This window comes from Mercenaria mercenaria, chromosome 4, assembly GCF_021730395.1.
Source record: "Mercenaria mercenaria strain notata chromosome 4, MADL_Memer_1, whole genome shotgun sequence".
NCBI lineage: Eukaryota > Metazoa > Mollusca > Bivalvia > Venerida > Veneridae > Mercenaria > Mercenaria mercenaria.
Genome location: NC_069364.1, coordinates 86,506,031 through 86,578,119, shown reverse-complemented (window position 1 = coordinate 86,578,119; position 72,089 = coordinate 86,506,031). Strand labels below are relative to the sequence as shown.

Here is a 72,089-nt window from a genome sequence, read left to right as displayed (position 1 = left end):
ATTCGATAAGAGTACGCTATATAAAAATGTATTGAAACAGTTATAGGCAGGACAATTGTTTCACCTATTCATTTTTCTAACATATTGTTTACATTCTGGTTCATATTAGTCTTCAATACAGCTGAAAACAAAGCAGGGGAAGAGGGAGAAAAATTTATACTTCTCTGCATACTATAAAACATTCTCTAAGAGTGTGCTTAATAAATAAATCACGTACATCTACCGCAATAACCAGCAATTTGTTAACTTTCAATATCTGCAATTATGTAGAATACGTTATTAAATGGTATATAATAAAACATTGCACAACTAAAAAGCATACTCGATCATGAACCAAAATGTCAAATCAAAGTCTATGTCTCTCTATGTCTAGCATAAATAAATATCAATTGACTATCAAGTGGACGTCTACATCTAATTTCAGGGGTGCTGTATGTTTTCAACTGTACTATAAACCTATTTGGAATATTTACTATCCAAGAATTTCCGGCCAGCTTTCAATTAAGCACAATACAGATCAATTCATTGTGGACATTTTATATGCTAGAGGCAGTTGAGTACTCCTATTAATTCAAATGTATATATCCAAGAATGTAACAATTTGCGTTTTGTTACTTTCTATGGAAATGACAAACAAATGGTAAATTCGCTGCAGAAGTGTACTTTTACTAAAAAACAATTAACAAGCTACACATTGGTGATTCGTACAACCTGAAGCGTATACGCATAACGTGATAGTAGATTACGTTGTCTATCGTCATAAATGATGCAGAGATTTCTGTCTCCTCGTCCAAAGAAGGATTTTACATCGTTTCAAGGTATAGGTGCGCTTAGAAGTAAGAATTGAAAATATTATAATTGACGTTGATCCTGTTTCAACGGTGGACGAAAATATTCTTTGTGTGACGGAATCTCAGAATTGGAAGATACATACTGTTTTGCAATTTAATTTGCTGGTATGAGATATGTATGCGGTATTTCTTAGAACACGTAAGAACGATTGCGTGTTTTAGTGCATACTAAGAGTAAAGTATATACTATATAGGTTACCTCTTGGTGCAGTAGCATATGCACTGTTGTAATCTGTGATTATATAATTTTGTCCCGCTTATATTATTGCAAACTCTTACTTAGTTTCCTCAAGGGAATTCTGACTTAGAAGTACTCATTTCAAATTTGATCATATATTTTGTTTTAAATCATGATGAGTCTTTTAAAATGAAGAATCAAATTTTACAAGAGGAGAATTTAATAAGTTTGTTTTTAACTTAAGTTTTTAACGTATTCCAACTACAGTTAATGTTGCGAAATTCAGTAAAAAAATCATTTTAACGGATGACCCATGCAATATACAGCAAAAAAAATCATCTTAATAGTAACTCTTTAGATATTAAAAGTATTCAAAAAACTGGATACTGTTTTTACCAGGTTTATATTCTTCAGTCTTTAAACTCTTGGAATGTGGGGATAAATGGAATATGTTTTAAGATAAAATAATCAGTGCCACGTCCTGTTTAAATTTAGGCTATCTTTTATTCAATGAATTTGAAGGTAAGTATATGTGTATAGGTAGATTGATAGAAACAATTTTTATATATACATAAAGACACGAATGCAGCACAAATATATGTGATGTTACGTTTTTATTTTATTTTGTTTCTCACTTAATACATAAGTGGTGTCTGGTGACATTTTTGTTTTAAATATTTATGTACCTTGTCGAGTCCAACTTATAAAGCTCTTGTGAAAACTTCAAACTTGATTTCGAACAGATCGGGATAAAGCATGTCCATAGGCCCGAGGTCTGTACTAGATGGAGAATAATTAAAACAAACGAATCCTAGAATCCTATGAAATTGAGTGTCATCAATATTTTCTCAGTATGGTGAGATAAATTTGGTTTTAAAGAAACTTAGGCGTGCTCGTCTTTTTCAGAACTTCTTAAAACAACACACCGTTCTGTGCGTTTCGGCGTCGTTCTGTTTTGAAAAAGTTCTTGTTTCAGTAAACAAGTTTTCATTGCTTACTACACACTTCTTTCTGCAAATGAAGTCAAGACATGGGTCGGAGACCGAGTTTATATTAGATTTACAACATCAGAAATATGTTAACACATATGGAAACAAAACTATTGAAATGAAAAAGCTAAAAAAAGATCAAACGTATTTTCCTAGATAATTGCTCCGTAAAGCTCTGTCCGTTTGTAGGGGTATTAATTCATGACAGTTACTCGTATTGTTTTCTTTACTTAATATCTGCCGCCATGTAATCTGATTAAAACAATCTCCTATTAACGCTAAGCATAGGATCTAGAGACAACGGGTAGAGGCTCACGTTCTGACAACCTTTCCGCTAGCCAATCAGAACCTTACCTTCAACATTTTGAAAGTGAAAGCAGAAGTAAAACAATCTATATTTAGCTTGGGATTCCATTTTATGATATATGATTATCACATGTTTATAATTCTTACGACGACCACATCTCTTAATTTATAAACTGTGACAGAAAAAAATGTGTAAAGAAGATACATATGGCGGAATCACGTTATGGTCGGTTAATATGTTTTGTACAGTTTCAAGGATACGCCAGACGTTTGTTGAAACGATTTGTTCAGATAAACATAGGTTAATGGATATAAAAATAGCGATATTGGAAAGCCGATTACACCAGAAGATGAATTTGAATTGGCAGCCGTCAGAACTTACATTTTAGTCTGATAGTGTTTTGATGATTTTAACATCATATTTAACTTTGTTTTTTATCAAATGTATAACTAATCACATAGTGAAAGTTTGCTGTAGGAATAAACAACATATGACCCCGAGTAGGAAATTGAATTTGAATTGGCAGCCGTCAGAACATACATTTATGAAGATCGAGTAGTTTAGCCAGATTGTGTTTAGTTGATGTAAACATCATATTTAAGTTTGATTTGAATCAAATTTATAACTAATTACGCAGTGAAAGTTTGTTCTAGGAATAATCAAGAAATAACCCTGATTAGGAAACATCTTAAACTATATCATTTAGAAAGAATAAAAACAGCGTAAATCAATGAGATTTTATGTTAGATAAGAAGAATATATTTATTGAAGAGATACAAAGTTAACAAGATTTTTTAAAATTTTTAATGCAAATAATGAGGATGATTGTAGAACCTATTGACGAAGATTAAATTCCTCCATTATTATATACCTCTAGAACATATATCGTTGAGTACTTTAATATATTGTGACAGATATAAAATAGCAAGTCACATCAGAGAGTCGGGAACTGCCACACGAAAAGCTAAGTGTATAATTCAAAAAGTATAAAAAGTTAAGTCTAAGGTGGACAGTCTTTAACATCCTAAGGCTTGTGTTTTTAACTATATTACTTGAAATATTATATTTGAGTATACATTTTGTGACATACTAATTGAGCCGTGCCATGAGAAAACCAACATAGTGGGTTTGCGACCAGCATGGATCCAGACCAGCCTGCGCATCCGCGCAGTCTGGTCAGGCTCCATGCTGTTCGCTTTTAAAGCCTATTGGAATTGGAGAAACTGTTAGCGAACAGCATGGATCCTGACCAGACTGCGCGGATGCGCAGGCTGGTCTGAATCCATGCTGGTCGCAAACCCACTATGTTGGTTTTCTCATGGCGCGGCTCAATTATACTTACACTGGTAGTCATAAGTTTTAACCGATTCGAAGCAAATGCATATTCAGTTTCATGTTGTAGACTATGTAACCTATAACCAAACTGCAATGAAATAGCACTTTTGCATTTCATTTATACGAGGAAGAACATTCCAGCATAGATTGGACTCCCCTACTATTATCTGTTGTTTTCCACATATTAAGGTATGTTTGTTCGTTTGTTTTATTGCAGACAACTACACAAGAAATAAAATAAGCAAAAGTTATTTCTAATATATAATAGATTTTCACAAAAAGGCGAAGCTTTTGTTTCAAAAATACTTTGTGGCATATACAAAATTATGTATTAAATGGATGTTTACAACAGCAAAATGCATCACAAAAACTCAGTAATGAAGTACCTGGAAATGCAAGAAATACTTTTTAAATTATCTGTTAAACGAGTCAGAAGTTGTAAGTTACTTGTTCACTTCTTTATATTTTGATGACGTAGTCATTAGTGCACTGCCGTTTGCATTCCCAATCGAAAATAATTGAGAAATAAAGCCACATATACCATATTATTCCTTGGTCTAAGACAAAGAAAATGTATATGTATCTCTTCTGGCAATTTTTATCTATAATCATAACATTATGTGCAATCTTCTTGTATTGTGTAGCCATTATAACTTGTTCAGATTAAGATATAATCAACAATTTGGTCAGGAGAAGATTTATAGGAAAGTTTTATGCAATGCAAATGTTTAAAATAGTTTTCTTAATATATTATTTAAGATATATTCATTCAAACTTGTCCTCCAACGCAAAGTTTGCCTCAGCCTCGCAGTAACACAGCTATTTACACACGAGATTGTTTATAACTATATTCATTTACACTTGACCTCAACATTGTGTGTGTTTTACTTACTTCGTCCTCTGCCACTCAAAACATAGTTATTTACACATAAGATTATTACCCCTGCATTTACAATATGCTGAGTTTCGAGTTTCAACTAATCACAGAAGGGCATCAGCGGCAGACAGTAATGTTGCCGTAACTGCATCAAAGTAAGCGTGTCATCCTTCCTTCTTTGTAACTGAGGGCAAACCTCCACACATCCCATACGTTACTATGAAAATTTACGTAAATGCAACGTTTCAAGAATGCAGCCTCTTCAAATGTTAACACTACAGTAGTGTATGTATTGTTTGGAACAGGATGGAAAAATGGACAAAGTAAAGCATAAAGACAACAAGCTCATAACGTACAAATAAAGAAACATAGTGCAGCACCGCCTGCAAAACAATGTTGGTGTATTAAATCTAATTAATTCGACAAAATTGCTCAAACTCTATATCCCTTCCAAGTTCTAAGGTTATAGAACAGTATACATAAAAGTAAACCCCCGACAGATGAATGCCTTATACACACACTGGTAACTAAAGGCACAGTATGTGAAATACAAAGCTTTTGGTCATTTAGGATTATGGCATACATTCAATATCATCATAATAGAATTCCGCTTAAACTGGTGCCGGGAGGGATGGGCGTGAATGTTTCTCCTTTCTTTACCTCCCATGACTTCAGTCTAACCTAAGTATGATTATTTAGCTTAGTTGCGTTCCGTGCATCCAAAGGATCTTAAAGCTTTTAATTTACGAATCATTTATTCCATGTCGTTGCAGTAGGGAGAACAACAGCAGAAAATGATTAATGATCCGACGAATCAGGACAGCAGGCATATACCAGAACTACATATCATGCCATCTCTCACTTCTTTCGTTAAACCAGAGTAAAGTGTAGTTTCCAGCTATAAAAGGACTGAACAGCAAACACGCACAGTAATTCCAAATAACCGAATCTTAACTTCTTGTAATAAAACAATTTAAATTATTATTTTACCAAACACAAAAGGGAAAATTGCCATTGAAGCAGTTAAGTAACTACCTATAACCGTCTCGGTAGCCTAGTGGTAGAGCGTCCGCTTCGAGTGCGGGAGGTCGTGGGTTCGATTTCCGGCCGCGTCATACCAATGACGTAAAAATGGTACTAGCAGCTTCCTCGCTTGGCGTTCAGCAATAAGAGGGTAGTGCTAGGACTGGTCAGCCCGGTGTCTGTATAATATTACTGGGTGGGGTATCATGTCACGTGTCTACGGTGTGATATTCCAGTGAGGCAGCACTATAAAGTTGGGCATTGTGCTCACTGCTACAAGAAGACATCGTCGTTTATATGACTGAAAAATTGTCGAAAAAGACGTTAATCCCGAACACACACACACACACACACACACACACACACACATACACACACACACACCTATAATGGCTGTATTTTGGTATTCCTTGTCACAGTTGTCACTTTAAATTGCCAATAAACTTTACAAAATCATTTAGTAAATATTCCCGCTGTTCATTATAACGGTAGTCCTGCTAAAGCATTATATATTTCATAAGATTGCATTTGGAACATTGCCATCTAAAATGTGAAAGTGCACTACACTCATATCAAGTAAATCTGTGTAGTTGAATCAATCTTTTATATGGAGATTTGTCAATCCACATCGATGCAGAAGTGTCAGAATTGTAAGTTTAATTTAGCTGAACCTCCCCAGCATAAAAAGGAATCGACTGTTCGAACAACAACTGATTATCCAGATTTCGCGAATTATCATGAATATAGTAACAACATCTGATTGTGTATAATGTTGAGGCCTTTCTTAACCATAGAAAAAATAACTCTGCAACAAGTAAGGCACCAATAGTTTACACGGAAATACTAATTACCTGTTGGAAAATTGCCTCGCCTCTCCGGACATAAATGATGTCCAACGACTTTTGACTGACTTCTAAATAAATGGTGTTTTTTTTTTTTCAAAGTTTACACATACATTAACGAAATATCTTTTCACGTGGGGTTTAATAGCAGTTAAGACATGAAGTTATGTGATTAAATATATAAACCTAAAGCTGTAAAGACTAATACAAACCTATGATAAAACACATACACTGTATTAATAGTTCATTCTTTCAATAGACATTGATCGCATTCGATAGCAATATTTCAAAGTAAACATCAAATCTTTTCTTCCTTACTGACTTGTACTTAACATGAAATAAGAATACTACCCTATAATCAGTTAATTAGTTAATCAAGCACTCCACTTCTAGGCACAGCAATATTATGTTTTAATGTATGGCGATTTGAGTTCTCGCTGCTTTTCCGACAAATGATCATGGTCCAGGAGAAACGACATTCTCTATTAAAGATGTAGTATAAAGTGTACTAGGGTAAATTTAAATTAATTGAACAGCAGTTATTCTTAGAAATTCGTGATATTTAATGTTGCAGCTACTGAAATATCGTGTTTGTTTGTGTCTTACCCTTTATGTATTTTGTTTATGTTTGAAGTACACGACCCTCTAAAATATATTTTATATTGAAAGACAAAACTTGTTAAAGATGATACTGTTATTGAATTATGCATCAACTTTCTAAAAAAATCTCTAAAGATACACATCTTACTATGATAACGCATTTACAAGTATAGATAATAACGATTCAATTCCCTTTTCTTTATGGCCCAAAGTGAATATTGACTTATAAGCAGAATATCAAATATGATACACTATCTTATCTCGATGGATTTAGTTACATTAACTATAGAACAGTGATGTTAAACAGACCTTATATTTTGATTTGTTTCGTAATATTATAAAATTCTTAAATAATCATGTTTTCCCACTTTCGTGTAGCTTCAAAAGATTTCATTTTCTTACGTATTACTAAGTGAAATATTTGCTTTTATGTTTATTCATTTACACAGATACTTGAGCTGAATTACGTACAGCAGAACTACTGACCTTATTCGTGAATGTCATGTGTGCTTGCAGTTATTATTCTGGTAGACCATTTTATTCTTTACATAGTTCTGTGTCAGAACCACTGAATTTTAAAGTTAGATAAATAATTCGCGCAGTTCTTTTCCATTGAAACATTTGTTCTCGATATGCACTATTTTTGCTGAAATACGGACAATGGTGGCAAAGTAATTAGTGTATAAATACAACAATATCAATGAAAAGGAACAAATGGTACTACAGATCAAATTGTAGTGCTTATTTGAAAATCACATAGCATCAACTTTTCCACAGAAATCAGTCACTGTATCTGACATCTAATTTCTTACTAAAAACCTAAAGGCTGCAAGTGGTCAGTATTGAAAGTGGCTTTCCCAGTTGAATATTCATCCTTGCTTTTTTACTTGACCCAGCACCTCTCCTTCTTGTCTACCCAATACACATGTTTGCATCTTGATTATAGTTAATGATGTACTTGTTGGATTTTTAAGCAACTCTTCTGCTTTATCTTTCCATTATAGTTTCTGTTTGTTGCGGGCCTATTTTGCGATGCAAAGCTCTGGTCGTGTTTGGTGCGCTCTGTGCTTCCGGAAAATCTACCCTTACCTTTTTTTTCAGAAAATTATAAATTAAAGTAAGCTCAAATAAAAAAGTGCAAATATTCCCGCGATAAAAGCGACCACTTTTGCGCTGATACACAGACATAAAGTCATGACATCATCTTGACGCAATATTGATTTTTAGAGTTCTGGTAATAATCTATTAATTATTTTAGCATTATTCTAAACCAATTTTTCTCTTTCAATCAGACATTTAATTTTGCAGATGTACCAATTGACCATATCGAATACATTATATTCCGTATTTGACAATGCAATAATTTTAATTCGAACCTTTGTGTTAACTAAACGATAAAGGCCGTTGACCTATAAAATTGATGTACCCAAATGAAAATCAACATTAGTAAACGCTTATGTGATGTTTCTGTATTAAAGTTGTAGTGGTCTGGTGCTCAGTTGTCACCGAGAAAACATAAGCATAGAATAAAAAAATTATTCAACAACGTCGTGCACCATATGGCGATATATTTTGACATGTACCAATCAGAAAAAAAGAAACATACCGGTACTGGACTCGCCTATATTTCCGTACTTTTTAACATCTACTTCCAGTTTGATATGCACATATTCAAATGTTATGGTGCACGACGCCTTTTGTAACACTTCACTTTTATAGATGCTATGTTGAGACAGACACTTAGAATCTACATATTAGTGGTAATTACGTAAACGAGTTTATTAAGAATAAAAAGTTAAGCTATGCGCCATGTAATCATAATAACGCTGAACACTTCACACTTATATAAAGTATGCATTTTACCTACAGGGAGAACTGCAACTGGAATATATTATATAGATCCGTTAATTGTTTGACATAATTTGTATGAAAATGCAAGCTATTAAGACATGAAACTATAACTGTTCTAGCTAATACGTTCCAGACTTCTATCTTTGTAAGTAAATATAAATTATTAAATATAACAATTATATGTTAATTTGACTTTCAGTACATTTTAATGACTAAGTTTAAATGTGTTGCTATTCAATTGACGAATACCATTGCTGTATACACCACCTTCGAAAGTTTTTGACAGTTAGCTTTCAGCATTAGCATTTTAATGATAAGTCAAATGCGCCATAACTGACTAACATACACGATCGGACAGGATGGCATATCTGGAGAAACAAGTCCCTGTGTCGAGGTGACGTGCCGATATTTGCAGGATACTGTCATTATCCCCTGTAACACACATGTTACATATTTTTCAATAATTAAAAACAGTTAATTCTGAATTAATATACATAATTATTTACATGTATGCAGCCCAGTCTAAAATAAAATCTCAGAATTAATAAATTTATTTCTTGATATATACCATGCAGGAATATGTTTGTGTATGTATTTCATAAATTGTCAGCGACAACAAAAAAAGAATGTTATTTTCGGACAGTAATGTAATTTATTCCTGGTAGCGACATAATAAAACAGTATGCACTGTCGTGGAGCTGTCTATACGAGTACGTTGAAGCCTACAGTATGAAAATATATTTACCGTCACCAGTTGTTTCTAGGTCGAACACAACGAGATCGTTGAGTGAATAGTGTACGCTGGCGGGTTTCGGTCTGTCGGGTGCAGAAGGAACCTCATTTGTATCAGCTTCCTTAATGTGGCTCACTCCACTGGTGTATGTCATCCCATTTTCCACCTCTCGAACTCGATTAACGTTTAAACGCTCTTCCTAAATATAACATAATATTTTGTAATGTAATATTATATGACAATAATAATACGATAGCATACGACACAACACGACACGACACGACATGATGCGATGCGATGCGATGCAGGCGATGCGGTGCGATGCGATACGATACGATACCCTACTATACGATACTATACGGTATGATATGATTTGATATTATATGATATAATACATCATTATACCTAACTTACATATTTCTCTATACAATATATAGTAAAACTGCCAGGTATTATTTTCAACTATTACATGGAACTATTGCCCTGGCTCCGCCCTAGCTCCGCCTCTGTACTGGACTGAACTGTCAATCTTGAAATGACAGTTCGACGCTATTACATGAAAAGAGAGTGTACACAAAGTCATAAAACGCTTTGATTACCAAACCAGATTAAAGTGATTTAGCAAATATGTAAAGACTCCAAATTTATCCGGTATAATGAAATAGATATTACATTCCTTGAGTGTGACAGTGCAACCTTCGGTCGATAGTATTTCCTCACGTTGACAACATACACTGTCACACTAAAGGAATACAATATTTATATAATATGCATTTATCAACAATTCCATTAGTGGCCCACATACGTACACGTAACATTTTTGTCAGGTATATGCACAATTTATACTGACCACTATATTGCAATGTTCAATGTGTGACACATGCAAAATAATCTAATCATGTACCTAACGTTGCGCTCTGTTTGTCCACGACGACAACAAATTCTACTGGCAGACTATATCGAATACGTTTACTTGCTTTTCGGAAATATACATGTGTAATAAATGTTTTATACACCAACCTTTAGTTGCAGCCTTCGTCGTTTCTGTTGAACAGTTGCGGCACGTTCAGCTTTTCTTCTGCGGACTCCGACTCCGAGGATGTCTAGCGAGGTACAGCGTTTCCTCGAGCTTTTCCCAGGGGACAAACCACGGACCTCGTTAACCTGTACATGTAGGCATGGATCCAAATTATAACGTGGATGCCATAAACTCTTGCTTCCTCTGGTTATCGATGCTTCGCTCCCTTGTAAATGGAATAAAATTGTTCATGTACAAACCTGTTCAGTCAGTTTGTATTGAAACTATGACGACGAACAGCCATGATTTATAGCATCGATGCATCAATCGTTTTATTTTGTCATATGTACGTGGGCCGGTGGTCTAGTGGTAACACGCTTGACTGTCAATCCTGAGGTCCGGGGTTCGATTCCCGGTCCAGTCACTGGAAATTTCTGAGATGCTCTTTAGTGTCTCCCACTTTAGAGGCCTGTACTGGTACTTCCAAGGAAAGACGGCCTCACGTGTATCGGTGCTATACACCGGGTACGTTTAAGAACCAGACTGTCTATTCGCAAAGAGCTAGGCTAAGTTAGCCGGACATGTCTGTTTAAAAAAAAACGATTTCTGTCTATCTGTTCCGGGGGCTTTGTCTCACTCTGTCCCTCTGGTCAGGTCGCTCTGTGTCTGTACTAGTAGAGGATGAATTTCGCGCCCTGTGTGGCTGCGTTTGCTGTATGTAAAGCGCCTTTGAACGTGTTTATCATGAGTGGGCAGGTTTATATAGGAGAGAACATTATTCATTAGACTCTCTCCTATGCCGGCATTGATCATTGCTGTGGATAAAGTATTTACAACCACGTACTTGCTTCTTAAGTTAAAAAGGTTTTGGTGCCGCCGTGAGTTATTCATCAAGCAAAACGCATATAATAGATACGCGACTTTTGTATGCTAAGGGCATACAAAACATTGCATATGTATACCAGAAACTAACTTTATATCTGATAGTATCAGACACTGCGGCAATTAATTCATTCCTGCTGCTAGTTTCTTATTCACATCAAACACGTTGGCTCGAACTTGACACTTGCCTGAATAAGGTATCGACCCTCCTTAAAACTATGAAATAATTATGATTCAAAAAAGCTGTTTCATACCGATATTCATTTTTCCAATTCAGTAAATACCTTTCTTAAGTCGCCATATGACCTATGATTGTGTCAGGTCGACGTTAAACCCAACAAAATGAATAAATACATGACTCCTTATGTCAATATCCGTCTCATAGTTTGTGCTACATAAGCAGTCTATAATCCACACATATTTACTTGGTCAAAAATACGTTAAGTTCTTATGTTAAGAAATAAAATCTTTTGAATTACTTTGCGATTGTTTTATCTTTTGGCCTGTAAGACATTCAATAATTGTATAATGCGCTTGCAGCATAATGAAGTTATATATTAGACAAAAACTTCTTAATTCTGTTGATGCCTTTGCTTTTACTATCCAGTAGCCCAAATATACACAAATCGTGTATTAATGAATAAGATTCTATACACTGAAATGATACGATAAACTGTCACAGTGAATAGTGTGTATTTCTGAATGATGTATAATAATTGACATTTTTTCCGCCTCATTTCCAACCATGTTGTCGAAAAGCAGTACATAAACCGTTCAGAGCTGCTATTATCACAAAAGCTACTGATAAAAGGCTACTGCCTTATACCGGGATGAAATCCCGAATGTCGATATTAGTAATAGTTAATGTAACATTTACACCACAAACCCGTCAGGTTGTAAAATCAGTAAAAAACTTTATATCAGTGTAAAGCAAAATGTATGATATTTAATAGATAAAAATGCAACAAAAATAACTGTTTGTTATAACATTTTACCGTCTCTTAAGACTCAAAAAACATAAGATTTCCCGAAATCTTGGCCTTCATTTCAAGGTCAATTTTTCTGTCTTTGACAAATATAATATCAAGTTGAAGATACATAATTTTGCAAGACATACGTCTTGATCGTTGTGTTTAGAGTATTTTAAACATGTTTCAGCTGCGTAATGTTTCTTAAACAGAGCTATAATAAGAGAGATGATTCACTTTAGATTCAGTCATTGGAAATCATGTTGCCTCTGGAACGATATGACACGAAATACTATGCTTAATATAAGCTTTATAATACCATACTACCGGTATTTTTCAATTTGTCCAATTTAATTTTTTAACTCTTCATCATATTTTTTACAATAAAAGAAACCGTAGATAATAAAGCTGTTCATCTAACTCCGTCTTGTGCGATTTAACATTGGTCACCTGCACTGTTTGTTGGAACATCACATAGAGTACTTACCCTTGAACACTGATACTAACTCTAAAATTTTAGCAATGCGATTACAAGGCGAATTTAGAAATATATATGAGTTTATTTGATATTATTGTTCAATCCATATTATTCAACAATTCAAATGTCATTTTAAACAATAATAATGTCTTTTTATATATTGTACTATTCACTAATAGAACATATAAATCATGATATAATGCAAGAAACTCACTGAATTATGTCATAGTTGCTACGCCACGGCGTCGTATGTCATAGCAACGCGTTGGGCACAAAAGCCACACAAAATAGACATCTAATTGGTGAATTTCGTCTAGAATGTAAATAATACTCATTTATGTTATTTTACAATCGATATAATATAGTTGAGACAGTAATGGATTCTTGAATATTTTTTTTCAGATTCGTATTGTTATATCACTCGGGCTGCATCTTCGTAGTGTCATTCCTTCCTCCAAAACCATGATTCTAGTGAACGATAAATCACTGTTTGTTATGAACATTGTAATTTTGTTTCTTAAATAAAGGACAGTAAACAAAGCTGTTATACTTTCTGCAAAAATCATTCTATATTCATTTTCTGACATTTTTGTGTTAGCAGTCAACATGGTATTTGCATTTTATCACATATTTGAATATGTATATAACCATTTAGCTCAGTAGGTAGAGCGTCGGTCTACGGATCGCGGGGTCGCGAGTTCGATCCTCGGGCGAGGCGTGTGTTCTCCGTGACTATTTGATAAACGACATTGTGTCTGAAATCATTACTCCTCCACCTCTGATTCATGTGGGGAAGTTGGCAGTTACTTGCGGAGAACAGATTTGCACTGGTACAGAATCCAGGAACACTGGTTAGGTTAACTGCCCGCCGTTACATACTGAAATACTGTTGAAAAACGGCGTTAAACCCAAAACAAACAAACAAACCTCTGTAAGGAATATTTTATAAGCTTTGTACTTTAAAGAGGCACATCTGTTGGTGATTTAATGTAACATTATATAATTCAATGTCTGTGCCTGAACTGCATGGTAAAATTATATCCAAAGTAGTTATTCAAGATTTAGATTTATATATTCGGAGGTTATGCGAAATAAATGATAGAATACGACTGGCAAATCAATGAATTATGCTAGCGATTTATGTGTAATTTGCTGACAGCTCATTCGTTTATTTCGAATGAATCCGAACTTTGTTTTTTTTTACATATTTTCTGGTATTAACATAAGAATCGACTTTCCGGTCATTCAGTTCGAACGTCATAAGTTTTCAGGAAATGAATAGGGAGAAAGTAAATATTACATGATGTCTGCCTAAACAATACCGGTATTAGATTTTTATCACGTGTTTCAGTAACGTGACCATGGTCCTTTTGCATCATGGTTAACCAAATATCTTTATATTTTTATTAACAATAGACAAACCTTCAAAACAAGAAAAGTCTCGCAATTAGTGAACGGCTGGAAATATTGAAAAAAGATGTTATAAGTTGTTACTTTTATATAGACACTATTAGCGTAGATATTTAGTACCGTCTCACCTAAACTCATAAAGGATTACAGGATTCTTTAGAACAGAAGCTAATGAATATGAGTATTTATTAATTTCACTGTACTAGAGCGACGATAACTATTTATAACTAACCAACTTTACTTGCCAGCTTTGCTTTTTATAAAATTAAATGTGATTTGAGGAAATTGAGGCACTCACTTGGCAATATCGGATGTACTTGCATTAAGGATATACGAGCGTTTTATTCGGGATGCCAGTCTTGTCAGAAATATTTCTTCAAACGAACATAATGCGGAAAACAAATGTTTTTTTAAGTTATCATTCTTCATCATACACCTGTATATTTCGAGTGTAATATAAGAGACGCTGCGGACAGAAAACAGGTCTCCCCAGGCTATCAATTTGCACATTGAACAAATAGTTAGAAAAAAAGTAAGCAATCGTCAGACTGGATTCCCAGGCTACTGTAAGACTTGAATCTTGAAAACAATAATATCTTAGCAGATGAACAAAATGGTTTTAGGAAATCTAGAAATACTATAGATCATGTATCGACTCTTTCTAACATAATTGATACAAGGAAGAAGCTTAAACAGTCCACCTTTTGTGCCTTTATTGATTTCAGAAAAGCTTATGATTTCATAGACCGCAGTTTGCTGTGGAAGAAACTGTTTGATACTGGCATAGGGGGTGGCATGTTTAATGCTTTGAAATCACTGTATCAATCTGTATCATCATGTGTTAGAATTAATGGCCGATATACTGATTGGTTTGAAAACACGTGCGGTCTGCGTCAAGGTTGCTCTTTATCACCTTTGCTTTTTAATCTATTTTTAAATGACTTGGTTACGCAAATAAAAGCTACAGGTAGAGGTGTTCATATAGATAACGAAATAGTCTGTATTCTGTTGTACGCAGATGATATTGTGCTTATAGCGGAAAATGAAAATGATCTTCAATATTTACTTGATTCATTATCAAACTGGTGTTCTATGAATTCTATGACTGTAAACCCAAAGAAAAGTAATATTATACACTTTAGATCACCTTCGGTTACAAGAACAGCCCATATCTTTACATGTGGTGAACATAATTTACAGACTGTCAATCAATACACTTATCTTGGCATTCTTTTGGATGAGCATTTAGACTTTGATAAAACCGCAAAGTCTGTTGCACAAAGTGGTGGACGAGCACTTGGACTCTTAATAGCAAAATCTAAATGTCTCGGTGGCATGCCATATAATGTATTCACCAAACTATACGATAGTAAAATATGGCCAATAATATCTTATGGTGCATCAATTTGGGGTATTAAGTCTCACTCTTGTATCAATGCCGTACAAAACCGTGCAATGCTTTTTTATCTGGGTCTGGGGAAATATACTCCGACTGCAGCTGTATTTGGTGAGCTTGGTTGGCAACCTCCGCATGTAAAGCAATGGGTATGTGTTGCAAGACAATGGCACAGATTTATGAAAATGGATGTTTCTAGATTGAATTATAAGGTGTATGATTATTGTAAAAGAAAGTCAAGAAATAGATGTAAGAATTGGCAATATAACTTTGTACAACATATGAGCTTGATTAACTTGTCTCAAACTTTAGAACAATGTACTCTTTTTTCATCCAGAGCTTTCTGTGATATTGTTGAAGAACATAATATGAATATTTATATTAATGACTGGAAAAAACACATAACAAGTCAAACTGGTTCTAATGGTCGTGCCAGAAATAAATTGCGCACAACTTTTTAAACATAATTTTGAAACCGAAAGATACGTATATATTCCGATGCCTCTAAACCATAGATCAGCACTGGCTAAGTTCAGGTGTGGGGTTGCACCCATACGGTTGGAAACAGGGAGATATGAAAACATAGCTGTACATGATAGAATATGTCCAATTTGTAAATCAAGTGTAGAAACTGAAATCCATGTATTAACCCAATGTCCAGCATATGAACCACTTCGAAATGTGTTGTTTGATCAAGCTAAGGATATTAATGCAGATTTTGAAAATTTAAATGATGAACAAAAATGTATGTTTGTACTCTCCAATGTTAACATTGCTAAGCTAACTGCCAAAACCTGTTATTATATTCTTCAAGTACGTTTTGAGACACTATATCGATAGTGTTTGGTTAATTTACTAACCATGTATTTTAAGCTCCATATATTTTTCTTTTAGTACATAGGTGTGTACAATTATTGTTTTAATAGTACACTATCTTTTATGATAAGGTAAGAGATGTCTGTTAATCTGTTCTCTACCAATCTGATTGGTGGGGATACATGATATTTTAGACCATTTCATACTAGAGCGCATATAGTGCACCTGTCACCCTATTTTTCAAATTTTATCATTTCTTTTTTTAATGAAATCTTAAGACACTAATGTAAATAGTGTTATGATTAACGGACATAGCTTACTTTTTAAATACTTTCTTGTATATAAATTGAGACATATGTAAGGTGTATGAAGGTTTAGTAACAGTATCCCAATATCAGAGATAATTACTGGTTAGATATTTCTGGCTCGACTTTTCGAAGAGAAATAGAGCTACTGCACTCTACCCAGCGTCAGTGTTGGCGTTGCTTACAGGTTTTTGATAAAGTCAAATAGTTCTGTTACTGTCAAGTTATTGACTTGAAACTTAATATATTTTGAATTTTGATGGAGTTATACTCCTTTTGTACTTAGAATTTTTTTTTTTTCTTTTTTTTTTTTTTTTTATTAAAGTTTTTGATAAAGTCAAATATTTCTGTTACTAGCAAAGCTTTTGTCTTGAAACTTACAATAGCTATTTACTATCAAGGTCAACATCAGGAGAAACAGTCCCATAATTCTGATTTGAATTTTTGACAGAGTTATGTCCCTTTTTGGTAAAACTTTTTGATAACATCAAATTCAAATATCTTTCTAATTGTAACTATCAAGTTATTGACTTGAAACTTAAAATAGAAACAAATCCCATAACTTTGATTTGAATTTTGACAGAGTAATTCCCCCTTTCTGACTTAGATTTTTTTTTTTTTTTTTTTTTTTTTTAACTGGCAAAGTTCTAATTCAGAGTCAGGCACTGGGAAAGTTGAGCCCGCTATCTTATGGGCAGCTCGTTTTATACTTTAATATCTATATACTGTAATTGGGATCTGGGTATCTATGCCTTCATACAGAATGTTAGAGTATTTGAGTTAAAATTAGAAGTGAACCATCTCTTATAACTCAAATTTATGAGTGGCAACACATTTATTTTATATATGTTTTATGTATGACCTCTTTGTATTGTGTTGATGAGATGTAAATAAACTAAATAAATAAATAAATAAATAAATAAATGAATCTTTTCACAAATTATTGAAATTGTTATATATCATTAAAGACGCGCAACAGAGTAACTGTATTCTTTGTATTTCCATGATGATCCATGATTATACATGATTTGCATGAAAAAAGAGAGAAAATACAAGTACCTACTTACAAATTTACAGTGACATATATTAGGCCTAGGCAATGAGTTTAATTTTCAAATATTTTATTGAATATATATATATATAGCATTAGATATAGTGCTTGATGTAAAAAAGTTGAGTTTAGATCACATTTTGTTTATACAATGTAAGAGAGTTATTTATCTACGTTTTTTAAATGATACCTAACAGAAATTGACCAAATACGTTTGCAGATGAAGTTCTGAAAACACATTAATTCAGGGAGCGCCTTAAAATATCCGCATTCACGAATGTTATGTGGGAGGAAAATATAGGCCACTAGATTGTTTTGGTCTTTATGTGAGATATTATATTTTAATTAAGTAACCGCAGTATTCAACTTTACTTAATTTCAGAAATGCTATGTAAAATAGATTGAAGTGAGGAGAGAGAACCGTGCTTTACATCTCTTATATGTCTCAGAAACTAAATTTTCTCCAAGCTTATGAAGTATGAAAACATTCTTAACTGTAGAATAACTTGATTGAAAAAGAAATATAATTTATAGTCCAATAGTGATATCATATTACAAACATTGCCATGTTAATATCTAAATTTGAATTCAACCTGCTTTTCTTTAATGTGTTAGTTTCCTGCTTATTTAACTTTAAGAATGAATTTTGCTAACTCAGTTTCAGCTTACATGAAATTAGAACTTGATATTATTGTTTTTTTTTGTCTGTCAATACTTGTATTTGTGTAGAGGTAATAGTGATGGAAAATTACTGATACATAGATGAATTATCAATAATTCTGCTGGTTTAGACGGACAAAACCTCATATTTAAGCCGCCACAAACAAAAATGCATGGCCTTTACAGATCTAACCTTGTGTCAAGGAAATGAAATCAAAAACGGTAAAATTATGAAATGAATAATCTTCCTGGTATTATTAAAAGCTATCAATATCGTTAATATTGATGACGTATGATATCCAGTGTGTTTATCTACATTTTGCATTAAAATACTTTGCACAATACATCAAAAATAATAAGCATACTGTAACTGTCTGATGCATAGGCGGTGTCTACTAATATTTATCAAGCACGCAACCTCATCATTTTTATTTGTTAAATTTCTAAAGTATATTCTGAAGTTTTGAAATGTCAAGGTTTGATTAAATTCTATATTGTAGAAAATATTTTAATCCGGACGTGCAGAATTACCTTAACGGAGAGTAAACATGAGTATGTAATAAAGTTTCATTTTGTATCAGGCTCCTTAGTAAGTTTTTCATATTGCCATTTTACTTGTTTTGCTGAATCTTAGAAAGTGTCTTTATTCTTTTCTCATTGTATTGGTCATCTTTTGTATTTGCATTAATTTTATAGGATATTTTCAATTTTGTCATGGCGCATAATATCCACATGTTCAGGACAAAGTTCAAAGACTTGCAGTGTCACGATAGAAAGTTCAATGACTTAATAACACGATCAGTATCGTGACTGTTGTTCATACCGTACATCTTAGCAGCATCTTTGACGTAAGCTGTTTTAATGTAGACAATGGACACTAATATCAGCTTCAGATTATTGCTGACAAATAAATTACCACATAATGTGAGAATAAAATATTTCTCAGGCGTTGTGACAGCAAATGTTACTGACCTGTAAACTTAACAAAATAAGATTATGAACAGATATTTTGTGTACAACAAAAATAGACAAAGAAAAGTGGTTTCACATCTTAAGAAATAAATAAATGTCAAGAAACGTTATGTGTTTGTGATACAGTAACACAATTAAAAAATCCCTTAATCAATAATATTTTTAAAAGGGTTTGGTTATAAATATATGTATAGTTTTTATACATTTCTATTTCTTAAATTACTAGTACATTGTATTTAAATTTTGCATTTGATTACCAAAACCTCTATTTTGCCTGAAAGCTATTTTGAAATTATTGACAAAGAGGTCTTTACTTCAGTTAGGCTTTTCGCTTTTCGAATGCGATAAGGAACAAAGAATAAAATGAACAGCTTTTATTTATTTAATTATTTTGAATATCCTATTCGTAAGACATGAACTCACTCTTAAGGTTCACTCCTCCCAGCATCAATATTGATAAATCTTTTCAAAAGGAATAACGAGAAACAACTGTATTTTAGTATTTGGGCTACCAGTCTACGGAGTTATATTACAAGGAAGCGAAATTATATAAATACTGGCTCATACTGATTGGTATGAAGTCAAATAAATGGTATAAATCGTGTTTGATAGTGATATTTAACATGCAACTTAATGTGTTTTATATTCAAAGCATTTATTTTAACATTAAAAGAACATATTGTATGATAGAAAAGTTCCTATCCGGTCCGACAATGTTAATTTAGTTCTTTGTAATATATGCACATCAATCATCCAAACAAATTTCGAAATCATGTATATACACACACACGCACATTTAGCTATCTTTAAGTTGTGCTATTATATTTTTTGTAAGTCCAACATTAGCAATGGTACTATTTCGTAATTACACGTTGACCCGACATTTTCAAATGTCTTTACATCTGTGTGCCCAAATTTGATGAATTGCAAAGGACTGGCGTGACTTTCTTGACTTTCTGCATAAAAGAAGAAAACCGATACAATTGAAATTGATTAATTAATAATAAAAACCTTTATGCTTTTTTGTTTGTGTCGTAAATTAAAAACCGATTTGATTGATATTGGATATGATGAAACTCTCCATATCCACAACTGTCAGTAAAGTATATCGTGTAACACATCAAACAGTAAATTAATCAGAGAGCAGAATGACAAGTGTCTGATTCGCAGCAATAGTCTATATCATTGTGCTGCATTTATTGATCTTGTTCTGAACAATATTCGGGAATCGTTTATCAAAATGTCATTGGTATATGTACTTTATTACATATAGGTCGGGTTTTCTCTCTGTTAAGTTACAATGGATCAGAAACGTCAATATTTTCCATGTTGACTTCAGAATTTCATATCGGTTATTTCCCGTAATTTTCACATGTGTCGTTGTTTTATGTTTTCTTTACGCCAGTATTGTCACTTTTATTCAGACTATTGAATCTAAATCATAATATTTATATAAATCAGAATGTCAGGGGATGGTACTGTATAAATGTATACATGCAGTATTAATTTCAGCATACCATACAAGCATCACATTTGCAGCATTTTCATAGCAAAAATGATAAAAATACCAGAATATAGGTAGACACACAATATGCAAATGCTGTATAACGTTATACTGAAGTTACAGCATATATGCAGCGTAATTTGAATAATTGAAACAAACTGCTGAAGGTTTGTTCCAAATCTGTAACTGAGCTTTTCTATCTGTAAAATGTATTTTTGCATCTTGATAACTCCTACTTCGAAAATAATAATGAGGATTGAAATCAGTTTTACATAATACTCGAGATAAAAGTAACAGGGAATATCATTTATATTAATTTTAGATAGTTTGCATTCTAATTTGAAATCGTTTGAGAGTCATGAAACATGAAAACTCTTGTTATCATCCTCATTATATCTATAACTCGAAATAGGTATATCATGAAATTACAAACATTTTGAGATAGTTTTATTTGATTTAATTGATATAATCAAAATGTATTTTGAATTCATAACATTATTGGATTGTATTTGGAATTATTTTATTATACCAAAATACCTTTTTTATGATATTTTACGTTCAATTTACGTGTGGTAGATATTTCAACAACACGTCAATTATACAAGATTTGTCTATAGTATTAATTTTTGTCAAATACACGTTTCGACTAACGCCATTTTTGATAACTACACAATCAAATTTCTGCAGCAAGGAGCTTATTTTGAAACATACTGAAATATATTTTTAATTAAATTTCGTAAATTTAATGGAACTGAAAATGTTACAATTTGATAACATTCATTCACAGACAGCATAGCTTAGATATTTAATTACATTGCATAGTGTGTGGTCTTAACCAGCTATAGTTTAATTTGTTATACATAAATTTATGAAATAAAATTGAAATGCTGATATGAAAAGAAACTGAGGTAATTTGCTTTGATTTATTACTCTTCATAGTATATCTTTCAATGTACTTCCAGAGGCAAATTGCCTTCATAAGCGAGGGATAGACAGATGCTATAGAAATGTTGCTTAGTAACAACAGAACTGTAAAGTTATAAACACTGTCATGACCAGGGATCTTGTCTAAATATCAGTATTTTCGTAAAGAAAATTTCAACTTAAATAATGAAAAAAAAAACGAAAAACATCTGCATCTTTACTAATTTTGTAACTGGGCTGTCGTATCCGTAGGCACACGTAGGTGGTATATAAATTATTCACATTGTCTCTTTTGCAGACGATGTTTTGTCCGATAATGCCGGTCAAGGCTTTTCATTATATTTATTCGTGAATACTTGAGGAGTGTTGGACAGACGTCTATTCCTTATTAATCCAATTTACTCATCAGAGCAGGAAACATTGGTTTTCTTAGAGAGTATGTTTAGAATCTCCCGTCCTTGTTTTTGTCATGAAACAAGGACAACCTTTCTTACGACATGCTACGTGCAGTTTGTGTTAAAAGATGACTAAAAGCATATATTTCAGACGAATGAACTTCCTCCTGGAAAATATTTGTTTACAAACAAATGTAAAAAAGCAATTATACTTTTGTTATTATATAAACGATAAACATTGAAACGGGATTGTTATTGTGTATAAACTTGAGATTTGTAATCACGCCATATCAGTCATTCCAAAAGTGGACAGAAAAGGCGTATACAGTTTCATATAAAGCCTTTCTTATTGAACTAACTTAATGTCAATTCACGCGTACAATAATGTAGATAAAAATAGTCTTTCTTTACAGTCGGTATTTAAAGCAACAAACATTTGGTATAAAAACTATTTACCCGATAAAATAGCCATTCAAAAATATCAAAATGTTTCCAAAAGTTATTGAGTCGCCGATTGCTTCTTTTGATTTCTATTTTATTGATTAAAGCACCTTGCTTTCTTTTCAGATTTGGACCTTTCCTATAAAAGTGTCATTTTATGTAAGTACTTATGTATAAAGATGTGTAATGTTTTGCGTTTTGCACTGTTTTCATCGAATTATAATAACGCTTTCCGTTTTTATTTTTATGTTTTCTCAATGTCTTGTATGGATTTTTAATCAAATTCTGTATCAAAAAGATATATTCCAATTTTTCACCCGATCGTTAATTGGATATTTATAAATTACAAGATACCCATGAGCATTCATAATAACAGTCGTAGTGCTGACATACTCGGAAGGCTTACATTTTGCTAACATCAATGATAACTATCATTTACAGATGCCTACACTGACACCATATTTATTAAGGTTTTATTCACATACAGAAAAAGATTCTGGATACAAATCAGTTTACTCCCGTCTTTTAATGGGGTCTGCGTGGCCGATTGGTTTAGTTCATTTACTTCAAATTCACTTGCTCCTCACCAATGTACGTTCGGGCCTCGCTCTCTTAATATGAGGAAGCCATCCAGACGGCTTAAGGAGGGTTGGTGGTTTTACCAAGGTAATTGAAGGGGCACCCGATGTCAACCATGTCGCCATATGACCTATAATATTGTCGGTTGGACGTCAAACCAAATAATAACAACAACAAAAATCTCCCATCACTTTTCTGATGAAAATCAATAGTAATGGATCAATTAGATATTTTTTATTTATTTTTAGCCATATAATGGATTTAAATGTAATCATGTTCTTACATGTGAAGCTAGAATTCCAAGCTGTTATTGTTATTATTGTTGATATAACCGCCTCGGTAGCCTAGTGGTAGAGCGTCCGCTTCGAGTGCGGGAGGTCGTGGGCTCGATCTCCGGCCGCGTCATACCAAAGATGATATTGCTAGGACTGGTCAGCCCAGTGTCAGTAAAATGTGACTCGGTGGGATATCATGTCGTGTGTATACGGCGTGATATTCCAGTGAGGCAGCACTGTAAAGTTGGGCATTGTGCTCACTGCTACAAGTAGACACCGTCGTTTATATGACTGAAAACTTGTTGAAAAAGATGTAAAACCCGAACACACACACATTTTCGGTAAATTAAAACAAATTATAACGGTACAAGGATTACATTATTGTATTTTTTTTTATTTCCACTTATTTTCCAAACAGTTGGCGAGTAGCTTTTATATCAGTCCAAAAATTAGTTTTGAAGCAATTTCATCAGAGTAAAATTTTATTGTTTGTTCACATGGCGGACAAATATTCCCAGCGTAAAATATGCAGAAGAGCTATATTTTATTTGATTTGCAGTGAGGCGCAAAGATAATTTGTAAATTTTGCGTGGGAGTATGTTACTGATTTGTTGTTGTAAGAGCGCAAATTATGCACCCTGACGCAAACCATATGCATGTGAGAATTTGCCTAGTGTTTCATTTTCCGACTAAAATTAATTATATTTTATTTCATCGGTGATTTTCTTATAATTAAAGAAAATCTTTTGATTATAGACAAATAGAACTAGAGCTATCACTTAAGGTGACGAATGTACCCTCCAAACGCACTGACACAATACATTGCAATTTGACGCGCACAAGATTGCATAATTATGTGGACTGTATGTATATAGACTATATATATATATATATATGGACTGTATATATATATATATATATATATATATATATATATATATATATATATTTGTAAGGAATAAACAGCAGCAGACCTGTGTTTTACAATTATTTTAATTCTTCACTGCAAGCGCTTTCAATACACATATATTCAGGCAGTTTACATTTTGAAATAACGTACAATGACGTCACGTCATGACAAAAATTACGGGAAACGTCGTAAACAGACGTTGCGGCAAACTTCAAGAAAAATGTATTATACACTCAAGAATACCCTGTGTATGTATGCACACAAAACTTGAAACAGATATATTGTACCATTTAAAAGGGAGTTAATAACTGTGCTTAAAACATATTTATGCTCGATATATCAGTTTAACAAATAATATCAAGATGATTACTTAAAAAGTAATAATAGCTTAAAATCAATTATGGATACAGTAAAGAGAAAGAATTGCTCAAATTACCCTCACGTTCTTTATGACAAAAGTGGTATATAGCCAATGATTGATATAGCATCAAAAATTAAAGGGAGGTAATAAAATTTAAAGCTAAAACTGTATTTCAGGAAAGAAAAGAGATAAAAAATTTAAAAAAAGCAATGTCGTACGTTAAATGTACACAGTTGATGATATTAATTTCTAAACAATTATGACCAGTACTATTTCACCATGTGTAAAGATAGATGAGCAAGCATATATAAACAGGAGATTCTAGGTACTGCACTTAAACAAATAAATTTAAAGAGCTCGCCATACTCGCGGGCCCCAAGATCTTTTAACAAACGCTGTTAAGTTCTGGTTTCAAAAACGTTTATGAAATATAGTTCTTTCTCATCTCTGAAACTGTCACTGTTAGTCAGATTTTTGTAAAGAGGGAATATTTCAAACTTCCCACCCGAGCATTCATGGATATGTTTATTTACTTTCAGGATACGTAGTTCATCATTATTAGTTTGTTGTCTATGTAGTGTCATTCGTCGGCACAGTTCATTCTTTGTTTGACCGATGTAAAATTGTTTGCAATTCGCGCAGATGATAGAATAAATAACATTTTTTGAAATACAATTCATATTCTGTTTAACAGTAAACGTTTTACCATTTGAAAATTTAATTGAGTCTCCTTCTAGCAAATCTGGACACGTCTTACATCTGCTTCTGTTACAATTTGTTACAGTCGCAATATTTTCCACCATATCAAATTTCGATTTAGATAGAATGCGTTTTAAGCTTTTAGGTTGCCTTTTACTATTTATTATTCTTTTCTGTTGTAAAACATTTTTCATCCTGTCACTGTTCTGCAGCATTGCTTTGCATGTTTGTATTGCCGGCGACATGTTCTTGTATATAGTGTCCAACTTTTGTTGAAATATATCCAAAGGTTAGCGAGATATATCCAAAATTGTAGGTGTGGAGTTAGAACTTTTGCTGAGTATAATTGTAATAACATCGAAGCAGAACTCACCTTTTCTCCTATACATGTAGTTATAGAGTTATAGAGTTGTCTTTTAGCAGCTGTTGTTGGAATATCGAGATATAGTACATGTGCAAGTCATGAAAAAAGACACACATTTTATAAATACTGGGATTCGATAAGGGAATATATGAAACTTGATACAATAAATTGTTTCTTACTACATTGAGAATGATTTCACAGAGATATTGGTAACATTGCAGCGAATTTTGTATAAAGAGCAGGTTTATTTTATACATTTTCTTCCTAAATATATAACGTGTTTATTCTATAACAGACTGCAGTTCCCTTCAATATGTAGTTTTATACAAAAACCATATTTCAGCAGATTATGTAGAGATTGTACCTACCCAAGAAATTCTAAGGGGAATTGGCCAAAAAAACTTAAGCCAACATAAAACAGTGGTCAAAAGTGAAAGAAAAACTAAATAGGTCCTTTTCCCAACAACTGGTCAGGCAGACAAAATATGACCTACATTTGTTAAAAGCTGTTTGTATTTGATATACACTATTTACACTTTTCTCATGGCTTACACTGACAATTATTTTATAGGTTGTGCTGATTCCCTGCTTGAAAGTTTAGTACTGCATCAAAATAAAACAAATAATGCATCAATTTCTTTCAATTAATTTTACGACATGAAGAAACGTTACAGATATTTAACTTTTGGCGTTTTAGCTAGAGTCATTTTTGTTATCAAAAATGATAACTGCGTTTACACAAAATTTGATATATTAAAATGTCAAATTTCTTACCAACAGTGTGAAATTACAAAAAAAAAGTTATACTGGCATCGCATATGTGTAACAACATGGATAGACTGTTTTTATATTCATCATTCCAATTAATGATTAAGAAAATGTTTCTTATGCTTCACCAATTGTGGAGCATTTCTCTAATTGTTCAGGAGTATTTTACTGCAAGTAGTGTAATACAAAATGTCACTGTCATAAAATGTGATCATAACATTTTAAGGTAGTGGATTGATAGTGACGCTCTGCGATTACCATGTAATTATGTATTTGAAAATGTAAACAATTCGACAAGAAACCGAACAATGCTGAACAGACATATTGAGAAAACGCAATTTGACGATTATTGCTACAGGTCCACTCTCTTAAACAAACTATAAGGTGTTTTCTTTATTTTTGTAAACAAGGTAAACAAGTAACTTAATATATTCACATTAGTTTACAAGTTAAACTGTTTACACAACTTAAAAACTACTTTGGCCTCATTTACAATTATATCTACTATAACAATTATCACCTGAATTGAGTGCATTCATGAGTGAAAAATATCGATGACAAAAGGTTGTAGGTTTTTTTTTACATTATAAAATCTTTAATAACTTCTTCCAGGTAAAAGTGGTGACTTTATGAACCGCGTACATCTTCCGTTGTTCCAGGAAACGACCATCATGGTCTTAATAACTGGGTCATACAGATCAACAACCATATTAAACATGTATTGAATGTTTACAAAAGATCATTTATATTAATATTACATTAACGATATGTTTGTTTATTAGCAGGGTCGTCAAAAATAAAACTGTAATACGATAGTTTTTAGTAAGACTTGGAATTGACCTGCTTCGAATTCTGAGTGCATTAATTTTTCTGAAAAAGAAAAAAAAACAGAACAAAAACATATCTGTTAGTATCCATCATCGGTAGTATGTGTCCTAAAAGAAATAATCGCCGACTTCGAAGAAAAGTAAACAGGAAAGTAAGAGGGGGTGGTTCTTTATAGAGAAATGGCAGCGCGTTGATTGTTAATAAAATAAAACATTAGACATTAGATTTCATTGCAAATAAAAATACTTTGCGGAAGACCTTGTTCATTTGCGGAAGAATGAATGTTAGGCCTTTTTCACATCATCTTATTAATAAAGTATAATTGATAATACATTAATTGACCCGTTGTTACATGATTTTTATCCTTTCAATGTAATAAATAGATGTATGCATGAATAATTTCATTCTAAACGCCCTTCAAACGTTCTTTTTGTAGAAATCATTGATTCTGTAGTTCTGCAATATATTAATTGTTTAATACTCGACGTAGTTTTTAGAGACATTAATAGATACAGTCGGGGAAAACGTCATGATACAATTTAATACTTTTACATGGAAATAAGTCAACATACTAAACTTCATTTCTGTGCATAGGCATCTTGATAAGGCAATCATTAAGGAAAATAAAATTGTTTACTTTCAGCCTATATGATTAAATAAACACACGTTGGAAAGAAACTGAAAAGTCAGTTACACTTGAATTTTAAGAATTACTTTTTAGCATTCTAGCATTCTTATATCCTTTGATACAATCATTTAAGTGTCTTCTATATATTTCCTTGTTCAAATTTGATTTGATTTTCATCATGATTTCAGAGTTACTTAAAGACAAATCAAGTTTCTGAAGTTGCATGCAGCATATTGCCATGACAAAAAACCTGATAATTCTCGTAGCTAAACATCTAGACAATAAAAGACCAATAACTATTATTTCACTACGTGTATGAATCCCCGGGCCCTGGTATGTGCTTGTCTATATTCGACACACATTTACCGTGCTATAAATTTGAAACTTTAAGAATAAAAGAGTGAAAACTGATTTCTGGAATCATTTAAAAATTAGATATTGAATGATTTGCCGGTTAATAGCCAAACGTTTTGGCCCTCATTCCGAGGGTCAGTAGTTCTTACTTTTAACCGGCAAGCCATTCAATAAGTGTATATTGTTTGACCAATCAAGGTCGTCTTTCATAGGATGTCATCGAATGTTCAGACATTTATTTCTACTTTATACTGTCGCAAAATGTCACAGTTACTAACAAGCAAATAAAAAATAAAATATGTGTTACACGACACTCTTTCACATCTTCTTTTTAACTGCTGAAAAATAAAATTAAGCGGAATTGCAATTTGTCGACGTCAAGGATTTAAGAAATCGTTTAATAAAGTCTTGTTCTACAACAATGTCCTTGGCTTTTAAATTGTAAGTCGGTTGTACAAGCAGTCAAGTTTTCTAGGGAAATATCTGAAAAGACGGACTATATTCATAAGAATAATTTTCCAGTGTTTCATAACATCATTCAAATTTCGACTGCAAAATAAGAAAAAAACATGTTCTGGAGATTAATATGTTTTGTCATTGTTGTAATTTTACTGAGATACTAACGTCGGCAGTTTTACCGGTATCTTAACTTTTGATTTAATATATTATACTATGTTTGTATGATAACTAAGAATATCTCAGGGTGAGTAAAAAGCAAAAAGAAATGTCAAACAGGAAATGACACATTCCAAGAACGCAGCCGTTTATTCAACGCAAACATTGCAGCCAGATTGGGGCCCAAAGACGGGGACTTAGAGCTTTCGACCCTCTTTCACAAATTTACGCTACGAATGTCTTTCCAGAATACCTTGTAGAATTTTCGAGACATCCTGTTTCAGCCATAAAAGATGGCAATACCAGTTGATATGCTATAAGTCTGCTTTACTAATACTGGAAATAACTCAATAAATCATGCGAAAAATATAGATGAATGTTGAAATAAGCATCCTGCAGACCTAATCATTTTTATTATGCTCCAATTACATTTATGTCTCTTACGAAATGACGTAAAACGTCTGCACCTAATTAATTATATGTTGCAACATTAAACTTTTCATACTGTAACTGTTGAAAGTCGATTTATCTCCTCATGTCTCATACCTTACATTAAGTTTAAATTTGGTACCTGAAAAGTATCTTTCAAGACAGCCAGGTAGCTGTTAGCCAAAGTTGTATCAGTTTTACAAATATATCTGTATAAAAAGAACACGAATGCATTGAAATATGTAACAATTAATCTCTTATTAATAGTATCTTATAACTACCTTCGCATTTGAGTTTTTGTACTAACTATTACTTATTGTTTTATGATGCTTGGGAACCGTTTCTTGTAAGTTATGATGTCATGAATTGGATTTATTATATATTTAGACAAATATTCAAATACTTTTTCACATGCCTCTAAATAGCTTCAAGCGTGTGCCTAATAAAAAGCCTACGTGTACCAGCAATAATCAAGCTATAAATATTTGCATGTCGCCATATTGTCTTGATTCAATTGTATATCAGAACCTTAAACAACCTATAACGCATACCAAATCAAAGTAGTTGTCTTCATCTAAATTCATTCCAGCATGCATTAACATCAACTGACTATCAAATGAAAGTCTGTGTCTAATTCCAGGGGTGCTGTATTTCTTCAGCTGAACTGTGAACCCAGTTTTGTACAATTTGCTATTAAGGAAATTCCGACGAGCTTTGAAACGAACACTGTGCAGATTTTGTGTTAATATCCATTCATTACTAACATTTTATATGCTCAAAGCGAAATCTATCAACAATGACAGAAATGTACAATCCATTCTTTCTGTCAATTCCAAATGTATATATTCTGGAATGGAACCAGATGTGTCTTGTTACTTTCTACAGAAATGATAAGTACGTGACAGATACGCTACGAAATGTTATTATTTTTGTGAAACAATTAACAAGGGAAACATTATTGAACCGTACAAGTAAGGAGAAGAGCTCAAGTTGCACTATACACGCACATTCTGACGGTGGTTTACATGCTCTGTGTCGTCATAAACGATGCACAAATCGACGGCAGAGTTTTCTGTCCTCGCGTCCAAATGGAAATATTTCAGGGTATAGATGCGCTTAAAAGACAAGAATTTAAGAACATTAGATATAGTGATCCAGTTTCGTCTGAAGACGCACATATTCTGTATGACGACAGTGTGTTAGAATCTGAACATCCTATATATTACGAATAACTTTGCGGGTATGAAATATATGAGGCATTTAAAAACACATTTGGGTACGTCTTATGTTGATAATGCATGTACTAAGAGAAATTATCTTACGGTTAGACAGAATATTTCATTATGTTTATTACTTATATATATATATATATATATATATATATATATATATATATATATATATATATATATATGTCGGTGTCGAATATTTTCATGCTCGTTTAGACTGAGTTTCTTCAAATATTTATTCTGCGTCAAATATAATCATTTTATTTTTATGTAGATTCAGGATGTTTTCTTGCAAATAGAATAAAAACTGAACATTATATTTAAATGGCGGAGAAGTTAGTAAGCTGGAATTGTTTTTTTTCTTTGTTTTTATTTACGAACTTACTTTAACTTAAACTCAGTAAATACGTTTTTTTTTAATTTTTAGGTCTCTTTTAAATATTAATTGAAATTGTTGATTGTATTCTAGAATATCAGCTCAGATTCCATTAAGTTGCATAAAGTTTCAAAATGCTTATTGTCTTATACTTTACTTCCCTTGCCATTTGGTTTTTAGGTTTTTAATCTCGTTCTGAATGTTAATGTTTATATCACAACATACATTCTCGTTAAATATTTCTAAACCTGATGTAACATCTGTTGATGTTTTCAGTTTTGACAAATCACACGTTTAATACGTGTATCAATTAATTAATTTCAGAATTGTATAAAATTATCTTGTAGTACCAATATATGTAACAGCAATGAGTACTTTTATACAACTAAATTCAGATTGTAGTTGGGTGGGGGACAGCATTTTGGATATCCTGAGACAGTTTGTTGAACTGAAAGGTTATAGTTTAATTTCAAGAAGACAATTCATTGTCAGCAGTAACTTGTCACAACGTATAGTTATCAAAAGGAGTGGTACCATTTTGACAGTTTAATAAATATCTGTCCGAGGCTCATATCATCTAGGTTAATTTTCATCTTCCAACTGACTATGTTTGAAATTCCGTTTACTTGTCAAAAGTAAAAACGTCAATGAATACATTCGTTATGGCTATTTTTGCTAAACGTCTGAGCTTTGAAGACATTTCATTAAAGTTTTGATATTAAATAGAAGTACATCCGCCTACACATACATAAATGTAGAATAGCATCAGTCGTTAAGAGCCCTTGGAAATAAATATCTCCTCTTTAATAGCATTTTCGGAAAAAATACTCTTATCTTAGACTGTGAGCCTACAGGAAAAAGGCTTTTCTGACAATATATCGGTGTCATTATGAAGAAAGAAATAAACATTATTACAAACTACCTGATCTCAATATACTTTGAAAGACTTAACATAAATGGTACCCGTACATACCCAGCATGCCGGTATTCGGTTAAGTGTAAAAACGTAAGTATTTTAATAATATACTTAATGTTTCTCTGCAGTACATGCATGTATGACTTACCCTGTCCTGTAACGAGGCTGTAGATAATGGATCTTTGTGATAAACTGCAGACAAGACGACGAATATCTGTATGCCCATGCATAGTGATGGTTATTGTTCTGGTCACAGTGGCTAAAACTAGCTCAACAACCATTCGGACTTTGTCAAAAAAGTACAAAATTACACTCTATCAGGTTCTAAGACCTCTAAAGATAAACCAGATACCCAGTCGCTAATCGTTTTCCGGGCTTTCGTGAAATATTCCTTACTACAGACATACGTATCTGGCAATTTTGTACATTGTGCTTTGCGACACTATTTACTTTAGTATTTATACATCGTTGATAAATAGCATGTACAACTGCCAAATTAGATGACTTGTTGTAATACAAAATGCTATGTTTCCAAAACGAAACTTTTTGATTGACGGAGCGGGATTTTATCTTTATGTATATTACACCGTTACATGTCGTCTTTAATTAGTGGATAAGACCGAATCACTTATGTTATGTATTTCTTGTCACATATTCCAAAATAGATTCATTCACAATATAACTGAATAGTATTTGGCAAAGAATTTAGTGGGGGCAAAAGTTTGTATAACGTTGATAAATAGGATATGAAAGTGAAGTCTGGTAACTGTCTGTCGTATATACAATAGGTCGTAAATAACAGTAAATACAACTACAAATGCCATAAAAGTCATAAACGCACAAGTTACAGAATGTAAAAGTAAATATAATATATCTGACCTGTGTCTGGAAAGAGTCTTGATACATTTACAGATGAATCTCATTCTAAGCCTCCCCGAACTAAAGGGGATGCGTGTTTGTGTAGTCAATGAATAATTACACACAAAAGATATAGACCAACTAATAGATAACAAGGACTGAGGAACACAATTAGTCATCTATTTTGAACGATCTCTGGCGGATACACCATAGAGGAGCTTAAATCGGATAACTGTACACAGCACATTCAAATCCTCATTCTTAATCCCAGTCATTTTATAAGGTAATCTCCGCGAGGTGAACCACTTACACACGCAATGGTAATAGGAAACACAAAATATAACAATATAAAAGAACAACAAAAGCAGCTTAGTACCATAGGGATTTGGGACTGCATAAACTGATAAAAGTTTCGTTGCACGTCACATTAAATACGAAAGAATGTGACTCAATTAGCATGCATATGTATCGATTAATATAATGTCCTGACTTATTGGTGGGCGAACGATAAAAGCTGTCAATATTGTGTTACATGGAGCAGAACTTCGGTTACTAGAACTTGGATAATTAAAACACCACCCTCCGCTCGAAGTCACCGTCAGGTCCCGACAAAATCCCTGTAAAATGTATACTGTTTGATGGCTCTAACTGCAGATAACCCGAACACATTTTGCATGCCCCGTTGTGTTCAAGACATCGAAGTTCGACTGTACAATATCTGTACACTAGCCAATATCAAACATTTGAGAAGTTGTACAGATGCGTTAATTTATTTCTATAACCCTTTAATATTTCGAAATAAATCTAGGCTAGGAGAAATTACTTCTTACCATTCGTTTTATTTTCCGGACAATGAAATGGAAAAAAATAAAAAAACGAGTTACCCTCATTCAAATCTTAATGTCATACGTATGACCAATTTTAGTATGCCTATATTTTTGGACATTTAAACAGGATACAAAAATAATTACTTTGAAAAATTGCAAAATTACCCAGCATAAATGGTAGCTTGTTTAACTGCATCTGTCCTAGTCAATTTTCTGAACTTCTTTATCTGATAGATACGAATTACAAAGACTAGGTGCAAATTTTAAAAGCAGCTTATTGTATTTAACTAAATTGATTTACCAAGCTTTGCCTGATATGGTTAGAGATACAAATTTGCGTAATTTGAGAAATCTGATCGATTACACAACTGCTTCTCGTAGTCCTTAAAATTCTTTTTAATCAACACTACTGTCACTCGATTAAGCTTTGCAGTATGTAAGAAATAGAAAATCGACATTCAGACACATTCTCTCCTCGTTTAAAGAAAGCTTCTAAAAACATTTAACCAATCCGTTGTTGCAACACGTTTTCTTGTAGGTGATCGTTTCTTGCAATTGTTTTATTCCAGGTAACATGACAAAATCTCCTCGTTTAAAAAAAAGCTTCTAAAAACATTCAACCAATCCGTTGTTGCAACAAGTTTTCTTGTAAGTGATCGTTTCTTGCAATTGCCGATAACAAGACAAAACATGTTAAAAAGAACCATTTATGAGGAAAGAAATATCACATTGATATCATTGATCAATCAGTTATATCAATTAAGGACCATGCTGGTCTTATATTGTAATTTAGTTCGTGAATCCGAATTTTACAGCTACAGCAGGTATAAGAAGAAAACTTTCTGCCAAATTGCTTTCAAAAGAGAACACTGGTAAAGTTTTGTACAAAAAGAGCCCGAAAAGTACACCTACACCCACACCCACTGCAAACAGCCGTGTTTGTTTTCTAACAAATCAAGAGAGCTTTAATAATTTAATGCAAGGTCACCTCATAAGCATTTTCTTGAGCTTATTTCAAAAGCGAACCAGTGGTTAAGAAGATCACGTTTGAAAATTTTTTATATCCTTTAACTCTTAATAATATAAACAATCCTGGTAAGTAAGCAATCTTCATGGGTTGTCGGCAAAGGAAATTAATGAGAAGAATATATTTTCAGATATTGCTCCGGAAGCCGTTTTATGAAAATCGAAATAATTTGTACAACCTTCGTAACCATCTATCGAAGAATTAATTGTGCAAAATTATTTCAATATCGGACCAAAAGGTTTGATTAATACTTTCCATGGGAGGTAATTAAATGGGCAAAAAGCTCCTGCTCTTTCTAGCACCGGCATAAGCGGAATTCCATTAAGCCGACATGAATGCTCTCCGTGATCCCAAAGGAATAGAAAATGTAATAACACTAACTTTAGAAGCATAACCATGTTACCAGTGCATTGAAGTGTAGAATGTGAATATTATTATCATGTTTACGGACACAGTTTCATCTTCTGTCAATGTATATTCAATAGGTCAGAAATTACGGTAAAACAATAAGATGTACGTGATGTGATGTATTGCATAAAAACAGAAACCAGTCGATTTAGGCATAAAACAATAATATGTTTATACATTAAAAATATGTTTTGGGACGCTAAAAGTACAACAAATGTTAAATGTTAAACATTTTTTTTTTGCATTTCGTGACGTGATTGAGAAACGACAAATGTCAAACTTATAGAGGTCAGTTTGTTCTTGTTGACATGTCCATAAGGAATTTCAATGATATAGATCAAATCAATCCATAATCAAGTTCGAAAAACGCTTAGGTAACTTGTAACATGTAAAAGCGTTTCATAATGGACATAGTAATGACAATGTACAAAAAGCTCAGTAAGCTATTATCCCCCTGATGCACATAATCGCTCTGATTTATCTCATGGTGTTTTGACATATAACAGGACTTAATCTAGGTATTGTGAGATAGATGCAATATTTCATCCTGCTCTAAAACATATTTAGCTATTGCGTAAATAATCAAATAGTCAGACAAGTCCTCTTAAAGTAAACTACACAACATGATAATCGCACGAAAATGGAACCATATATATATATATATATATATATATATATATATATATATATATATATATAGTAGAGAGAATTAATTAAATTATATAAATACGAACTAAATCACCACCACAATATACCAGACCAATTACGGCAAAGCGCCTAGCAGTACAAACGAACACGCACATGCCACAGCAAGTCCACTAACCCAATAAGATTAGTTTCGATACTGATTATACATCTATATAATATGTCCTTTCCATCTCTAAGCAGATAAAACAAGCAAAGATAATAGAACTGGTAAAAGAGATACAGGCTATTTAAGGACTAAAGTGTTCTACTCAATTATTTTTAAAGTTAAGGTACTATTTTGCGAAATGTTATACTGAATTTTATTTGCTTTCCCGTCTCTGTTGTAACCGAGTCATGGATGTTTTTTGATTTTTTTAATTTTACGATATTTTTATATGGTTAAGGATGTTGGATACGTTTCAGGCCAATTTGTTCTACAATTAAGAATTTTTTCATACTTTGCATGTTTGAAGATCTTTAGTATCTATTGCATATAAAAGCAAAAAAGAGGTAGGTCACCGAACTCCTTTTCGTTATATCGGCCATTTTCTACACACACTGTCAAGACAAAAGTGAAATTTGAAAAACCTGAAAAAATTGGGGTACATTTCAAAATTTCTTTATCAGTTGTAAAATAATTGTATTTCTATCAATTCAGTTTGAATATGCTATGAAGTCAGTATGAAATTTTAATGATTTTCACGTAATATTGTGACTCATTTTCACAAGGCAATATAATTACCCCACTCACTTTTTTCCAATGGGACCAGTACTTGTATCGTCTAAAGATAGCATAACATTATTTCTACAATTAAGATTTTTGAAATACTTTTTGTATTTATTGTGTCTCAAAATTGCTTCAAAATAAGGGGGAAAAAATGGGGGTCACCGAACATATAAGAGAGATATTCTGTATTTTATCATTAAAGTACCAAAATATTAGAATATTGGGGTTGGCTGGCAAATAAGCTATAGCAACAAGTATTTTCATGCAAAACAAACGCCTTAACAATATGAACATGTGTGCAAAACATAATCTTAAATAACAAAATAGTTCCAAACCATTTACATCGAAATTTCATCATAAAAAAACAGATGTAATATTACCCCACCCACTTTTTTAAAGTTAATTATGAATTAAATAGCATTGTTAACACTCCAGCATGAATATTACTATAACAATCTTCACCAGAGTAAAAAAACTATATGCATGGCTACATAATCTGGAATGTGTTGCATTATGGGGATGATCCGACCAATATATCAAGAGTAATGTGCCCCTGATATAGTAAAAAATAGCAATATTTACCTATTTTTTACAACTGTATCATTTTTATTTAAAAATCTTGAATAAACTTATAGACAATGTGTATGGCCAAAGGGTCTTGCAAAAGCTAGATTTCAGGCATTTTTAGACTAGCAAGTCCAGAGTTATCTGTCCCTGTTATATAAAAAGTTGCAATATTTGACCATTTTAACGCTCTAGTTTGAACATTTTCATAACAATTTTGATCAGATTTAATGGCAATGTATACGAGCACAAGCTCTTGGAATAACCCGATTTTTGGTATGATCAGACCAGCTTATCCGGAATTATGTGCTCCTGATATATCACAAAAGCTGTCTGTTAACAGCACACTTGAAGGGGTTTAGGAGATACAGAGCGGACACAAAAGGACTTCGGACACTTTCTATATGAATTTGCCTACTCCAAGAGTGAAAAATAAACTACTAAGAAATAAGTATTTAATTACATATATATGCCATCATATATTACATATATATGCCATCAAAATACATATCTGAGATTATTTCTTAAAGTCAAATTTTCAATATTTGTTTCATAGAACAGTGATTTTTGTTCTAAATAGAATTACGTACCCTGTTATATAGATATAAAAAATGTTTTGCTCTATACAACATTGTTCCCACTCGTGCATCAAAACCATATTTGGCCAGCATATGTAGATACTAATTATAAATACACATTTTCTGTGACTATTGTGTTGATGCAAGGGGTGGAACAGTACTTGTAAACAAAAAATGTTACTACATGGTGTTCCCAAATGTAAAGTAACCACTACTTTTTATATTCCTTTTTAATAAATTGATAGTCACATATTTTTACATCTGTTTGTAACTCAAATACTATACAAATGTTTGAAAGGGTACACATAGGCATGTTATACATGTAAAGTAGTGAAAGAAGCAAATGCTGTGAAATCATTATGATTTGTTGGGTTGAATTTTCATTGGCTTATCCTGGTTGTTTGTTGCAGTAGATTGACAAATATGTGCTTTAACATACTTGCAACACACCAAGTAATCTTCTGCATGCCCCCCCCCCCCCTAACCCACCCCTCACGACGCGCACGCCACTAGCGATGGTAATTTATTTTGTTTTCCATTTAGTTTTTATTATTTTTTGTATTTCTTACATATTTTTCATTTCTTTATTTGTTCATCTTCTTCTGTGCGTTTATATTTATCTTTTAGACACATACTAAATGTCACACGCATTCATTACTTCGTGTTCCTCCTTCTGTGAAAACTGAATTGAAGACTGTTCTTTGCGGCGGACTAGGCCTAAAATCACAAAGAAGAGGCAATATGTGCACAGCAGTTAATCTGATCCTGACTTTAGTCTATCCGACAGAAATAACGCTTGGCATTGATATGCCTGTGATGCATAGGTCAAGAACAGTAGCTTCATGGCAGGTCATATCAGTGACGGTTTCACATTCAGTGTGATGCCACGAAATCCACCTGAAACTCGGCTGGACCTTTTAGTTCGTTTTCGCGTCTAGCCATATTTATATATGCCATCTATTGGTTTTCTCATGGCGCGGTTCAAATGTTATCTGTGCCACTGGTACTTATCCCAAACTAGAACCAACCCTACGGCCTTGATAAGATGACTGCCTTTTCTTAGTATTAATGTTATGCAGCACACAACTATCTGCGATCACTTATAACAGAACTATAAATAACCACCTGAACCACTGTAATAAAACTGACCGGTCACTTATGTATACCAATTCACACACGTAATGCATCAATAACTTTACATTACTAACAGTGTATAGATAAATCAAGTACAGGTTGTTTGCAAAAATATTGTTCTATTTTTTTTATTTATTTATAAAATTTTAATCTTAAAATGTTATTTTTTCCTTAAATAAAATGATTTTGCCACTTTATTCGACTGGAATTCATATATTCAAAACTTCCGTAAAGTGATGACATTATATTTTTACGGAAATTAAACATTTTATCTTTTCAAGAAAATATACCCTGGCCTAGATAAAATAAGAAAAACACCTTGATAGGAACAGATACAAACCAGTTTCTGCTGTAATAAATTAACTAACACATTGGTTTATCATTGACTCGAAACGATTTGGGTATTGTTTAAATACTTAATGAGAAATTTGCATTCAAAATGTAGGCTAAAAGCATATGATAGTGTCCGAAGTCCTTGAAGGCTTTGAGTTGTGACCTTGACGTTGAACCGACACGGCTGACTCATGGGTTCTGCACATCGTCTTGATGAGGTGATCATTTGAACCAAGTTTCATGAAAATCCTTCAACATATTCAAGGGGTTTAGGAAGTACAGAGTGGACACAAAATGTTACGGAAGGACGGAAGATGGAAGGACGGTAGTAGGGAAGGATGGACAGAGACCATTCCTATAATCCCCACCACTTGTGGCGTGGCGGGGGAGTTATAAACACCACGACAATAACCATGGAGGAAATGACCTTCAATCCAGCACCTATAAAATTTCATGTTATGATAATTGTATACTAAAACAAGTCCCAGTACCGTACCGTATTATCATTTTCTAACTGATGGTTAATCACCTTAAATATTTCTAACAGGCAGTGGACCACCCCAAGTAATCTTAAATATTTCTAATTGTCACTCAAAAATGTTCTGGTATGTAGGACTCTCAATGAAAATTATCTTATATCATATATGATAATAAATCACCTTAATGTCCAGAAGTTGTGTTGAGCTACCTTAAAGAATTCTTCCTATAGTAACTGAATTAAACCAACAGGTTACTTCTAATCAGACCATAGAAATATATAAAGTGTGTAGTAGATTAAATACCTATCAAAGTATCTTTCAAGTTCAGAAATGACTAGTACTGAAATGAATAAATTTCTTTTTAATTCACTGCACAAGATATTATATTTGAAAATTTCTATTAATTGACTATTTGAGAAAAGTACCTTGGACCTTTCATCAATGACATTTACCAAAATTCTCTAATATAAAGCAAAGAAAACCTGTAATTTGTTCAGGATAATATTAAACAGTGATGTTCAAATCAAATAAAAGTACATGAATTTGTATACTGGGTATAAATTACTCAAACAGATTTTCTGAAAATCTATTGATAGAACAGTTTTACTTTATGCTAAAATTAGTTAACCACTGGACCAATGAAAAATCAATACTACCTTTAATGAGGATGTGGAAAATTGCTGGAATCCCAAAATGTGTACTGTTATTAATAAATGGGGATCCAGAAACTGAATCAAAAAAATAGGACAAGTCTAAAAATAAATTCCACTGACTAAGATTAGTATCAAAGTACTGGCTTGTTGAATATACCTTTTAATTGTTAAATGTATTGTTTTTAAAAGAAATTTTTATTTTGATGGCAATTTCAATAGATTTAAGAGATAAAATTTGGTTTGAAAAGAGATAGACAGAAGGTACATCCAAAGAACTACAAAATACATTATAGCTATTTGATACAACATGCAGAATCCTTCACCAATTATAGTTTAATTCTGTTAAAATCTCTTTTACCAAGTTAATGTGACTTGTGAATTTTCTTTCTATCTTTTACAATAGCACATCATCTTGGCTGATAGTGATTCCTTTTTTTTCATTTGTACTTTATTGTAATCACTCAAAAATCATAACTGATTACTGAAATACTAAACAGTTGTAAAGTTTCAACATCCAATTCTGAAAAATTTTGATTGATTTAAATACACATTAATTTTACATTCACTCTAAACCTGTATGATATAATGAACACAATTCTCTCAGATCACTAGCTGTTTACTGGAGGAATCACTGTGTAAAAGTCAAATCAAAATAAGTGTAGACCAGTCTGTACATACTGTCTCTTCTGTCAATGGTAAACCTGTTTCAAAACTTTTCCATACGCTTTACTAGTATAATCTTTCTATGTATGTTGTTTCGTCAGAATCACCGGATTTTTTCTGTATCCTAAACTCAGTGTTGTCGACCTCTGTAATTGACTTTGTACTTCTGTTCTGTCACCCACTAACATTATTCCTAAAATTTCTTCACTTGACAAATTAATCACCACATATGTATAAACATCAACATATGTGTGAAGTCTGTAGTACATCTGACATTGTACTTACAATATAAAATTCTGGTTCATGTATTTTTAAGAGTATCCTGCACAAAGCTCAGAACTGGTAATTTATAAATTAATGTTACTTGTCAATCTGACTGCACATCATTTAATGACCACTCATTACAGTTGACACCTCATCACGAACTCTCACTGGGGCTGCATTATTGTACTCACTCTTACTTGGAACTTTACCAGTTATAAGAAGGAGAAATGTGGTCTGTTCTGCTCTTTATTATTTCCTTAGTATCTGTTCTACCAAGACATTTCTCAAACTGTACTCTACTCATATCTGGTTCTGAAAATAGACATAATCATATCTGGTTCTGAAAATTGACAATCAATACAATTCGCATTGTTACAGAATACTATAAATCATCATGATAAAACATATTTAAGCATAGTGGTCCATTACCCCAGAAAAAAAAGAACCTTAAGGCCTCAACAGACGTTAAGTTCTAGTTGTACAACACTAATTATCTCAAAGATTTACAATTTTAAAATTATACATCTTTCACATTCAGACAGTATTCCACTCCCATTTAAATAACAGAGCTTTACCTAGTAAACATAGTGCATTAGGTACTGAAAAGAATGTAACCATTCTTAATAAAAAAAAATTCCCAACATAGTGGCTTTGCTACCAGCATGGATCAAGGCCAGCCTGTGCATCCACGCAGTCTGATCAGGATCAATGATGTTTGCTTTCCAAGTCTATTGCAATTAGAGAAACAGTTTCATAGCGAACAGCATGGACAAGACTGCGCAGATGCTGGTCGGAAAGGCAATATGTTGGTTTTCTCATGACGCGGCTCAAATCATTTAACTTTTCAGTGTCATCCTTTTTCCATGCATCGGAAGCCATTTTATATTCAGATCTGTGTTTATTTTTGAGCAATTGTTTCTGGAATTTCATTCGCTTGCCTCTTATCAATTTATTATACCAATTTGTTGCTTGTCAACGTGGGTGGTACGTAAGGCAAAACTTACAAAATAGAACATTTCGTAATCTGTAGACCAAGAAAGATTTACGAAATCAAGGAATAACATCGTACACACGATAACATCTGGCTGTACATCTTAAATTTAATTGGTGTCGTACAACAAAAACCTACCGTTTGTTGAGGGCTTTAGAATGAACTAAAATAATTAATAAACAATTACAGTACAGTATGATCTACATTGTTTTGTACTATCAAATGACAATACAATATATTTTACATGACTCACCAGACTTTTGGAATCTGTAAACCATAAATGAACAGGAACAATGCCACACCACTCTGGACAACTTCTGCACTCATTCTGGTGCTGTGCTAATTTGTGTTGATGTCGTAGATCTATGTATTTCCATGTTTTTTTTCCAGTATTTATTTTGGAAATTATATGGAAAATGTAGACAAGCTTAGGCCTACTGTCGCTGAGTGGCTGCTTTTAAATTTCTGACTTTTTAAGCTGCCTTGACAAGTGGTCCAATTCAATAAGTCCTTCCTTCCTGCCATTCTGGAAACTGGACAAAGTCCTCATGGATCACTAGTGTAGGAATTCCGAATGCCAGACAAACTGTCCTTTTTTACGAACCATATTTAGATCTATAGAAATACTTCACAGTCTGTTCCGGTACTCTCGACAGCTAACAGTTACTGCCTTAAACTGATGGCAAACGTAAAACAAATGACAGACGTAGTGAGACGAAGAACTCGTCAACTTTTCAGCAAAAAAACTGCATCAAGACGACACTTCCGCATTGCGCCAAAACAAACGACCGCTTTACGAAACCGGTGAATGTCGTTAAAATCACGCGATAAACTTAGATTTAAAGCCTCAACGAATAGTTTCCTTCCACCTTTTCCATTAAGACGCCGATTATTGAAGATTCTCTTGGAAAGCAAGCAAGAAATAAGTAAAATTCAACACACTTAAATTGTTCGACTTTACGTAAACCGAGATCATTCGCGCATGCGCATAAAATGTATCGAACTACCTTAAGAGGATACAGCCCCGTGTCACTGACACATAAGAGCATGCAAACAAATATATATATTAACTATGAAACCTTTAAAACTTTTTTTTGGAATTACAAAGTTTTCAAGCACGTGTAAACCATGGCTTTACGTGTGTAAGAGATTCACCTGGAGGGGATTACTTTTATTTACACTGTCCCGTGTCTTTGGAACATGGTGGGGGTAAGAGTGAGGTTGGGTGCGCACCATAAACCGGTTTAAGCTCCCCATTGGTGTTTTTGCCACTGACCGTTCCAAGGCGGTGCCCCAGTGTGTTCCTTTGTTTGTTCGTTTTGTCCTGATGTGTTGGCTTTGTGTGTGTGTGTGTGTGTGTGTGTGTTCCTTTGATTGTTCTTTTTGTCCTAATGTGTTGACTGTGTGTGTGTGTGTGTGTGTGGTGCACGCGTCTGCGTGCTGTGGGTTTCGTTTTGAGGAGGCTGCGTTTTTGGTGCGTGGCATTCCCTGTTTGATATTTGCCTTTGTTTTTTTTACATGTATAACACAGACAAAGAATAATCCTATGTCATAATTATTATAATTATACATTACGATTTCGGACATGTGACGGTCCTTTTGCTTCCGTTGCCATCATGATCCCCTTTCTAAATTCTAGTTTGTTTTGTTCTGTCCATTGTTTTCTCGTAAAGGGCAAAACAATTATTTTAACTGGGGACCATACAACGCAGTTCATGGTATTACACACCAGTTTATCATTGAAGGTTCCAAGTGCCGTGCGCCGCCGTATGAACACATCTGCGGATGTCTAAATTGTTTTTGTACTTGTAGCATGTGTAAATGTTGAATTCTGCTCAACCCGGGGCTAAAGGGCGTGGACGGTAGCATCCATTTCCACTACCGTCCATGAACAGGCTCAATCAAACCGAGCCTGCAACATTTTTGTTTTTGTCGTGTTGAGCGACCTGTGGAGTTTCCACCTTTTCTATTTCCGAAAACAATGGACTTTACAATTATATAACGTAGACATTTTCTCGGAAGGCAAGTTCGGTAATGCCTAGAGATTTAATATGACCTTCAGGTGGAAAGTTTAAAGTAAAATGCTTTTAAGTACGCGATTGTACTAATTTCAAATCAATGCTAGATAATTGATAGGGGATCGATCCTACCGACGGTAACAAGCGATATACCGAATGAGATATATATACTATTGAATTAAAAATGTGTACTTCCGGCATGTGCACAGAGCGTCTGACTTCGGATATTTTGGAAGAATACGCTTTTTCCCTATGTCTAATAAGCATCCACATAACTTGCCCAAAACCGCAACGTCTTGCATATGAGTACAAATATGGATATATGGTATATATACACGTAGTGTGCACTTGTAAATAAAAGCGCATAGTGAGCACAGTTCATATCAATAAATATACCTCTCCGGAGAGTGCGTCTATCCAAAAGGCAGAAATTACCTGTAATGCAACACAATATGGGCAGTGCTGTTTTTATTCCAAAATCTACCTTTAAATTGGTAGAGAATCGATCCTACGAGTAGCGACGAATTTCGGGATCGAGCCTTCTACGGTTACATGCGATATACCGAATGAGATATTTGATATCAAATTACAAAATATGTCCTTCCGTACTGTCATTAGACAGTTTTTTAATTTTTATGGGGTGAGTTGAAGTCGGATCGATTCCCGATTGAGGCAGTGCCTTATTTTGTGTTATTTGATTTTTGACAGTCAACTATTAAGGTTTTCCATTGGTACGAAAGGATTCTTTATTCCCATTTTATTTAGTGCTTTATATTCAGACTCAGATTTGCTTATGCTGCATCATAGATTTTCAGATTATAAGAAACAATAAGCAATCTCGTGGCCGCATAGAAACAACAACATAATATTTCATAAGCCTTATCGAGAACTGAGACGAATGTCTCAAAACAATCTTCGTTTAACAAAGTGATTTAAGTATAGTTATTGATAACATTCTATTTTGGATATATTGCTGCAAATAAAAAAAACATCATTCATAATATAAAAATTACACAAACATAATAAAACTTTCAAACGTGTTAATTTTCGTATTATCTTCTTATCAATGAATATTGAGATATACTGGGGACGTTAGGGTGCTCATACGCCTTGCTATTGCATAAACAGACTCGATTCATTTCTTTAGTTTTGATTTTATTTAATACTCTATCTGATATGAATATTTGATTGCTGTGATTTCCATTTACGTTAAAGGCAAATTTCAGTACATATTCAATTCTCGTTTAGAACATTGAGTCAATTCAATGTTACTGTAATTAAATTCCATCAAGCCGGTGCAAGAGGAGGGTGAGAGGGCGGGAATGGGGGTGTAGGGGTGTGTGTAAATGGTGTTGATTATTTTATTACTTACTGTACTATTCTTATATATTTTATAACGTTTATAGATCTTGTCTTTTTTCCTCCGGCGATGAATTGTATAATCACATACTAGGTCCCTAATAAATTGACAAAACTCATCTACTGTACATCTCCAATAAAACATGAGATTTCATATGATTTGAAAGACCATTGATACTAAGAATTTTACATATATTCCTCCATCTATTGTCTGCTTAAATGATATTTCCTAGGATCATTGGTTTTAAATTGCGATGAACCATATCGTTGTTAAAGAAACTTCTTACAAGTGTTCTTCGTAAAACCCATTTATCTTTCAAGTTTAACCTTTAGGACTGTTACATTCAAAGTTGGTCAATTAGATTTAAAACAAACAAATCCAAATTTTGAATCCATGTGGCTTTTCAATAACCTCTAGCGTGGGAAAATATGTGTGGGAGGGAGGTTGCACACGTTGTCTGTGTTAACCATAATTCCAATGCAACATTTGTTATATCACCAAAGCGAAGTTTGATTAACGACGATGAGGTAATATTTTCAGAGACATAATTTCATGGAAGCTTAGCCCGAGTTGATTATTCCCTATAGGGTATATTTCGATAAAGTAAAAGTAATTACTTTAAACAATTTTATTCTATTTTTCCATCCATGCCTTAAACATGTAAAACAGTCGATAAAAATTGTAGCTACATTTCAAAGAGCGTTCTTGTTTCACGGCCGTTTGTATGTACTTTGAAATGATTTTTTACATTTTGAGACTCAATCAAACCAAGCCTGCAACACTTTCATTTTTGTCGTGTTGAGCGACCTGTGGGGTTTCCACTTTTTCTATTTCAATATTTAACGATTACGTTTCCTATATTTAATTTTATATTTAAGGCTATCAAAGTGATGGAAAAGTACTTTGTCTATGTAATATGAACACATTAACTCTACTTAATAAACCGCTAGAACTGATTAAACAGGATTTTTTGCATGTAATAGGCGCATTACGTTCTTTTTAAAATTACATGGTAAAAAGAAATTAGATCTGTGACAGGCACTTTGAAAATCTTTTAACCTAAATAAGTATGTCACAGAATTAGCACGCGTAACTGCAAGATATGTACCCGAAGACTAGACCTTTGAATTTACTTCTGTGAGCAAACTTGCCCACTACATAATTACTCTTAAAATCTTTTCAAAATGAAAAGTTCAAAATTTCAAAATGTGAAAGAATATTCTGGCAGAACAAATAAAGTTTTGTAAAACTATTTCAGTGATGTCTGGAATGAGTTTAAAGATTAGTTCAAAAAAATATAATTTTCCAAGAGAGCTCCTTTATTCTTTCTCAGCGTTGCTTAGGTAAGTTATCAGCAGGCCAGTTTAATATACGTGCCGGTTTCTGTAGCGTAAGCTCAATATTAACAGACCGGGAGCATGATGACTGCCACCCGTACATTGTAAAACGTTCTGTTGATTGGAAAACGAAATTTTCCGTTGTTTAGAAATAACACGGTAAATATTTGCTTTTGGTGTAAACAACAAATTACTATAATGGACGCAGCTTGACCCCGATGGTTGACCTTTGTATTATAATACATAACGAGGCACAACCTATTATTGAAAAAGTGTGTACGTAAACGCTGTATACAAACTATATAAAACTATATATAAATATACACGGCCACCCTAAGCACTCCTTATTTCTACAATGAAATAATCAATATGAATAATCAGCCAAAGGTCAACAACCATCGTAGTCAAGTTGCGACTACTATACATGTATGTGAAATGATGCAGTATTAATGGTTTTATTCTAGATATATCTTTTTTAGGCTTAAATACATCCTGTTAACTGGTTTTTCATTCTTTACTTACATTGCTGTTTGATATGTTTGCCTGTTGTATCAGGATATGTCAAAACAGTTTTTCTTTTAAGAAAGTACTATGCAACAAAATCTGAATGTGCGCATGTCCGAAATTAAATGTGATAATCAAAATTGAATGCGTTTTTATGTTAATTCCTTCGGAGAATTATGTACGCTTGTCTCCAAGTCGATTAAATTAATGGTAAAACTGCCGAAGTGCTGATTATTGCATTAAAATGACGCCAGAAATATGATGCCTTTACGTGACACTAACCGGGCAAAAACTAATTTCATCTTAAAACTACAAGAATTTGAGCGAACAGCCATTGTTTGCCCAAATATTTTCAATAATTTACAGTTACTTGTATTGAAATGGTAGGCATAATGCAAGAAAATGACGGATGCTAACAGATTTCATTTTGAAGATACTTGTTAAATTTTAATGTATTACGGTCACTTTCAAATAAATTTAGCAGTTTGATTTGTAATAAATATGTTTCCGTTACTGACAGTTTAGTATTTATATACAATAAATTACCAATAAAATTGCCGATTTTATCACTAGAAAATAGTGATTTCGAAAATAAATTAACTTCAATAACGAACCACGTGGCCTATGTACCTAACATTTGAATACAAAGGCTTTGACACTGGATGTGTTAAGGAGCAAGTTTATAGCTATTTAAATGTGCTTCAAAAGTGTCCATGAGAATAATAATTGCAAGTACACATGGTTTCCATATAAATACATCTACATCTGCATTTTAGATTTCCTCTTTTGCCATCTGATAATAAAGCCGAGTTGTTAAGGTAGCTTACTTCGAATCAGTTGCCTCTTTCAGATGTTGGTTCGAGCCTCACTCGGGGCGTTGAATTCTTCCGCTGATTTTCGGAAGGTCGGTGATTCTACCAAGGTGCCCGGAAGATGAGATAATATACGGAATGGCACCTTGATGCTTCCACAATCAAAGCTAGAAGCCCAACTAAAACATAATTAATAACTTCCTAAATTTGGGTCTCATAGAACGTCTACGTGAAAAATGAAAACAAATCTCTTGTTGCTAAACATCTAGGTATCGTATTAAAGAGATTGTTTTTAAAGATGATTGTACCTCCAAAAAATCATCTAATTTTAGACAATAAATTTAACTACATTGCAAAATTTCTGGTCATTATTTGTAATAATTAGATGTAGTCTGACTGAAACTGCATTTAATGTGAGAGGAATTACAGATTTGTTGTAAGATGCATTATGTTGTCATGTAAGGAGTTGGAAATTGTTAATATTAAAAATGTTTTTTTCTGTGAAGTGTTTCTTCAATTTCTGAAAATGTAACGCCGAGTAAGTCCAAAGTATATTTGCGATAACTCAGACCGTAATTCATACCGAATTATTTCCATTTGTTATTGTACTGATTTTTCACATCTTTTATATACTTCTTCTTTTCACGTCACATAAATCTTCAACATGTATTAATTCGATAAGAGTACTTTTAATCAGATATAACAGGGGAAGAGGAATAAGAAATAAAATTTTGAGCCGTGCCATGAGAAAACCAACATAGTGGGCTTGCGACCAGCATGGATCCAGACCAGTCTGCGCATCCGCGCAGTCTGGTCAGGATCCATGCTGTTCGCTAACAGTTTCTCTAATTCCAATAGGCTTTGAAAGCGAACAGCATGGATCCTGACCAGACTGCGCGGGCTGGTCTGGATACATGCTGGTCGCAAAGCCACTATGTTGGTTTTCCCATGGCGCGGCTCAAATAGTTCTCCGCATATTTTTAAGCATTCTTCAAGTCTGTGCTTAATAAAAAATATCACGTATATTTACTGCAATAACCAGCAATTTGTAAACTATAGATATCTACAATTATGTAGATTACGTGATAAAATGGTATATAATAAAACATTGCACAACTTAAAACGTATACTTGATCATGAACCAAATGTAAAATCAAAGTTTATGTCTCCCTATGTCTGGCACTGCCTATCAAATGGAAGTCTACGTCTAATTTCAGGGGTGCTGTATTTCTTCAACTGTACTGTGAACCCAATTTTGAATATTTACTGTCCAAGAAATTCCGGCAAGCTTTCAACTGAATACAGTATATATACATTCATTGTCAACATTTAATATACTAAAAGCAGTTGAGTGTAATTGCAATGTATATATTCAAGAATGGAAAACATGAGTCTTGGTACTTTCTATAGAAATCACAAACTAGTTGTACATTCGCTGAAGAAATGTGTTATTACTGAAACACAATCAACAAGCAACTTATCATCAAGGATAAAAGCTTAACTTGAAGCCTATACGCACAATGTGACGGTAGTTTACATGTTGTCTTTCGTCATAAACGATGCACAAATTCTGTCTCCTCGTCCAAACAAGGATTTTAGATTGTTTCAAGGTAAAGGTGCTCTTGAAAGATAAGAATTGTAAAACATTTGACGGTAATCTTGTTTCAACGGTGGTCGAAAATATTCTATATAACGGGATGTCAGAATTTGAATATACATACTGATTTGCGATTTGCGATTTATTTTGCGGATATGAGATATGTATGCGGTATTTTTAAGAGCTTACTAATCGTAAAGTCTATACTACAGAAATCCTAATGAAATATATAGTTATATAATTATATAATTTTGACCTGCATATATTCTTGCAAGTTCTGACGAAGTGACTTATGCATCTGACTTATAAGTCCTCAGTTCAAATATTATCATTTTTATTTAAATCATGGCGAGTCTTCTGAAATAAACACTCAGAAGAGGAGGTTAGTAAGCTAATGTTAATGTTCTTTTTTACTTTCTTTCCGTATTTCGACTACAAATAAGTTTGAAAAATTCTGTAAATAAAGAAACTCTTAACATTAAAGGTACTCGAAAAACTGAATACAGTTTTTATGCTGGTTAACATTTTATGTCTTTAAGTTCTTGGACTGTTTGGATAAATTGGTTATGCTTTAAGATTTAATGAGTAACATAACGTCGTGTTTAAAATGTTGTTTTGTTTTAAATAAATTTATTTATGAAAAGGTTTGGTAAATATATAAATGTCAGAAAATGAAACAGAAACATTTTTATATATAAATTGAGGCACGAACGCGCACCTCAAACGTCAAATATGTACGTTTTGTTATTTTTCTCATTTGACTGATGCATTTGTGATGCTTGACGAAATGTTTTCATAAATATTTATGTACCATGTCAAGTCCCACCAGACTCTATTGTTCGGACAGTCATATTAAGCTCCTGTAAAAATAAAACTTTTTTTTTTTTTTAATTTCAGCCCACAGGGGGCCCATTTATTATCCCCGTCCATGATGTGATGGGGTCGGGGACCCATCCCGCATCACATCTTACAGACATAATATAAACATAGATATAAGTTGAACAAATATCAGAGCATAGTATATACTTAGTGTAGTAACAATGTTATCAAACTATTCAATACCTAGTTCACAATGATTTATATATCAGTTTAACTACAATACCTAGTTCACGTGTTAATCAATATATTTAATGCCTTGTTCAAAAGGATTAATCTTACAAAATAGTTATAAAAATTTTCAATCCTAGAAACAGGGGATTTTTTAATAGAGAGAGAGGTATTATCAAGCAGCTTATTTGTCTTTCATAAAACAGACCAAAATGTATGTCATTATGTAATTTTAAGCCAGTCTTATTATTTCTCTTAGTCTATAAGCCTCTCATTAGAGAACAAGAGGTCCCAAACAGAGAAAGAAAAGGAAAAAAGGGCCTCTGCCAAGAAAAAAGAAAGAAAAAAGTACAAAAAGGCCTAAGTGCGAACCAAACTGTCTTACTTCCTTATTCAGTGTCTACAGGGTTCCAAAAAAGAAAAAAGGTTTAAAAGTGGGTATCCCAAGCAACTATATAGTCATTGCATGTAGAATCGAGGATTTTATGAAACAGTTTAAAAATAAGAGACAAAGTGGAAGTCGGAACCCTGTTTATACTTATACACATATACAAGTATATTGTATTATATTGATGATTTTCCAAGAAAAGACACTCTGCCTGTGGACTGTCCAGCGGGTTACTTATACACACAAAAGACAAAACAAAAGACAAAAAACTCAACTAAGTGTCAGCAAGAGAAAAATCCAAAACTATTTGCCTATAACAGTTGCTCAAAGATATCATTTTCCTTTTATTATCAATGTAAATCAACCTTTAACTTCTTTAAACTGAATTATAAAGGATTGCCATCGGTGCAGAGCCAGGCCGTTCTGCGCCTCAGTGCAGCCTGATCAGGATCTGCACCTCGGGCTGCTAAAATTGCATTTTTATTGTGATGGTCCTTAGATTTTGCCATGAACTGCTCTAAAAATCAAGGATGGACCAACCTAATCTAACTTCAGCATGGTAATTGGAGGTTAAACAAAATCAATGTTTAACAGTTGCTGTAAGATAAATTTTACTTATAATACAGTACGTTTATTCTACTAAATTTTTATATTTTTCCCAGTCTGTTTGAAATTTTGTCAAGTTAAGAACTTGAGAGGCCGTATATTTTTCGGTCTGGTAAAACAAAACTATTTGTCTTTTGAACACTTCTAATAATGGTATTTGACCCTTAACTCTATTGTAGTATAAAAACTGCTTGGCTGAAAGAAGGAGCATATTCATTATTCTGTCATATTTATCACTGCCAAATAATATATCTGAGGCACTCAATTCTACTATGTTTGTATTACAACTACTATTTATATATGTCAATATTTGTGACCAGAATTGTTTGAATACATCACATTTCCAAAAAAGATGAATTAAAGTTTCTTGCTCATTTTTACAGAAGCTACATGTCTCATCCTGAGAAATGTTCATTTTTTTCAATAGATGGTTTGTAGCTAATATCCTATGATTAATTCTATACTGCAGCCAGTGGAGTTTAGAGTCTTTGGTAATCCTGAAAACTCTGTCATATTTTATTTCATCAAGCACAATACCTATATTGTTATAAAAATCAGCTTTCCATTTTTGCAGTGATTTTGGAAACTCCTCTTTTGATCTAAAATATTTGTAAATATTTTTACATCCTTTACTGTCTTTTGTAATAATTGACAGACAGGTAGGCATGACTGGATTGCAAGTTTTTCGTATATTATGAACACCCTTACTTTCCAAAAAATGTCTAATTGATGCGATAATGCCATTATACTCAAGAAAGTTTGTTCTAGCATTAAAAGTATTGCAAAATTCTCTATATGTGTAAAACTCATCTTGTGCATTAAGTAGATCACCTATAAAAATAACACCAGCTGTCTGCCATCTTTTATAAAAAACACTAGAGCCTCCAACCTTTATATCTGGATTGTTCCATAAATTTATTAAGGCGTATGCTTTTCCAGTGGTAGGGATTACCTTACACAAGAGAATGTGATAACTATGTATCACATCTTTCCAAAAAGGGTTTAAATCTTGATGTAAAAGTCTTTTGGTAAAATCTGTTCCATTTATGTAAATATATTTTAAAGCAGGACAAATAAATTCTACTAAATTACTAAATTTATTATTCATTGTTAGAAGTCTTCTAAGCCATGTTGCTTTTAAACTATGCATGAAACTTTTCAGGTCAATCATTTTGAGTCCTCCAAATCTATATTCTTGAGAAATTATGTTTCTTTTAACTTTATCATTGCCATTATTCCATAAAAATTTATAAAACATATTTTGTAAAAGAGTAATTTTTTCTTGTGAGGGGTTTGGAATCCCTAATATCAAATGGTTAAGTTTTGCTAAGGCTAGGCTCTTAATAACTACTAGTTTACCCATAGGTGAGATAACTCTTTTTGACCAGCTTGACAGTAAAGTTTTGATTTCTTCAATTTTTTCATTATAGTTTAAATTAACTATCTCATTAAGATTTATGGAAAATTTTACCCCCAATAGTGTGAACTCATTACTTCCCCAAGAGAGATTGAACTCAGGGCACATTACCAGTTGACTGTTTCTCCGAGAACCAAACCATATGACTTTTGTTTTATCAGTATTAATATTAAGGCCTGATATCTTTCCATAGAATTTTAAAACTAACATTGTATTAAAAAGGGACTCTTTAGATCCATTAAGTGTAAGACTTGTGTCATCTGCATATTGTGAAATTAAATTTTCTGAACCATTAATTTTTATTCCTTTTATTTTTGGATTATTCCTTATAAGGATAGCTAAAATTTCTGCACATAGAATGAAAAGATAGGGCGACAAAGCATCTCCTTGACGACAACCTCTCTGCAAGAAGAACCACTCAGACATATGTCCATTAACAATTACACATGATTCAATATTGGTGAAAAAAGCTTAATCCACCTTCTAATTGTAGGACCAAAATTAAAATATTCTAATACTTCAAACATAAATTTCCATGAAACAGTATCGAAAGCTGCAGCAAAATCAATCAATAATAACAATCCCGGAACATCATATTTTTCAGTATGAAGCAAAATGTCATAAAGTAATCTTATATTTGTAGCCATAAGTCTTCCTGGTATGAATCCAGTTTGGTCTTCATTTATGATATTATTCAAAGTATTTTTTATTCTAAATGCTATTGAGGATGAGGCTAATTTATAAGAGACATTTAAGAGTGATATAGGTCTCCAATTTTTCAGTAAAGTTTTATCTTTATTTCCTTTAGGAATACAAGTTATTACTCCTTGTTTTTGGGTCACTGAGAGTTCTCCTGTTGAAAAGGCATGATTCACAGATCTAACCAGGAACATTCCAATATCATTCCAAAAATTTTTAAAAAACTCTACAGTAAAGCCGTCATTACCTGGGCTAGTATTATTTTTCATCCTTTTAAGGCTATTTAGCATTTCAGTATATGAAATATCCCCTTCAATTGAGTCTTTTTCATTTTGGGTTAATCTAGGTACTTCTATATTTGTGAAAAGGTCGTTTAATGTTACATCCTCAGTTTCTTTTACTTTATATATTTTTTCATAATGGAGTTTAGTTTCATTTAGAATTTCTTGTTGAGAAATCAGGCATTTACCAGCTTCTGTAGTGAGTGAGCACATAAATTTAGAAATATAGTTTCTGTTTTCAAGATTACAAAAGTAACTTGTGGGTTTTTCTCCTTCCTGAATCCATTTTGCTTTTGAGCGAACAAAGACACCTGCCATTTTTTTCTTTCTTAATTCGACAAGTTCTTGTTTTTTTATATCAATATTATTAAAATCTATCATTTGCTGTTTTTCCAATAATTCAATCTCTTTAAGTAATCTGTTCTCTTTGTCCAATTCTTCCTTCTTTTTGTGGGATGAATACAAAATCGTTCTACCTCTTATAGCAAGAAGTAAACATTCAAAAAATAATTGGTCATTTATACTAAACTTAATGTCTTGAAGGGGAACTTCATTTATTTCATTATTATATCTATTTGGTATATCTGTAGCATATTGAGATTTAATTTCTCTTATAGTTTTTTTCACTTCATTTACGTACACAGAGTCTTTTAATAATGAATTATTAAACTTCCAATATGATACACCCTTTTGGAACTTGCCAAACTCTAACGAGATATAAATTAAAGAGTGATCTGTGCGATAACCTGTCAAAATTTTTGTCCTCTCAATTTCGGTGTACAGTCGATCGGATATAAGAAAAAAATCTAATCTTGCCTTTTTTATAGGGTTTCTTCTAAACCATGTATACTCTTTTTTCTCTATATTATTTTCTCTCCAGCAATCAATCAAATTAAAATCTGCCATAATTTTAAGAACTATATTTCGAGCATTGGGGTTATTTAGATTTTTGTAGTTATATGCATCCATATCTGGATTTAAAATCAAGTTAAAATCACCCGAAAGAATAAAGAGACTATTATCTTCATATTTAGACATTTTCTCATATAAACTTTCATAAAATGTTGGACAGTCTCGATTTGGACCATATATATTGATCAGGGTCATTTGTTTATCACAGATTTTACAATTTAAAATCAGCAGATTTCCATCATTATCTTTTTCTATACCCAGTAATTTAAATTCAAAAGTGTTATTCACAAAGATAACCACACCTCTGGATTGACTATTATAACAGCTAAAATAACTCTCATATCCCCATTGTGATCTTATGTACTTTTCCTCTGCTTGAGTGAAATGTGTATCCTGGAGCATACATATATCATACTTTTTACTTTTTTAACAAATTAATAACATCTTTCCTTTTACCTTTGTCGCCCAAACCTTGTACAATCATTGAAATAAACGAAATAATACTTGATTCCGAACACATCAGCGTTCAGTCTTGGAGATAAAGCAAAGTCCATAGGCCCGAGGCCTGTACCAGATCGAGACACTCAAATGCTAAGTAATTGAGTATCATCAGTATTTCCTCAGTATGGAAAGAATAATTCGCAGGCGTCGTTTCGGCGTCGTTTTGTTTAGAATAAGTTCTTTTTTCAGTATACCAGTCTCATTACTTACCACTTACATCCTTCTGCAAATGAAGTCAAAACATTGGTTGGACATCGAGTTTATATTTAGATTTACAACATCAGAAATATGTTGACAAATATGGAAAACAAAACCTTTTGAAATAAAAAAGCAAAAATTGATTGAAAGTATAATTGTTCCTTAAAGCTCTCTCAGAATTGCCAGGGTAATTGATTTAATGACAATTGCTCGTATTGTTAACTTTACTTAATTACTGTCCCACGTTAAATGTTTTGTTGATTTAAACATCATATTTAACATTATTTTGAAATCAAATGTATAGCTAATCACATAGTGAAAGTTTGCCCCAGGAATAAACAACAAATAACCCTGAGTAGGAAACATTTCAAACTTTCAAACTGTATTATTTAGAAAGAATGAAGACAGCGTTAATCAATGAGACCTTAACTTAAATAAGGCGAATATAATGGAAAGATATCATTCATTGTAGAGATAAACAAGAATGTCTTACCTTCAATGCAAATAATGAGGATGGTCGTAGAACCTTTTAAAGAAGATTAAAATTTCTGATATTCCTACATTATTAGATAACTCTAGAACATATAACGTTTTCTGTAGATTATTTGTGTACTTTTATATATGATAAATTACGCATTAACACCGACGGGAAATGCAACATGAAAAGCTAGCAATAAAATTCAAACATTATAAAACGTTAAGCCTAAGGTAGACATATTTAAACTACATAACCTGTAACAAAACTGCAATAAAATAGTACTTTAGCTTTTCATTTAAACGAGGAAGAGTTTAGGACTTCCCTCCTATTATCTGTTGTTTTCAACATGTCATCTCTAATTTACATATTGAGGTATGTGTATTCGTATGTTGTCTTGCAGTCAACTACACAAGAAACAGAAGAAGCACAATTCTTTTCTAATATATAATCACAAAAAGAACAACAAAGCATTGATTTTAACAACACTGTGTTAAGGCATCGCCACAGTCACAACTCAATATTCATATTTTCAGGCCGAGTATATTTCTATTGAAAATTGCACTAAAGCCTTAACAGTTGGTCAAATTATCATCAACATAGAAGCATATGATGATTTATAGTACATACGCCGCCTGTAAAATGTTTGAGTCTCGTTGAGACCGAAAGTTTACCCCAAAATACTGAAATCTTACGCGCGCTCAAACTCCATTACAACACATATTACAAAGACAAAATTTTATTCTTTTTGAGGTGCAATATGCGTACTACAAACTCTTATGTACTTTTTGTCGAAATTGTTCCTGGTTATTTCATTAGGCACAAAAAGACAACCCCGTGTAAATTTAATTTAAAATGTTGTTTGTACATGCATTACTGACAACAGCTAGCTAGGTAAACCATATATGTTGATATATATGTAAATTATGTTTAAACAGACAAAACAAATTTGATAAATTGATGGTGTTTGGATATTTGTGTATAATTCAGTAACCATGTAAAATTTCAAAATAATTAACCAAGACTTAGTTCCTCACAGTCAGCTTTACAATTGGCTGTAATTATTTTTTGCATGTATTGAAAACATTTTGAGTTTGACTGCACGTAAAATTGCAAAATTTTGTCATTTTTGCCAGAGAAAAATATCAAATAAAGGCATAATACAGGTAGTGAAATGTCATCCTTTTAATTGCATATGTTCATATAGATATTTAGAACATAATTATGACAAAATTATTGACATTTGAGTTACCGCTTAGTCATCTTTTATTTTGCATGTAAAATTTTGAGCAAAATGGCCGCCACTGTGGCGATGCCTTAAATATACAAAATATGTAAACGGGTATTTACAACAGGAAGAATTCTTACGAAACTCAGTAATGAAGTACCTGGAAATGCGAATAATACATTTTTTAATTTCCTGTTAAACGAGTCGGAAGTTATAGGTTACATGGTCACAGCTTTAAATTTTAATACTGTAGTCATAATGTGATAAATTCATTCGTTTTTGGAGATATTACATAACATATACATATAATTGCAACACAGTATGAAAACATTTATCACAGAATGGTTTAATGAAAAAACTGTAGAGACTGTACAAGTTTTCTGGGTACTTTAATTTTGAACTGTTCTTTACACGTGTATCGGTAACGAGTAAAATGGTAAAAATATTTTTACCACTTAAATGCGAGTAAGAGAGTCCATCTTCAACCAAAGGCCTGAAGGGCCTGAAAGTCGGTTAATGACTGATGTACTGGTAGTATAGTCTACCAGTTTCAGTGTGTTTAATTTTTTCCCAACTGAACAGAGATTTGTTACAATAGATGAAACTGACATTCAATCAATGCCTAGTAAAACTTTGATTGACATTATACCAGTATTTAAACCCAATATATTTCTCTAAAATTGAAGTGTGGTTCGCAAAAATAAAAATGTTGAAAGTACAAACTACAATTTACAGCTGACACTAAGATACTGCCCATGACTATATATATTTTTCCAGTAAACATTTGCCTCCGGCATTACAAAATCAGGCAATTATCGGCTGGTATATATTCGCACATGGTAAAATCTGAATATGACAATTTATGTATTGAAATTCATAAGTTATAGCGCGGATCGTCACATACAATTTGTAACGGATGGACGAAAGAACTGTTCAGATATTTTAGAGATAACGGGCATGGCGATAACCGTGTCACACGCTAGGTATTGTTCAATCATATAATTATTAGTGAATTTAAAGTATACTTACTTTTGCTTTTAGAGATATGTAAATGTTGCTGAGTGTCAAAATATTGTGTCATGAATGTTTACACTGACAGGAAAATTGCGCATTGGAAACTAAGGGAAGTTGCTCATACTAGCTACCAATTTCGGAAAAGATAACCGATATTAATAAATGCAGTTCTTTTTTTAGTTAAAACCATCATTTATTCTATTTCAGACCTGTTAACCCCTTCAAAACCAAGTCAGTAGTCCCCAAGTCCATGCACTTTCAATTATCCATTTTGACTCATGTAGACAGACATGCCTTGACTGGGCTGAAAAATGTTTGAGCCATTTTTACGTGGTCGGTAGCAGGGTGGGTGTGGGGACGGGTATTCCTTCCCGCTTTGAACTGAAGTCAGATTTTGAAATGGGCATTGTGGCAGGTGGTAAAAGGGCAAATGTATCAAACTGTAAAGTGGCAATATGGGAGGAGGGTGTGGGAGGATACCCCCTCCTGCAAGTAGGGTTTGGGGTATCACCACAAGAAAATTTTAAAAATGAAGACCCTTGATACAGTCTTTGGTGCGATTTCTAACTGAAAATTTTATGTTTCAATTTCTAAATATAACCTAGATTCTTTTTAATATTATAATATTCAAAGTATGAATGACTGTCACTTCATATTTTTACTTTCAGGTCATGCCTCAGGACTAGAATATAACTCTGATATAGATTCTATGTATGTGTTATAAAACTAAATTCAAGAATCATTTCTGTTACAATAATATGATAACTATCTACCATGTCTGTTACTTGAATGTTAAAATTTCATAACACAGCTCGATATTTACCCAAAATATTTTATCCAGATACGATTACACTTTTCTTTTTACCGCCAAAATCTCCAAGGTCAACAATATGTTTTACAAATTGTGATGACACGAAGACAGTTTACCAGCAATTGGCAGTATCCGACATTGAATTTTACGGTGATATTACCTCTTATTTAAATCATTGTTTTGTTTCGTCAAAGCAGTCTAACATAGACAATCTACTTTCAATTTCAAAAACTACAAGAAAATACAATTTAATCTTTCACCGATTTGTTTATTTCTCGAAAAATAAGAAATAAAATCATTTTTTTAAATCAATAGTAATTAAACAAACCAGCTTCTTTTCCCGATTTATCCGCTTACTGACTGCAAAATTCAACACATGTGTCATCATGAAACGCAGAATGGGTGACGGTTTCATTTTTTTTTTTTGCGACCTGAATTATCCGAACCAGTCAAAATTCCAGAAAGGTTACGATTTAGAACGAAGTTGTATGTAGACGTTTGCATTTTCGCCACTCGCGATTTTGCATCATTTTGATCTAGGCGATCTTCGTAGTATTTTTTTGGTGAACCAAAGTCCGTATTTTCAAGCGCAAAGTCGTAGAAGCGTTGTTATAAACAGGTCACGTGTGTTCGCCGACAAGTGCACAGAATGTAATTAGGATTCATCGCGAAACTCGCGGAAGAATTAACGTACTGCACATATCTTATTCGGGCTATTTAAAATGAAGCTGTCATAATTTAATTTCATCGATATGGTAAATTCTTTGATAAGAGACATTCCAATGCTTTCAGAGGTACCCGACTAAGTAAAATACTAGCAGTATGTTCTGGAACTATATTTTGTCTTTCGCTGGATGATACGCAAGCTTGGTAAGCCAGCGCAATTCATGAAATGCACAGCGCAATAAATTTGTTATTTGCGCAATGATTTTAAAGATTATTTTTTGAAATGGACAGGGTAACAAATAGATAATTTGGCTAATAAGTTAATATGCAGTTTTTATTTGAATTTGTGAATATTATAATTGCTATTTTGTGACAAAGGTCCATAAAATTAGTCACCATAATCATATGCGCAAACGTATTACCAAATCCCGCAGAATCGTTATGCGTGTTTATGCTTAATGAGTTACCGCGGAAGAAAATACGTGGCTTTATTCGAGTATTGCACAATTCCACTTCGTAAATTTGATAGATTACATCGTATATTGGTCATAGCAAATGGGATTGACATTACCGAACTTCATCCGATCAAAGAACTCTGAAATTAGAGACAATCTAATGGAACTACATCTATTCGCTGTGTTGTGAGGCCATTTAATGAGAATGAGAAATCGGGCGATAGCAAGGACTCTTCAAACGCTTTCAGTGTTTAGCCGACTAAATAAAAACATGGAAGAGAAATTTGGGCAGTTCAGACTAAATAAAAATATCTGATATACGTGATTATAAAGTATCGAAAATTGTCTTTAGCCTAATACATGGGTGATCTTGACTACTCCGAACATGAAATAAAATGGTTCTAGTTTGTTTTGCTTATGTGTCGGGTAGGGAACAGGTTTTAACTACCACTGCCTTGCTACAGAATCTGCTATTACAGGGCTATGGTAGAGTACCCACTTTACGTTTGAGAAAGCATTGGTTCCGATTCCCTTCACGGCTTCAATATTTGCAATCTGTTACAGCATTTATACTTGCCGGGAATCGGACTGTTTCATTGATATGCTCCCCGAAGGGGAAGCATACTGTCGTCGCTTCGTCCGTCCATCCGTCACGCATTTCTTGTCAGGAATATTTCTCAGCAACCACTCGTTGGAATTCAGCGAATTTGCCCTTTGATTATTCAACAGTAGTATACTATAGTACAATTCTTGTCCGGAGTATTTTTCAGCAACCACTGGTTGGAACTTAGCAAATCTTCATGCAAAGCTTTACTATCAAGAGGAGATGCGCATACTGTCTTCAAGTTCCGGTCGGACGATTGTTCACCAAGTTATTGCCCTTTGGTTATTCAACAGTAGTATACTTTAGTACAATTCTTGTCCGGAGAATTTGTCAGCAACCACCGGTTGGAATTTAGTGAAATTCATAGAAAGCTTCACTCTTAAGAGAAGATGTGCATATTGTCTTCGTGTTTTTTTTGGTCGAATGATTTTCACCCAGAGTATTTCTCAGCAACCACTGGTTGGAATTTAGCCATTACACTTCATAGGAAGGTTCATTATCAAAAGAAGATGTGCATACTATCTTTGTGTTCGGGTCGGATGATTTTTACCGAGTTATTGCCCTTTGATTATTCAAAAGTAGTATATGATAGTACAATTCTTGCCTGGAGTATTTCTCAGCAACCACTGGTTCGAATTTAGCCATACTTCAAAGGAAACTATACTATCAAGAGGTAATGCGCATATTATCTTCTTGTTTCGGTTTGATGATTTTTCACCGATTTTCCCTTTGATTATTCAACATTATAAACTATAGCGCCATCATAGTCAGGAGTATGTCTCAGCAACCACTGCCTGGAATTCAGCAAAAAACTCATAGGATGCTTCACTCTCAAGAGGAGGTCCGCATATTTCCTACATTATCCGTTGGAGTGAGTTTTCAATGAGATATTGCCCTTTGATCATTCAACATCAGTTTACTATATGTGTCAAGTCCGTAAATTCAATTTTTGTTCTTTAAATATGAAGAACTCGGGGAGCATCCAGCGGTTTTACCGATATTTCTTGTTTTATATATTAAGCGAACAATGTCTTGGATTATTTAGCAACCTAGATCACTGTGTTTCACATTGAAAGTTTCCTATGTTTCGAAGAAATAAGGTTCGGTCTCAACACACTTATACTATACTACAAAACAACGTTAGCTTGCCAATTTTATATATATATGGCATTGTTCATACAGTAGAGACATGGGAGATAAAATTGTATTTTATATGTAATATCTGTTTAATGGTGATTTTCCAGCCTTAGATGATGGAGAAATTCTCCAGGTGCTCCTCATTGCTTTTAAGTCATAGGTCTGAACCTGGATAGAACCACCAACCTTCAATGAGCCAGCAACATTTACCACTCGGCCATGGGCGCCCCGATATCAAAAAGTAATGTTCCTAAAGTCATATATTTCGCGCCCATTTTATCATATTCGTAACAGATTCTGGTATAAAACTTAAAACATTTTTCTTGAAAAAATAATTGGTCTATTTCGGTTTAGAATTGTTGTTCGATCTTAACCAGACGTTTTATATTCAGATTTAAGTAATTTTAGAGAAACACTTTTTACAAGATAATAACACTTAATAGCAAAAATTTGAGCTGAAATGTGTGCTATTTCCTTTTGTGGAGGTCATATAGCTATTACGTTTTGTCTCTGTAAATAATAGTCATATTCTGACAGAAATCATTAGAACCCATATTCTTTCGCTGTATAGCATTACAAGACTTAGTCTAGCAATTTCAATTATTTAATGTCTACAGCATTTCTACAGGGATTTGATCCAAATTACACATTATTAAGTTATCGGATATGCGAAGTTATCAGAACAATAATTTAATCGGATTTCATCTTTAATATTACAAAGCATGATTGTCAAGCCACCAGAAAGGCTCCCCTATTCATTCGTTATTATATTATAAGAAAAATGCATTTATCGTCACTTTGTTGTTAATGATTGTATTTAGTTTGAAATCCTATCTATTCGTGTTTTCATAATGACGCCATTGGATAGTGCGTTAAATGACATATTTATACAAATTACAGTACAAGGTGGCGAGGTGGTAAAATCACCACACACTACGAAGATTACCATAGGTTTAAATTCAATTCATAATATATTTTCATTTATTTGCACATGTAATTTTAGTGATACTGGTGTTATCCTTACAATTTTATTTTAAAAAGTTCACATTTTTGTCATTTTTAATCGTTTTTGTAGCATATATTCTATGATTGTTTTTGGCCAATTTGATAACAATATATTACTGCATAAAATGTTAAGATATTTCCCACAACGAGTAACTGGCATGTACATGAAAGTATGCTAAATGCTAGTGTAGCTCTCCTAGTAAGCGAACTATGAAAAATTATGACACGCGTAGCAATTAACAGCCTGTTAAGTTTGCAGATAAAAATAAAATAATAAATATGAAAATAAGATAGATTAAGAAATAAAAACTTGATCCCATACCTGATTGATATCTACAATATTTGTCCATGCACATATCCTATTTGCCAATGTAATATGATGTTAATTTAGTTATGTATATTGTATTAATATCGCTATTTACATATAGGTTTAGACATATGGAATATTAATTTACGGCAACATACGGAATACTCATTAGTGACAGATAAATACTTACGGACACTTGCGAAAATGCCGCTTCGTGTAGATATAATTCTTTACAGTTCTTGTAATTCTAATGTAGATTTGTTCAGAATGTAAAGGAAAATTGCACTCGACAAGTCTCGTTCTTTTTTATTGGAGTCATGAGGTTACTGACATCTTTACATTTGCCATTTTCGAAAGTGTATTGTATTAATCTAATCTGAAGTAATCGTAATTACAAGAAATTATGGTGCAAGATTCAATAATCTGGAGTATGTACTTACATTACTCTATCTACTGAATGAATTTATAGACGCAAATAATTATAATAATCGGTAATTAAGAAGTAGACGTTAATGTAATAACAGCTTTTTTATCTTGATTTAAAAAAGAGGAAATGTATGTGATAAATACAGAATCTGGTGCAAGGATACGCTGCAACAGATAACGAAGAACATAACATAATCACACAGTAATATCAATACACAAATATTACCGTAACTACATCATTACACTTTTCTCGTTCAATTGGCGGGCTGTACCATACTGAAAGTAAGTCTAGCAGTCACGCAATGTGTGCCGCATAATTTATCTTACACATTGATTGATACTGATTAAGCTAAACAAAGTTTCGTAAAATATTCAGTCTTTTTGGGTTAAAATAACTCATGTATATTATATTAAGTTACCGGTAAATTTGGGGTAGCATTCAAACACAAAATTCTATGCTAAATTTAAGTATTCACAACTTGTACCTGAACATGACCAGAAAAGCAAGTTCATTTTGCTGAGTAGCTGTCCTCCATTTATATCAGTCTACACAAGGTGACATAGTATAGGCAAACATAGTAATGTTTAATGATAAATGCTTCTAATTATCCGAAATAATAAGAGGGGCAATTTACGTCCGGACAAACACACTGACCTAGATAATACAGATTAAATATCAACCGAAATATATCTTAAAATAAACTGCTTGACGCGACTTGATTGGAACAAAGTACTAATGATACTAAGAAAAGGAATCATCACTATATATGTCTTGATTTTGATGCTTTTGTAGACAAGAGGGCCATTATGGCCCTATATCGCTCACCTGTTATCACTGCACTTAAGGACAAGTCTTCAAGGTCAAAAGATCATAATAGAAATCAATCAAAAGAATTATGAGAAAATATAGTTGAAATTTTCTTTAAGTAACTTTAAAAACAAGATTTGAAAACGTTTTGTAGAGGTCCACATGTCAAATATCTAAGCTCTTCTGGTTTTTTTTTTAGAAAATTTTGAAGATTTTTCTATGTACAATCAAGTAACCCCATGGGGCAGGGTCAATTTGACCCCTGGGGTCATGATTTGAATAAACTTTGTAAAAGTCTAATAGGCAATGCTACATGTCAAATATCTAAGATCTAGGCCTTCTGGTTTATTTTTAGAATTTTTTTTTAAGATTTTCCTATGTAAAATCAAGTGACCCCTAGGGCGGAGTCAATTTTGACCCCGGGGGACAAGGTTTGATCAAATTTTGTAGAGGTCCACTAGGCAATGCTACATGTCAAATATCTAGTCTCTAGGCCTTCCAGTTTATTTTTAGAAAATTTTTGAAGATTTTCCTATGTAAAATCAAGTGACCCCGGTGCGGGGTCAATTTTGACCCAGGGGGTCATGATATGAACAAATTTTGTAGAGGTCCACTAGGTAATGCTACATGTGAAATATCTAAGCTCTAGGCCTTCTGGTTTATTTTTAGAAAACTTTTGAAGATTTTCCTATGTAAAGTCAAGTGACCCCTAGGGCGGGGTCAATTTTGACCCCCGGGTCATGATTTGAACAACTTTAGTAGAGGTCCACTAGGCAATGCTACAAGTCAAATATCTAAGCTCTAGGTCTTCTGGTTTTTGAGAAGAAGGTTTTATAAATATTTTCCTATGTAAAATCAAGTGACCCCTGGGGCGGGGTCAATTTTGACCCCGGGGGCCATGATTAGAACAAGTTTTGTAGAGGTCCACTAGGCAATGCTACATGTGAAATATCTAAGCTCTAGGCCTTCTGGTTTATTTTTAGAAATTTTTTGAAGATTTTCCTATGTAAAATCAAGTGACCCCTGGGGCGGGGTCAATTTTGACCCCGGGGTCATGATTTAAACAATTTTAGTAGAGGTCTACTAGGCAATGCTACATGTCAAATATCTAAGCTCTAAGCTTCTGGTTTTTGAGAAGAAGATTTTTTAAGATTTTCTTATGTAAAATCAAGTGACCCCTGGGGCGGGGTCAATTTTGATCCCGGGGTCATGATTTGAACAAACTTGGGTAGAGGTCCACTAGGCAATGTATCACACGAAATATCTAAGCTCTAGATCTTCTGGTTTTTGAGAAGAAGATTTTTAAAGTTTTTCCTTTCGGTTGCCATGGCAACCAGTGTTCTGCATGGAATTCAATTCTTTGAACAATTTTGAAAGGGTGCCATCCAAGGAACATCCCTGTGAAGTTTCATCAAAATTGGCCTGTTGGTTTAGGAGGAGATGTTGTTTAAAGGAAAGTGTGGACGGACGTACAACGGACGGACGGACGGACGCCGGACGGTGAGCGATCACAATACCTCACCCTGAGCACTTTGTGCTCAGGTGAGCTAAAAAGCGCATGTTATCCCCCAAGTATAGTAGTAATAGGCAAGAAGTCAATAGTAAAAGATGCGGAATTCAAAGAGACACTGATGGTTGGCTGCAATAGGGATCATCTACTCAGCATGTCCAATCATCCTATGAAGTTTTTCAACATTCTGGGTCTAGCAGCTCTCAAGTCATTGATCAGAAATCTTTTCCATGTTCTGGCCCCTTTGACCTTAACCTTTGCCAGAGTGACCCAATGATCACTAGGGGTCTTCTGCTCTGCATGTCCAATCATCCCATGAAGTTTTAGCATTCTGGATCAAATGGTTCTCAAGTTATTGATCGGAAACGGTTTCAATGTTCAGGTCCCCTGTGACATTGTCCTTTGATCGAGTAACCCCAAAAGCAATAAGGGTCATCTACTATAGAACCCCTATCTTCCGATGAAGCTTGAAGGTTCTAGGTCAACTGGTTCTCCAGTTATTATTCGAAAATAAAGTGTGAATGGCGGATGGTCCCTGTGACCTAGCCCTTGTATGGAGCGATAAATAAATAAATTAATAGAGATTATTTACTCTGTAAGTCCTATCACCCTATGAAGTTTGAAGGTTCTAAGTCAATGGTTCTTAAGTTATTGACCGAAAATTGTTTTTCATGTTCAGGCTCCTGTCCCCTTGACATTTAATAGGGTGACCCAAAATCAGTTAGGGTCATCTGCTTTGTATGTCCAGTTGTGCTATGAAGTTTCAACATTCTGGGTTCATCAGTTCTCAAGTTATTGATCAGAGATGGTATTCCATGTTAGGCCTTTTGACCATGACCTTAAATAGAATGACCCCTAAATCAATAGTGGTCATTTACACTGCATATCCAATCATCCTACATTATGAAGTTTCAATATTTAGTTCTCAAGTTATTAATCGGAAATAATTTTCCATGTTCAGGCCCATGTGATCTTGAACTTTGATGGAGTGACCCCAAAAACACTACCACCCTTTGAAGTTTGAAGGTTCTAGGTCAAATGGTTCTCCAGTTATAGATCGGAAATAAAGTGTGCTTGACGGACGGACGGACTAACCGTCGGAATGACAGGGCAAAAACGATATGTCTCCCCAAGTTGGCGTGGGGGTGTGCATGTTTAAATAACATTTCTTATGTATGTGTGGCAGCCATCGTGGCCTAGTGGTTAAGGTCAGTAAATGAAATCACTTGCCCCAATGCCATTATTGGTTTTAGCCTCGTTCGGGATGTAGAATTGTCACACGAAGGACCCATCCAACTGGTTTACGGAAGGTCGGTGGTTCTGCCCATTTAACCAGCGACCGGAGTCCGGAGTCCTTGGATCTTCCTGCACTAGCAAGAGCTGAAATGTCGCCACATGTGTCGCCACCTACATGTGTCGGTATGAGGTTAAATCCCTCACCCATTCAAATTTTTTGTAAATAATTAAAAGTTCAAATAGTCTGTACAACTCAAATAAACTTCAAATCAAAAACAACTCAAATAAACTTCAAATCAAAAAATATTCTGCGGCCAGAAGTTAAACAGACCAGAAATTGTTATGGATGTATGTGCCCGGTTGTTTAAAAAATAATAAGTTCCTAAACGTTGTTAGCCTGAGTGGTTTAAAAACAAGCATCTGAACGACATAACCATCATAAATTCCACAATAAACAACGGTAAGGAACTTATTAATTCGATTCTAACATGGTTTATAGTGGTTTATTGCCTGAACATTGTCATACTACATTTCGTGGCGTAAGCCTGTTGTTAGGAAAGTCACGTGGTATAAACATATCGGCTGTTAGAATAGCCTCCCCAATGAAATATAACACTACTTCTTTTTTATTGCAATACGCAGTTTAATGTAGTTACTTCGACTTACTCATCGTTCAAATAAGTCAAGAAATCTGTTATCTTATCTGAAAGATAAAAAATCGAAACAAATGTTAAGAAAACTTATAGACAGTTTTAAAACTGAAACGAGGTCAGTAAACGGCCGCTATGAGGCATGATGAGGCATGACATGAAGTGAACAGTTTCCTTGGATAAATAAAAGTTTTAACGTCAAAACGGTAAGCAGAAACTTCTTCTTAATATATTTTGCATTGTAAATGTTAGCTGTAATAGTGCTCGAGGCAATGTTGCCTGTGAACATGTGCAAGGCACAACTGTCGCTGACAGAAGACATGTTTATGTCTATATCCCTGCTGATGCTGGTGTTGGGTGTGTATTTTTAAATTTGTACGTAATTAAATTTGCGACTAGTTTTCGCAACCATAAACTTACTGAGATTTTGCAGCTTGATTCGCTAGTAAAAATAATTTGACATTCAAATTGTTTTATAATTATATTTGTGAAGGATAATCTGATAATATTTATAACCGTCTAAACTTCGAAGGACCAAAAATATTGAAGAATAAGTCACAGTACTCAGTAATGTAAATCTATCGGTTTTATCGCTTGCGCATATCTTGTGTAGACGCAGACGTAATCATTAATAATATACAGTAAAAATGCAAGCGTATATTATAAATACAAGGAAGTATTAAGGTGATAGATGCCCTTCTTTTATTTTCTGCTGGAATTCTGAGACAATTAAATTCAAACCCTAGGGATATAAAATATGATGGTAAACTTGTTATTTGATAAATTTATTGAAAAAAAAACTCATTTTATTGTCAGATTAGTAATTATTTAGCATTTTTCTGACTTATGGTGTATTAGAGAAGTAAAAACTACATGTATTTTTATAGCTCTTTGGGTGTATCAGCAATATTAAATCAAAGGCCTGAAGGGCCTGAGAGCCGGCTAATGATTGATGTACTGGTAGTATAGTCTACCAGTTTCAGTTTGGTTTTAGTTTTTTTCCCCAACTGAACAGAGATTTTGTTACAATAGATGAAATGGACATTCAATCGATGCCTAGTAAAATTTTGATTGACATTATACAAGTATTTAAACCCAATATATTTCTCTAAAATTGAAGAGTGGTTCGCAAAAATAACAAGAGGACCATGATGGTCCTGAATCGCTCACCTCTTTCCACATGACCCAGTTTTGAGTATGACGTCGTTTTTTCTATTATTTGACATAGTGACCTAGTTTTTGAGCTCATGTGACCCAGTTTTGAACTAGACCTAGATATTATCAAGATAAAAATTCTGACCAATTTTCATGAAGATCCATTGAAAAATATCGTATCTAGAGAAGTCAAAAGATTTTAATAATTTTAGACCTACTGACCTAGTTTTGACCGCAGTTGACCCAGTTTTGAACTTGACCTAGATATCATCAAGATGAACATTCTGACTAACTTTCATACAGATCCCATGAAAAGTATGGCCTCTGGAGAGGTCATAAGGTTTTTTTATTATTTGACCTACTGACCTAGTTTTTGACGGCACGTGACCCAGTTTCAAATTTGACCTAGATATCATCAAGGTGAACATTCAGACCAATTTGTATGGAGATCCATTCACAAATATGGTCTCTAGAGAGGTCACAAGGTTTTTTCTATTTTTAGACCTAATGACCAAGTTTTTGACCGCACATGACCCTGTTTCGAACTTGACCTAGATATTATCAAGATGAACATTCAGACCAATTTTCATACAGATCCCATGAACAATATTGCCTTTAGAGAGGTCACAAGGTTTTTCTATTATTTGACCTACTGACCTAGTTTTTGATGGCACGTAACCCACTTTCAAATTTGACCTAAATATCATCAAGATGAACATTCAGACCAATTTTCATACAGATCCCATGAAAAATATGGCCTCTACAGAGGTCACAAGGTTTTTCTATTATTTGATCTACTGACCTAGTTTTTGACCGCACGTGACCCACTTTCGAATTTGACCTAGATATCATCAAGGTGAACATTCTGACCAATTTTCATGAAGATCTCATGAAATATATGGCCTCTAGAGAGGTCACAAGGTTTCTCTTTTTTTAGACCTACTGACCTAGTTTTTGGCCGCACATGACCCAGTTTCGAACCTGACCTAGATATCATCAAGATGAATATTCAGACCAACTTTCATACAGATCCCATGAAAAATATGGCCTCTAGAGAGGTCACAATGTTTTTCTATTATTTGACCTCCTGACCTAGTTTTTAATGGCACGTGACCCAGTTTCGAACTTAACCTAGATATTATCAAGATGAACATTCTGACCAATTTTCATGAAGATTTTGTGAAATATATGTCCTCTAGAGAGGTCACAAGGTTTTTCTATTTTTATACCTATTGACCTAGTTTTTGATGGCACGTGACCCAGTTTCAAACTTGACCTAGATATCATCAAGGTGAACATTCTGACCAACTTTCATAAAGATCCCATGAAAAATGTGACCTCTAGAGTGGTCACAAGCAAAAGTTTACGGACAGGCGAACGCACGCACGCACGGACGACGGACACCGCGCGATCACAAAAGCTCACCTTGTCACTTTGTGACAGGTGAGCTAAAATGTTGAAAGTACAAAGTACAATTTGACAGGTGACACTAAGATACTGCCCATGACTATAAATATTTTTCCAGTAAACATTTGCCTCCGGCATTACCAAAACAGGCAATTATCGGCTGGTATATATTCGCACATGATAAAATTTGAATATGAATATTGAAATTTTATAGCGCGGATTGCCACATACAATTTGTAACGGATGGACGAAAGAACTGTTCAGATATTTTACAGATAAGGGGCCTGGCAATAACCGTGTCACACGCTAGGTATTGTTCAATCATATTATAAGTGATGTGAATTTAAAGTATACTTACTTTTGCGTTTAAAGATATGTAAATGTTGCTGAGTGTCAATATATAGTGTCATGAATGTTTACACTGACAGGAAAATTGCGCATTCGAAACTAAGGGAAGTTACTCGGACTAGCTACCAATTTCGGAAAAGATAACCAATATTAATAAATGCAGTTCTTTTTGAGTTAAAACCATCATTTATTCTATTTCAGACCTGTTAACCCCTTCAAAACCATGTCAGTAGTCCCAAAGTCTATGTACTTTCAATTATCCGTTTTGATTCATGTAGACAGACAGGCCCAGACTGAGCTGAAAAAATGTTTGAGCCATTTTTACGTGGTCGGTAGCAGGGTGGGTGTGAGGAGGGGTGTTCCTTCCCGCTTTGAACTGCAGTCAGATTTTGAAATGGGCATTGTGGCAGGTGGTAAAAGGGCAAATGTATCAAACTGTAAAGTGGCAATATGGGGGAGGGTGTGGGAGGATCCCCCTTGCAAGTAGGGTTTGGGTATCACCACAAGGAAATTTTGAAAATGTAGACCCTTGATACAGCCTTTGGTGCGATTTCTAACTGAAAATTTTATGTTTCAATTTCTAAATATTACCTAGATTCTTCTTAGTATTACAATATTCAAAGTATGAATGACTGTCACTTCATATTTTTACTTTCAGGTCATGCCTCAGCACTAGAATATAAGTCTGATATTGATTCTATGTATGTATTATAAAAATAAATTCTAGAATCATTTCTGTTACAATATTATCTATCATGACTGTTACTTTAATGTTTAAATTTCATAACACAGCTCGATATTTACCCAAAATATTATATCCGGATATGATTACACTTTCTT

General features: G+C 33.4%; 1 long non-coding RNA gene across 1 annotated transcript; it reads right to left on the bottom strand.

The window, feature by feature from the left end:
- Positions 1-41,205: 41,205 nt before the first annotated feature.
- On the bottom strand, positions 41,206-43,278 carry LOC128556772 (uncharacterized). Its single transcript, XR_008370828.1, has 2 exons — positions 42,584-43,278; positions 41,206-41,651 (listed from the first exon to the last, which is right to left on the bottom strand). It is a non-coding gene; the product is annotated as an uncharacterized LOC128556772 (long non-coding RNA).
- Positions 43,279-72,089: the final 28,811 nt, after the last annotated feature.